General features: G+C 38.0%; 4 protein-coding genes across 4 annotated transcripts; 2 read left to right on the forward strand and 2 right to left on the reverse strand.

Moving 5' to 3' along the window:
* The first annotated feature begins 15,040 nt into the window (after positions 1–15,040).
* LOC104244068 (putative late blight resistance protein homolog R1B-16) lies at positions 15,041–18,330 on the forward strand. The gene is made up of 2 exons (XM_009799372.2): positions 15,041–17,513; positions 17,932–18,330. Exon 1 carries the CDS (start codon positions 15,375–15,377, stop codon positions 17,508–17,510), a length of 2,136 nt encoding a protein of 711 aa, XP_009797674.1. The 5' UTR covers positions 15,041–15,374; the 3' UTR covers positions 17,511–17,513; positions 17,932–18,330.
* Positions 18,331–32,204: 13,874 nt separating this feature from the next.
* LOC138888983 (transcription factor SRM1-like) lies at positions 32,205–35,155 on the reverse strand. The gene is made up of 3 exons (XM_070171561.1): positions 33,966–35,155; positions 32,891–32,998; positions 32,205–32,641 (listed from the first exon to the last, which is right to left on the reverse strand). Exons 1-3 carry the CDS (start codon positions 34,130–34,132, stop codon positions 32,338–32,340), a joined length of 579 nt encoding a protein of 192 aa, XP_070027662.1. The 5' UTR covers positions 34,133–35,155; the 3' UTR covers positions 32,205–32,337.
* Positions 35,156–39,268: 4,113 nt separating this feature from the next.
* On the forward strand, positions 39,269–40,024 carry LOC138889331 (uncharacterized). The gene is made up of 2 exons (XM_070172625.1): positions 39,269–39,705; positions 39,823–40,024. The coding sequence occupies exons 1-2, from the start codon at positions 39,269–39,271 to the stop codon at positions 40,022–40,024; spliced, it is 639 nt and encodes a 212-aa protein (XP_070028726.1).
* Positions 40,025–61,427: 21,403 nt separating this feature from the next.
* LOC138889332 (uncharacterized) lies at positions 61,428–62,310 on the reverse strand. The gene is made up of 3 exons (XM_070172626.1): positions 62,023–62,310; positions 61,616–61,863; positions 61,428–61,443 (listed from the first exon to the last, which is right to left on the reverse strand). The coding sequence occupies exons 1-3, from the start codon at positions 62,308–62,310 to the stop codon at positions 61,428–61,430; spliced, it is 552 nt and encodes a 183-aa protein (XP_070028727.1).
* Between the last annotated feature and the right edge of the window lie 9,779 nt (positions 62,311–72,089).

Below are 72,089 nucleotides of genomic sequence, written 5' to 3' on the forward strand. Positions count from 1 at the left end.
AGATCCTCCCACATCAGGTCGAGGCAAAAGGCAAATTCGCCCCAAATTGGCAAGGGCCTTATATCGTGACCAGAATATTGTCCAACGGTGCTTTGTGTTTGACAGATGTCGAAGGTAGATGTGTTCGACATGGCTATCAATTCAGATGCAGTCAAGAGATATTATGCGTAACTTCTTTAATTATGGCAATTTTTGGTTTATTTGTTTGTATTTGGCATTTGTTGAATAATGAGATGACGGAGGCAATTCTTTCTTCTATCCAAACACTTTTAACCCTCGCTTCCCCCTTTGAGCCTTAAGCAAATTCTTTCAATACCCCTCTTTTGGAATCACTAATGGGAGAGATACGAAAGAAAAAAAGAAAAGAAAGGAAAAGAAAAGAAAAAGAAAGAAAAAGAAAAGAAAATGAAAAGAAAGAAAAGAAAAATCAAGGAATATAAAACCGTGGGAACTACGTTTGACCTGATTCCTCAAAGAGGATACGTAGGCGCCTCACGGCTCGGTCATAGTATGCATCGTAGCAAATATAGGATGCATAATGTACACAGTGTGCATAATAGGCACAATGTGCGTAACGCACATAGCTCAACATAAGCATAAAAGATAAATTCCCCAAGCAAAAAAACTGGGGCAGAGGTTATGTTTTGAGTTCCAACAAAGGTTTGATTCCAAAAATTGTAGCACATCACCCTTCAAATTTGTTTTCATTTTTATAGCCTTTCTTCAAACCCACACCAAACCAACGTCAACATCCAAAAGACCTCCCGATCAATGTTCGAGAGATGCCAAATCCGGCAAATAAGGCCGAGAATAATACACTGATTCCCATCAAAGAAGAGGATCGTAAGACTGGGAATGAGTTGATAGTCAAAAGAATCCCCGGAAGAGAGGGTCGCACCTACAACACCCCGGATCCTCGAAAGAAATAAAATGAGAGAGTCTTATCGGTGAAAACCTTCACAGGCACCGAGAGGCGATGTAAGATGAGGGATATGAAATGAGAGAGTCTTATTGGTGAAAACCTTCACAGGCACCATAAGGCGCCGGGAGATGAGAGAAAAGAGAGAGTCTCATTAGTGAAAACCCCTCGAAGGGCACTATGAGGCGACAAGACGAATCAACAAAAGCTACCACATTTGCAACAGCATGGACAGTCATTTATCATCCCCAGCAAGTCAGACCATCCGGCAAATCGATTGATACAAATAGACTGGGTCGGGAATCTATGGTGCACGTCATGATCACGGGGACCAGTTGTGTCCTCCTGATAAGTTCTTTTGATTGTCTCCTCCCACAAAAAATATTGGTTCAGAAAGATTTTCTCCTTTCCATATCTTTTATTTCTTTTCCTAAAATGTGTCTTGAAAGGATTTTTTTTTAAAAAGGGCTTACTACCAGGAACCAAAGGGGAATTCATCCAGTGCAGGACAATACAAACAGTCTTAAAGGCCGGTCCCGGGCAATGCAGTGATTGTGCCCGGAAATTTTGGAAGAAGTAGGCTCCAAAAGGGAGTGGTTTCGGGAGTTAGAAGCAGACTCCCACATCATGTGTTTTAAAAGAAAGCAGAAAAGGGGATAAATTGAAAATCAATCCCCAGCAGGCTAGAGACCCCCAACAGGCAACTTTGCCCGCCAACCAATTATGGGAACAAAGAGCAAGAAAAGAGGAAGAGAGAAAAGTTGCTCGCCAGAAAGGCACCCTCTACCACCACGGTTAAAACTGACCAAATCCTTTTGTCTGTTGCAGGGGAACAGAGGATTGATAAGGGCAGCAAGATGCAACGCCATGGAAGTCACCAAAAACCGGGGCAGAAAATTTTCTGCCGATTGTCGAAAATTTTCTCGGAAGAACGGGGAAACAGTTTCAATACTTTTAAGTTCTAGGTTGCCCACCAGTATAATGCGGGAATACATTTTAAGTTCTAGGTCGCCCACCAGTATAATGCGGGAATACTTTTAAGTTCTAGGTCGCCCACCAGTATAATGCGGGAATACCTTTAAGTTCTAGGTCGCCCACCAGTATAATGCGGGAATACTTTTAAGTTCTAGGTCGCCCACCAGTATAATGCGGGAATACATTTCAGTTCTAGGTCGCCCACCAGTATAATGCGGGAATACATTTTAAGTTCTAGGTCGCCCACCAGTATAATGCGGGAATACTTTTAAGTTCTAGGTCGCCCACCAGTATAATGCGGGAATACATTTTAAGTTCTAGGTCGCCCACCAGTATAATGCGGGAATACATTTTAAGTTCTAGGTCGCCCACCAGTATAATGCGGGAATACTTTTAAGTTCTAGGTCGCCCACCAGTATAATGCGGGAATACTTTTAAGTTCTAGGTCGCCCACCAGTATAATGCGGGAATACATTTTAAGTTCTAGGTCGCCCACCAGTATAATGCGGGAATACATTTAAGTTCTAGGTCGCCCACCAGTATAATGCGGGAATACTTTTAAGTTCTAGGTCGCCCACCAGTATAATGCGGGAATACATTTAAGTTCTAGGTCGCCCACCAGTATAATGCGGGAATACTTTTAAGTTCTAGGTCGCCCACCAGTATAATGCGGGAATACATTTTAAGTTCTAGGTCGCCCACCAGTATAATGCGGGAATACATTTTAAGTTCTAGGTCGCCCACCAGTATAATGCGGGAATACATTTCAGTTCTAGGTCGCCCACCAGTATAATGCGGGAATACATTTCAGTTCTAGGTCGCCCACCAGTATAATGCGGGAATACATTCAGCTCTAGATTTTGGAATCAGTCACCCCACCTGAAGACAGAAGGTTACAACAGAGATCCCCAAACGGGAAACAATAAAATCCCCAGCACCAAGAAGCAGACAACTGCAAAAGCAAGCGCACATTCAAAGGGAAGAAGGAACGCGTCTCAAAAGAAGTAGTTTGGGAACGTTGTAGCATGCCCAGTATAACAATTCTGATGAAAAGCCATACCACTGAAGAAACCATTGGAAGATCTAAAGAAGAAAGTCGTGTCCCCAGCAAATCAAGCAAAGTGATGAGAACTGACATTCAGAAAAGGTGAAGGACCAGCATCATCTCCAAGTTCACAAAATAAAGGCGTCGGAGGAAAGCATTAGCCGACAAGAAAGCAAGGCAACAAGAACAAGTTGAAGATGGATGAAATTTCAGGATCCTCAGTTTAACTTAGCTTCTTGTTTTCCTTTTAGAGCAATGTAATAGGGAGATCGGTTGAGCAGTAGCATCCTACAGCAGCATACAACAGCGCACAACAACAGCAAACACTACAGTCACACGGTAGTCCCAGCTACCAAAATTTCCCGAACTACATTGACCTGATTCCTGTTTCAGCCCAGGATATGTAGGAAACCTCTGAAGCAAAGGTTCGGTCAAATCTTTTTCAAAAAATGCTTCACACGGAGTATTCGGACGGGCAAAAATCGCTCGCTTATCTTTGCGCGAAAACCCTTCGTGTCTTCGTGCAAAGAGGGGCAGCTGTAAGCACGTGATTTTTGCTTTACGAGCAATCGCTCCAAAAGAAAATAAAAATAGTGACAAATGATTTCGCTGTACAATTTTTCGATCTTTCCGTGACATGTGTTGTTAGTCGTTTGTGAGTCTGTCCATTTTGCATCTAGTCCTTATCAAACAAAAATACAAAAAATATATGTGGCGTTAAGAGAAAATTCAAAAAATATAAATATATGTGCATCGTCCGTTTTAGGTTGTGATTTAACTTACTTGGTATGATAATTATGTTGAAATGCCATATTGTTATTTGTTTTAATTTCATTTGTTTTATTAATTATTTTTATTTTTATTTTTAATTGGAAAACAAAAGAAGTTGAAATCAGTTGGGCCCAAAAAATAAGACAAAAACAGGCCCAAACCAACGATCTGACCCGGTCCAAACCCAGCCTGCCCAGGCACGGACTCAAACGACGTCGTATCGGCGTCCCCATTTGAAGCCGTTGATCTGATTCAAAGGAACGGTCCAGATCAGGTTGTCCAACTCACCTCAACGACGCCGTTTCAGGCAAGTTGAATCTGAGCCGTCCAACCTCATTGATCCAACGGTCCCTGGTTCCCTCATGACCCGACCTATTTAGCCGGTTTAACCCAACCCCTCACCTAAACCAAAACGACCCCGTTCCCATACCAAACGACCCCGTCCTGTTACCCACCAATAGATCTAAGCCGTTCAGATCACTTGATCTAACGGCTCCAATCTCTCTTCCCCTTCCATATATAAACTTGACCCTTTACCCCGCACCCCCTATCCGAGCCCCCCCTTCAGTCATCTCCTTCCCCAAGCTGAAACCCCAAACCCTAGCAAGCCGCCCTAGCTTCCCCTCCGCCAAAACCCGGCGGCACGAACGCCGGTGACCACCCCCTTCACACCCCTAAAGCATCCAACCACCCTGAACACGAATCCACTAACCACGAACCTCGAATCACCTCCTATCGTCTCGAATCTGGATTTGAAGATTCGAGACAAAACTCGATCTATGCCAAACCACCCCATCTTCATACCAGACACCCCCCTGACCGTCCTCGTGACCAAACCAAGCTTGGTTTGGTCCGAATCTACCCACAACTCCCATAAATCCAGATCTGAAAATCCAGACTTTAGAACACATGCACATGGGGAATCTGGCCGGTTTGGACATGGGTTTGAGGTCTAATAGACCTTAATCAAAGTGTTCTCATGTGAGAACACCCTGATTAAAGTTTGTTCGGCCTCAAAAGTTCGAAGTTGAATCAGATTTGGGTCTGTTTGATTTAAACATTTTCGGTAAGTTTTCCTTTCTTTTGTTTTATTTCTAAATAAGTTGTCAGCATATTTCTTTGTGTTTGTTTGTTATTTTGTTATTTTTCATTCGGATTTCTTCCATCTCTGTTAAAGGCCTTTTATTTGGCCAATTGTCTTCTGTTTGTGTTCTGAATATACCCTGTGATATACGTGTTCATCAATTAGATTAATCGTCAAGCGAGTTTAATTCATATAAGTTCCCAGTGTTTGAACAAATTTATCTGAGGTCATTCGGGACTCTATACGTGTTGTTTATATGAACGATTGATTGTTATGTGTTACGATTAATATAGTCGAGTCGATATATGTCGTCAATTAGTTTCAATCGTTAATGGTAACAACTTGATTCGTATTGCTTATTTCTGCTGTGATCGTATTTGAGTCTCATTAGGAACTGAATTGTATTGCCTGTTGATTTTGTTCAAATTAAATTAAAAGAACATCTAGGGGAAAGGTTATAATGGCAGATTCAGATTTTGGTTTTTAAACACAATGCCATTTGGTTTGGACCGTGGGCAGCATGTGTATGGTTAGCTTTAAGGGATTAAAATAATTGGACAGCATGTGCTGTCAGATTATGTTCCTACTGCCCATACTTTAGACAAATAAACAAGTGATCAGTACACTTTAACAACCAAAAAGAGAGAGGGGCTGTCAGGGATTTCATGGGAGCTTGGTTATTTAAAACAAGTGAGTGGAAAAGCAACAGGGGGGGGCAATTTTGAGTTGTAAAACAGACTGTAAAGTGTTAAGGTTAGGCTATAAAAGAGGAGACCTTCCATTAGAAAAGGGAGTGGATTTTCGAGTCTTGAGAGAGTCTGTGAGTAAGAAAACTGGAAAAGGAAAAAACAGGAATAAATTTCAGAACATTGTGAATGAGTATTGCCTAGAAGAAACTGTGTAAGAATCCAGTTTGATCAGGTTGTCTTCGTGGCTTTGCTTTTTCTGTCGTTTGCCAAGTTTTCTTGTGGTCATTGGATTTCTGTTGCTGTTACATTCAACATTCTGGGCTGTTATTTCCTACTCTGTTTACTGGGATTGCCCATTTATTGTTCGACTCTTTGCTGAGCTTCATCATCGTTGTTGCTGTGTTGTTGCTGTGTTGTTGCTGTGAATCTGCTGTGCTGTTGTTTGCTGTGTGCTATTCAGCTGATCCTTTTCCTTCTTCTTTTGTTCCTCTATACCAGGTACACAACTAATACTGTCCATGTAATTTGAAAGTCGAGCATGAATACAAAAGGGAAGATTTGAAGACATCTATGTCCACATGTAGTTGCTATATAGATGATTATGTAGTGTGTAATGGTTTACAATCTTGTTTGGGTATTGGATTTGGTCCTTTCATATAGTGAATACAAAAAAGGTAGTATGGTTTAATATCATATGTTGGTTAGGTTAACAGACAAAAGGATTGGCAGTATACTAGGCTATGTCTTGAAAAATTAGTTGTGTTTTGCAATTAGCGTTCTCTTTTAATGCATGTCAAAGAATAAAACTATCCGCCTTAGTTAATTTTCATTCTCTTTTGATAAACTGCCTCGTTATAATTATCAAGCCACACCCTTATCACAATTAGCACAAGTCCGCGCCCCTCAACCTTATGAAGGTCGAGCCCAGGTCAAAACGGACCAAACAGACCCGCCTCGGATAAACAGTGGCCCAGGTCTGGCCCATCCCGCATGAGCTGGATTTGGGCCCATAATATTCGATCAGCTGTCCGTATGCATGGTCATGTTTCCTTATTCTGTAAAAACGTTTCGGATCCTGCTGTAAATAACCTGCAAGCATGTAAATAATTAAGAGATTTTCTTTTATTTTAGAGACGAACTTAATAGGAAATATAGTCATTATAGGTTTATCCTTTAAAAATAAAAATGAGACGAGCCTCGACAAACAAAAAATGTAGAATCTGCGGGGCCCTCTAAATGTATATATTAAATACTTAGATTCCGGGACGGGCCGTTTAGCAAATTTCACGGCCCTTCCTAAAATAATAACGCGATAGTCTTTTAGGCGCGTGTTTAATAATTTACTTTCTTAAAACTTGGGGTGTGCATTTCATGCGACCCAAATCCAAATCCCAAAACGTCAAATAAGATATGTTCCGGATTGTGGGTGCATTTCATGTGACGCAGTCCAAAGACATGTTTTAAGCGACGTTCACATTCCTAATAATAATAATTAATAAAGTGGTTAAAAGATAAAATTTGCACATGGTTCATAATTGTATTAAACATCAGATAAACAAGCCGAATATAACAGTTGAGCGACCGTGCTAGAACCACGGAACTCGGGAATGCCTAACACCTTCTCCCGGGTTAACAGAATTCCTTATCCGGATTTCTGGTATGCAGACTGTAATATAGAGTCATTATTTTCCTCGATTCGGGATTAAAATTGGTGACTTGGGACACCCTAAATCTCCCAAGTGGCGACTCTGAAATAAATGAACAAATCCCGTTTCGATTGTCCTTTAATTGGAAAAACTCCCCCTGCGCCTGCGGGTGCGGAAAAAGGAGGTGTGACAATTAGTTTATCAAAAATCACATACACACTTTCTTCAACACATATGGTTCTTTTATTAAAAACTTTATAAGCTTTACTACGTGGAAAATAACCAAAAAAGACTCCTTAATCACTTTTAGCATCAAACTTTCTTAGAACATCTTTGTCATTATTATACACAAATACTTGCTACCAAATACCCTTAGATGAGTTATATTGGGTTTTCAGCATTTAAGCAATTTATAAGGGGTCTTTTTAATTATTGGGCTAATCATGCACCTATTAATAATGTAACATGCAATATTCATAGCTCCAACCCAGAATATTTTAATGAGACCATTAACAATTAACATGGTTCTTGCCATGATGTCCTATTTTTCTTTTCAATAACACCATTTTGTTGTGAAGTTCTAGGTGCAGAAAAGTTATGATCAATGGCATGTCTTACACAATATTAAAAAAAACTAGCATTTTCAAATTCAATGTAATAATCTGATCGAATACTAGCTACATGAATATCCATCTTCTTTGTAGTTTCTTCACAAAAGTTACAAATATATCATATGTTTCATCTTTGGTTGTAAGAAATAAGGTCCAAATGAACCTAGAGTAGTCATCAACAATTATAAATACATGTCACTTCCCACCTCTACTTTGAATTCTCATAGGTCCACATAAATACATGAGAAGAAGTTCTAGAGGTCGAGATGCACTTACCGCCATAAGCATCACATACCTTATCTTCCTTGAATTTTGTCTTTGGCAGACCAAGAACTAGGTCCTTGGTGATTAGTTTATTTATCAGAGAGAAACCAGCATGTACTAACCCTTTATGCCACAGAAATGAATCATTATCAAGTGTACTAAGACATGTCAGTTCATTCTTAGGTGAACACATAATATTAGCTTTGTAAATATTTTTGTGTCTTCTTCCCTTGAGAACCAGGTTTCTAAATTTTTATTTGTGACAATACAACTTCTAGAAGCGAAAACAACATGGTTCCCTTTATCACACATTTGGGAGATACTCAGCAAGTTGTTCTTAATACCTTTAATATAGTATACATTTTTAATAGCATAAGAGTGAGACTTACCAACTTTACCTATGATAATTATATCTCATTTCAAACCATTTTCAAAACCCACACTTCCTCTTTGGTAGACTTACCGTGAGAGAGAATTTTCTCTTTTTCCATTCATGTGGCGGAAGCAAGCACTATCAATATACCATCAATTTTTGCTTTCCATCACTTTAGCCTACAAAAATATTTAGGAACTCAAACAAGTTTGGGTCCCTTTCTTTGAGTAAAATGATGAATCACATTTTTTAGCCCAATCTAGAAGTCTTGCACCTTTTAATCAAGAACCAGGTTTATCAATTTTCTTTTTCTCAATATATGCAATATTTTTCTAGTTGGACTTGATTCTAGCATTGCATGCTTCTTTGGAGTGTACATTATTATCACAATGTGTACACAAACGATTATCAGGGATATCGACATACTTGCTATGTGGATTGGGTTTTGATCTTTGTATGTCCTAATCCTTTCTTATTGTGCTCAGCTCAACATGTGGACACCATATGGTATGCCTCCTCATCCCCTCAAACTCATTTATCCCTTCCCCCAATTTCTTCTATCACCAACACCTTCTATCCACTACCACCATCACTATTAATACCACTATACTCAAATATTGATATATCATCTATTTAAGTCTTAGAAAACAAATTCTGAATATAACAACAGAAAGATGCGTAAACATAATGTAATATCAATTCTCTAGCGCATAAGAATGAGAAGAAATTAGTTTTCCGCCGTTCAAAACATGCGAGTTATTAACATAGTTCATTTGTATTTAAAGGGTGTCTTAACATATTGATTAGAAATGGTGATATATATAGCGAGAATGGAAATCGGTTTTCGGATAAATAATTGACTTGAAAATTTTGTAACCTTTAGTTACAAGCTTCATTAAGATTTTAAGCCATTATTATCATTTGAGAAACTAATAAGAATGCGAATCAACTGTAAAATTCTTAAAGAACTATGCCAAAATGAAAGTTTAAGCATTCCTCTATGAAGTAGAATTGCAACTTGATCTATTCACATTTCCTTGCGCTAAAATCACTGGAAAAAGAAAGAGGAGAACCTACAACTTGGTTTCGCAGGAGAAATAGATGGGTAGTCGCAGCAGAGGGAGATGACTGAGTAGTAGTTTATGGTGATGGGGTGGAGGAGGGGTAGGAGGTACTGGTGATAGAAGAAATAAAGGAAGAACCAAGTGTATCATGCAAGGACGAAGCACATTGATGTTCGGTATCATTTCGTACGAGAAATCATAGAAGAAGGTGGAGTCACGGTGAAGAAAATTCATACTACAGAGAATCCTGCTGATATGCTGACAAAGGTGGTGACTGCGGTCAAGTTTCAACATTGTTTGGATTTGATCAACATTGTTGAACACTGAAGATTGAAGATGAAGACACAACCAAAATTTGTTATTGAGAGAGAATTGAAAATGTGGAATTTTGCCAAGGTGGAGATTTGTTGAAGTTTGGCAAAATGCCAAAGTCCCACATTGGTTGGGAGTTAAGTTTGGAGGGGATTTTTCCCCTATAAAAGAAGGCCTAATGTTTAGGATTGAAACACACCTCTCATTTGCCTTCTCATCTGTTTAAGGCATTTGTATCTTCTCTTCTTTAGTATTATTTCACTTGTATTTTTGGAGTGAAATAAAATATTGGTTGTGTCCGAGGAGTAGGCAAAATTAGCCGAACCTCGTAAATTCTGGTGTTCCCTTTATTGTTGTTTTATTGTCTTATTTATTATTTGGTGGCTGTCATAATTTTTGGTATAGTAGTTGTGACTTATTCACACTATATACATTTGGCTTCCGCAACAATTGGTATCAGAGCCAAGGTACTGTCTAAGTATGCTCTGTGGTTGCAGCATAGTCTGATCTTCCACATCAGAAAAGATTTATCTTGGTAACTGAGTCAAGGTTCTGTCTGAGTATGCTCTGTAGTTGCAGCTTAGTCTGATCTTCTACATCAGAAAGGAAATAATCTTGATTTGTGTCGTCAGCTATTAAATAATATTTGTGTCAAATATGGGGGACAATAAACAAGAAGAATCTACATCAAGTGTCAACAATACGTCATCATTGGCATCTTCGCTTATGACAAGAATTGTGTCAAATGCGAAATTTGCGGTAGAAATTTTTGACGGGTCCGGACATTTTGGGATGTGGCAAGGCGAGGTTCTAGATGTCCTTTTTCAACAAGGGTTAGATCTGGCCATTGAAGAAAAGAAACCAGATGTTATTGGAGAAGAAGATTGGAGAATTATCAACCGTGTTGCTTGCGGTACCATTCGATCCTACCTTGCTAGAGAGTAGAAATATCCATACACAAAGGAAACTTCTGCAAGTAAATTATGGAAAGCACTGGAGGATAAATTTTTGAAGAAAAACAGTCAAAATAAATTGTACATGAAGAAGAGACTGTTTCACTTCACCTATGTTCCTGGTACCACGATGAATGAACATATCACCAGTTTCAATAAGTTGGTCACAGATTTGCAAAATATGGATACAACTTATGATGATGGTGACTTGGCCTTAATGTTGTTGGCGTCACTTCCTGATGAGTACGAGCACCTTGAAACTACTCTACTCCATGGAAATGACGAAATTTCTCTCAGAGAAGTTTGTTCAGCTTTGTACAGCTATGAACAAAGAAAGCGAGAAAAACAGAAGGGCGGAGAAGGAGAAGCACTGTTTGTGAGGGGTCGTCCTCAAAATCAAACGAGGACAAAGAAGGGAAGATCCAAGTCAAGATCCAGACCCAGCAAAGATGAATGTGCCTTTTGTCGAGAAAAAGGGCACTGGAAGAAAGACTGTCCGAAGTTGAAGAATAAGGCCAAACATAACAATGGAAAGGCTATTATGGATTCAAATGTAGCTGATTGTGATGATTCAGACTTCTCATTAGTTACAACAGAGTCATCAACATCATCAGACATATGGTTGATGGACTCGGCTTGTAGCTATCATATGTGTCCCAACAGGGACTGGTTCGTGGAATTTCAAGAAGGAGAATATGGAGTCATCCACACAGCGGATAACAGCCCTCTTACCTCATATGGCATTGGTTCAATACGATTAAGGAACCATGATGGAATGATCAGAACATTGATAGATGTTCGATATGTACCGGATTTGAAGAAGAATCTCATCTCTGTGGGAGCCCTAGAATCAAAAGGGTTCAAAATCATTGCAGAAAATGGAGTGATGAGAGTATGCTCCGGTGCACTAGTGGTAATGAAGGCTAATCGGAAGAATAATAATATGTACCGCTATCGTGGCAGTACAGTTATTGGGACAGCGACAGTAACATCCAGTGACGACAAAGAGGCAGAAGCAACCAAGCTATGGCACATGCGCTTGGGACATGCTGGAGGAAAATCCTTGAAAACTCTATCAGATCAAGGATTGTTAAAAGGAGTAAAGGCTTGCAACTTGGAGTTTTGTGAGCATTGTGTTAAAGGGAAACAGACAAGGGTTAAATTTGGTACAGCGATCCATAATACTAAAGGCATTTTGGATTATGTACACTCTGATGTTTGGGGTCCTTCCAAAACACCTTCATTGGGTGGGAAGCACTATTTTGTAACCTTTGTTGATGATTTTTCCCGAAGAGTATGGGTGTATACAATGAAGAGCAAAGATGAAGTGTTGGGAATTTTTCTCAAATGGAAGACGATGGTGGAGAATCAGACAGGCAGGAGAATCAAGTGTATTCGCACAGACAATGGAGGTGAATACAAAAATGATCATTTCAATAAGGTCTGTGAAAATGATGGCATCATCCGACACTTCACTGTTAGACATACACCACAACAGAATGGAGTGGCAGAACGTATGAACCGGACCTTGCTGGAGAAGGTACGGTGTATGTTGTCCAATGCTGGCTTGGGCAAAGAATTTTGGGCTGAGGCAATTACATATGCATGTCACCTCATTAATCGTCTACCATCTGCTGCTATTGATGGCAAAACACCATTTGAAAAATGGTACGGAAAACCTGCTGTAGATTATAACTCTTTGCACGTGTTTGGCTCAACTGCATATTATCATGTGACGGAGTCAAAATTGGATCCAAGGGCAAAGAAGGCTATTTTTATGGGAATTACTTCTGGAGTCAAAGGATATCGCTTATGGTGTCCTATGACAAAGAAAGTAATATTCAGCAGAGATGTTACCTTTGATGAATTTGCTATGGTAAATAAGGTAACAGAAGATACCAAACAAAATGAAGGTGCTTCTAAGCAGGTGGAGTTTGAGGGAAAATTTATTTTTCCTACACAAGAAGCAGAGGAGGAAACAAATGAAGATTACCCTCTGGAAGGAGAGCCAGTAGAGGAGATTCCAACTCAGGAATCTCAACAACAACTTGAATCAATAGCAACCAGCAGGCCAAAAAGAACAATAACGAAACCTGTTCGTCTCATAGAGACGGTTGCTTGTGCAACCTCAATTGTAGCTGATGATGTTCCTACTACTTATAAAGACGCTGTCCAAAGTTCAGAAGAAGATAAGTGGAGGATTTCCATGAATGATGAAATACAGTCCCTTCATCAGAATCATACATGGAGATTGGCCAATCTCCCGAAGGGAAAGAAAGCAATTGGGTGCAAATGGGTATTTGCAAAGAAAGAAGGATTTCCTAACCAATTAGATGTTCGCTACAAAGCAAGATTGGTGGCCAAAGGATATGCTCAAAAGGAGGGAATTGATTACAATGAAGTGTTTTCTCCAGTTGTAAAACATTCCTCCATTAGAATTATGTTGGCTTTGGTAGCACAATTGGATTTGGAACTAGTTCAGATGGATGTAAAAACTGCGTTTTTACATGGAAACTTGGAGGAGGAAATCTACATGACTCAGCCAGAAGGATTCAAAGTTGCTGGAAAAGAAAATATGGTGTGCAAACTTGAAAAATCGTTGTACGGATTGAAACAATCTTCTAGACAATGGTACAAGCGATTTGACGAGTTTATGTTGCGGCAAGGGTACAAGAGAAGCAAATACGATCATTGTGTGTATTTGCACAAGCTTAAAGATGGTTCCTTTGTATATCTTCTCCTATATGTTGATGATATGTTGATAGCTTCCAAGAATTTGGAAGAAATTGATAAGTTGAAGATTCAACTGAAGAAGGAGTTCGAGATGAAGGATTTGGGTGAGGCAAAGAAAATTCTTGGCATGGAGATAATTAGAGATAGACGTTCAAAGAAACTCTGTTTATCTCAAAAGGAATATTTGAAGAGAGTACTTCAACGTTTTGGCATAGATGACAAGACTAAGCCAGTTAGTACTCCACTTGCTTCCCATTTTAAGCTAAGTACTACTATGTCGCCAATGGATGAAGCTGAACGAGAGTATATGTCAAAGGTACCATACGCAAATGTTGTTGGTAGCTTGATGTATGCAATGGTTTGCACAAGGCCTGACATTTCACAAGCTGTTGGAGTTATTAGCAGATATATGCACAATCCAGGGAAGGAGCATTGGCAAGCTGTGAAGTGGATTCTACGGTATATTCATAATACTGTAGATGTCGGGTTAGTTTTTGAGCAGGAAGACAATCAGTCTGTAGTTGGATATTGTGACTCAGATTTTGCGGGTGATATGGACAAACGAAGATCAACTACTGGTTATGTGTTTACTTTTGCAAAGGCACCAGTTAGTTGGAAGTCTACTTTGCAGTCAACAGTTGCTTTGTCTACAACAGAGGCAGAGTACATGGCTATTACAGATGCTGTGAAAGAGGCAATTTGGCTTCAAGGATTGCTAAAGGAGCTTGGTGTTGAACAAAAAGGTATCACAATTTTTTGTGATAGTCAAAGTGCTATTCAATTAGCGAAGAACCAAGTTTATCATGCAAGGACGAAGCACATTGATGTTCGGTATCATTTCGTACGAGAAATCATAGAAGAAGGTGGAGTCACGGTGAAGAAAATTCATACTACAGAGAATCCTGCTGATATGCTGACAAAGGTGGTGACTGCGGTCAAGTTTCAACATTGTTTGGATTTGATCAACATTGTTGAACACTGAAGATTGAAGATGAAGACACAACCAAAATTTGTTATTGAGAGAGAATTGAAAATGTGGAATTTTGCCAAGGTGGAGATTTGTTGAAGTTTGGCAAAATGCCAAAGTCCCACATTGGTTGGGAGTTAAGTTTGGAGGGGATTTTTCCCCTATAAAAGAAGGCCTAATGTTTAGGATTGAAACACACCTCTCATTTGCCTTCTCATCTGTTTAAGGCATTTGTATCTTCTCTTCTTTAGTATTATTTCACTTGTATTTTTGGAGTGAAATAAAATATTGGTTGTGTCCGAGGAGTAGGCAAAATTAGCCGAACCTCGTAAATTCTGGTGTTCCCTTTATTGTTGTTTTATTGTCTTATTTATTATTTGGTGGCTGTCATAATTTTTGGTATAGTAGTTGTGACTTATTCACACTATATACATTTGGCTTCCGCAACAGTTTGAAGCGATGAGTTGGCATTTCATGTGGTCTCCACCTTATCAAAATGTGGATTGAGAGTCCACCTAGGACAACCCTAAGGGAGGAGGGGTATATCTTAGCCATTTGGGTAGTGACGGGTATTTTTGTGTGAAAAGAATAATGGATGGTAAAAGTGATCCTTTTCACATAGTAAAGGGGAAAATTTGATCGTTTCGGTTTAATAAGAATAAAAGCATTTGCTCATCAGGTATGGAATAACTAGCATCTCCGTCGGAAAAACACCTTTTGTTTATTAAGTACTGTACTTTTGGACATATTTACTTGAGAAATTTATTTTACAAGACATATATGGTGCTCAATTTGATATTTATCGGCATGTTTGAATAGAGGTTCATATGACAGTAGCATAAAGTTAAGACTTTTCTATTATATAACCAATACCTGATTTTTTTCTGTGCAACCTGTTGCACTTTAAAAAGGATTTTTCTTTGGAGGTTGACGCAGTGGTCGGATTTGATGAGGAAGCGCAAATACTGATGAAGCGACTTACTGAAGGATCCGAAGATCTGGACATTATTCCCATTGTGGGTATGCCGGGACTCGGCAAAACCACATTGGCAAGAAAAATTTATAATGATCCTCGAATTTCATATGAGTTTTTCAGTAAAATTTGGATTCATGTCGGCCAGCTAGACAAGATAAAGGATGTCTTTCTTAAAATTCTCAATAGGTTCACGAGAAACATTAAGGAATATCAAGATATGGATGCGAATGAATTAGCTAGGCTAATATGTTCATTTGTGGCTAAAGGAGGTAAATGTCTCATTGTCTTAGACGACGTGTGGGAGTCAGAAGTTGTGGATTCTGTCATGAAAGTTTTTCCGAAAAACAGGTTTGGACACCGAATCATGATGACCACTCGCTTAGGAAATGTTGCTACCTATGCCAATGAAAATCCTCATTATCTGAAATTTCTGAATGAAGATGAAAGTTTTGAGTTGTTGAAAATGAATGTTTTTGGCAGGAGAAGTTGTCCCCATGAGTTACTAAGACTTGGAGAAAGCATTGCAAAAAAATGTAGTGGATTACCACTTTCGATAGTGGTGATTGCAGGTGCATTGAGAGCAAGAACGAGTAAAGTTGATTGGGTACGAGTTGACAAAAATATGGGGGAATATCTTATTAATAAAGATGATTCTAGAATCAGCTTGAATATTGTAAAGGCTCATTATGATAGTCTACCCCAAGAGATACAGTCATGCTTCTTGTACTGTGGTGTCTTTCCTCGAGGCTTTGATATCCCTATTTGGAAACTGATTCGCTTGTGGATTGCCGAGGGCTTAATAAAGTCCAAACCAGCATTCACCCTTGAAGAGACAGCACAGTATTATTTGAACGGCCTTGTCGACAGAAATTTAGTGATGGTGATGCAGAAGAAGTCCGATGGCAAAATAAAAACATGCCGTGTTCAGGACTTGTTGCACGAGTTCTGTAAAATGGAGGCTAGTGAAAAATGGTTTTTCCAAGAAGTACGTCCAGCATTTGATGAGGCTATTATGTCTATACATGATCGAAGCATGTCGCGTCGATTGTGTGTTCAGCCCCGTGCTCTACATGATTTTCTCTCCACAAGACCATTCGTAGAGCATGTGAGATCTTTTTATTGTTTTTCCACAAGACAAACACAAATTGAGTTGCCTCCTAGTAACATCAGATCTATCTGCAGATCATTTCCATTGATTAGGGTCTTGGACATTGAGTCCTTAAAATTTTTATTCTCCAGGGATTTTTTCCAACTATTTCACTTGAGGTATATTGCTATTTCAGGCGACTTCATGGCCCTTCCATGTGCCTTCGTTAAATTTTGGAATTTACAAACCCTTATATTTAGTACATCGGCTCCAGTTCTTGAAATAAAAGCAGATATATGGAACATGTTAAGGTTAAGGCATATACACACCAATGATCCTGCAAAATTGCCGTGTCCTTCTACCTCTACGGGTAAAGCTTCTATCCTTCAAACACTTTCTCAGGTTGCATCACAGAGTTGCAGGAAAAATGTGTTTAAAAAGGCTTGTCATCTAAAAAAATTAAGTATTCGAGGGCCAATGAAGTCTTTTCTTGAAACTAAGTGCGTCAATCTTGAAGAACTGAAGTCCCTGGAAGAACTGAAACTGTTGAATGATTTTCTTTACTCGAGTGAAGTGCTTCACATTCCTGTAGCATTCTTTAAATTTGTTCGCACATTGAAGAAGTTAACTTTGTCAAACACAAAGTTTGATTGGAGTGAGGCAAGTAGGTTAGGGGAGTTGGAATGCCTTGAGGTCCTAAAACTTAAACAAGATGCATTCACAGGAGAGTCGTGGAGGCCGGAGGTAGGAGGTTTTAGTGAACTCCAGGTTCTGTGGATTGAAATGGCAGACTTGAAACTTTGGGAGGTTTCACAACTTCATTTCCCAAGGCTTAGGCACCTTGTTCTTATATCTTGTGATAAACTCGAGGCTGTGCCATATGAGCTTGCTAGTATACACAGCTTTCAAGAGATGAGGCTGGAGAACACAATCAAAGCAGTCAAATCAGCAAGAGAAATACAACGCAAGAAGCTGGAAAGCATCAATTTCAACCTCACCATATTCCCTCCTGAGTCTGATGATTTGAAGGCCACACAGTGAAAGGTCAGTTTTCAATAACTGATTTTTACATCCATTGTAATTTTCATGCAAGTTACACAACTATATTCACTCCCCTATTCTATTATTAATGAAGGGGAGGCTTGGCATAACTGGTAAAGTTATTGCCATGTGACCAGGAGGTTGTGGGTTCAAGCCGTGGAAACAGCCTCTTGCAGAAATGCAGGGTAAGGCTGCGTACTATAGACCCTTGTGGTCCAGCCCTTCCCCGTACCCGCGCATAGCGAGAGCTTAGTGCACCGGGCTGCCATTTATTCTATTATTAATATTAGATATTCCAATGAGGCTGCGTCTATTTCTATATGATGTCTTTCATTTAGCTGAATATATATCCTTTAAGGCTGCTTTATCCGAGATTATTAATTTAGTGCTTTTCTTTTATTTACTTTCGTCCTTTCTGCAGGGGAATCCAGGAATTATGTCGCTGGGAGCCTGGGATCATGGACAAAATATATTGCCCTTAGATAATTAAGGAGTCACTGCATATCTTGTTTTCTGCAGTCTGTTGATGTGATAGACTTCATTCCAATAAAGAACATGCTGTGTTTTTTTTTTCAAGCATTGTGGAGTTTGAAATAGCTTCGGTTTTTTGATTGGTGTTGCTTGCTGCTGCCCTTCTTTTATTTTTCCTAAGCCGAGGGTCTTTCGAAAACAGCCTCTCTGCCTTCTTGAAGGTAGGGGTAAGGTCTGCGTACATTTATCCTCCCTAGACTTCACTTGTGAGATTACACTCGGTTTTTTGTTGTTGTTGTTGTATTGTGAAGTTTAAAATAGTGTATGTGTGGTTACATTTCGTTGATTTTCTTTCTAGAGTTGTAATCAAACTGTGTTCATCTTTCCATTTCTGTTGTGTCTGTATTGGTTTACTTCTGTATTTACTATCTCTGTTTAAAAAGCACGGATATAGGGGAAAGACATGTAATTGCACTTTTCCCTTTTTATGACATTAAGAACATGGTTTTTCCAACTAGATAATTGGGCTTCATCAAGACAAATTATGTTTGTTTTTTTTTTTTTACTTATAAACGATTTTAATTTCATTCATATATAATGAATTTCTATGTTTCCTAGTTAATTTTTTCTTTGAACTCACCAATTGTCTCTGGTTCTTTGAGACAATATTAATTGCTGATATTGAATAATAATGACAGTGCCGTTCCTTTGAAAATGAAGATTCTATAGCTAGCTACTTCCACGAGTCAAAACTATTATTAACGCAAATGAGAAGGTTACCCATTAGTCAATTGAAGTATTGAACCATCTTCAAATATGTAAAGAAACAAGAAATAAATAATAATAAACAAATGTTATATTTGCATAGGGTTCTAAACTTCATATCCCAAAGAGATGCTAATAGTTTTTTCTTAAATGAGAATAGTATTCTACTGCATATGGAGAGGTAACAGCTTGTTTGGATGGTTGTTATGTATCGTTTCATAACTTATCGTATTATATTGTATTGTTTTGATGTAAACATTATGGATAGATTGTATTATTTGCCGTCAATTCATGATGTCATGCACAAATAATATAAAGAATAAACTTGCAAAATTATAAAGAAAAGTAAGCTACATGTTAGAATTATTATATAAAAAGGTAGAGCGAAAGATAAAATAGGATTACTTAATAATAAGGAAGGATAAGATGAGAGAAAAAATTAAGGTAACGATGTGATCACACCTAATTGGTTGTTACATAAAGTGACACTTTTCGTTGTTATGTAGCAGATTTACGATGTGATGCAATAAAATATAAGTAACAATCAAAATAAACATTGTATTTAAAGTAATAATACGATACAATAGCTAACAACCATCCAAACAAGTTGTGATAAAGATTACACACAAAAAAAAGGGATTAAGAACTAGCATTCACCAACTCCTTTGTAGCTGCAGGAATTGTTTGCTGAGGCAGCAACCACAAAGTTGAAAGTCAATCAAATGGTCAACTGTTTCTCAATTCCAAACTAGTCAGTTTATACGAATCCTCCACATTCATTCCATTATTCTAGTCAGGTCTACAAAGTAAAATGTTCAAAGAATTCATTAAGGAGGAAAGTAGAAATGCTATATTAACCAACTCTCCTTTCTACCAAAGCCTGCAGCTTCTATTAGAAAAGGAAAATCAGCTACGAAGATTCTTAATATGAAATGTATTTCTAATACTCTGATTGAATTTGTACCCCTCCTTATCTATTTGATAAATGGACCCTAATAATATTTTAGCCAAATGACGGATAGGAAGCTTTACTGTGCAAGATTTTGAGGAGCGATTGTTGAAACAACAGCAGGAAGAGGAAGAAAGGAAACGTCAACGTCGAGAAAAGAAGAAAGAGAAGGCTGCAGAGGAGGAACCTGAAATAGACCCTGAAGTTGCAACTATGATGGGATTTGGGGGTTTTGGAACTTCAAAAAAGTGATCACTTTGGCCATCGATCTCTCGCGAGAATAGCTTGGACTGGATAATCTGCCAGAGGCGTGTGCTTTATTTTGGAATGGTCTAAAATGTGAGAAATTCCATTTTAGGTAGTTGCCAAGCAGTTGAGGTTTGTCAAATCTTATGTTTGTCAATCCAGCCTCCAGAATTTTCTCAATGAATGATTGTACCACTGGTTTGGAGTATAGATGGCATCTCCAACTGTTCCTTGCTGATTGAAGAGTCCTAAATCTCTCTGCACCTCTGTAATCCACAATGCAGATTATTTTCATATGCTTAAAAAGAAATACTATCCAGGTAATGAAGAACATCAAGAAGGTTTGAAAGTTCTCAAAAAGAACGTAAACTGTGGTTCAATGAGTGGTTGAAAGGGACGGAGCCAGAAGCACGTTAACGAGTTCGGCTGAACCCAGTAGCTTTTGCTCAAATACTATATTTGTGTTAAGAAATTTATTAAAAATGTACAAATATTGAATTTAGAACGCAGTTGTTAATACATGAAGTTATCATTCTATAATCCGGAACCCATAAAGTTGAATGGATAATTTTTTTTAACTTTTCCAAAAAAAAAAAAAAAAGTATGCTCGCTAAAAGAGTTTAAAAAAGAAAAAAAAGAAGTCAAAAAACAAAAAGAGACTGGTGGCCATATTGCCTTATATTTACACACTACTAAAAAAACAGTGTAATTCTGTCCACTATTTTCGATCGAAATCAGTCGGAAATTATCAATTTCCGACCGAATTCCGATCGATTTTAATTGGTCGGGAAAACGATGGTCGCAAACGTGTACCGATCGAAATCGGTCGGAAACTATTAAATTGTTTTTATTTATTATTAATTTCCGACCGAATTCGGTCGGAAATGTAAAAAAACAATTATTTAATTAAATAATTAGTTGTAAATTGTAATAAATTGTTAATTTATTTTAAAAAATAAATATAAATTTATAATTTCCGACCGAATTCGGCCGGAAATTTTGAATTACTGAAAGAAAAAAAAAAAGATATTTCCCGTCGGTTTTCAATAACAAAATACTACCATTTAGAGCTTAAAACAACCAAAACAGTCCTCATTATGAACTACTACCAAGTAAAAGCAATATCATTAGTGGAATGTTAATTTGGAATGCAACAACATGGCTATCAAACCAGCCAAACATGACCTTTTGCACGAGTTTTGCAAAGAGGAGGCCAAAAAATGGTCGTTTCAACAAGTATCTGAAGATATTGGCAGTCAGGGGCGGAGCTACGGTAGAGGGTGCGGGTTCGGACGAACCCAGTGACTTTTTTCGAGACCCGATTTTTGTATTGAAAAATTTACTTTTTATATATAAATATATCCTACCGAACCCAGTAACAAAATGTGTTTGGGTTCAATGGTAAGAGTTTTGGGTTCGCTTGGAGAGCACGCGGGTTCGAATCCTGCTGAAAGTAGTTAGCTATTTTCTTGTTTTTTACCATTTTTCTTTTTAAGATAGCACAAATTAAACGACATCGTGACTGTTTTTTCTAATCTTTTCAACTTCCAAATCAAAAAAGTTGGGGTTCTACCAAGAGATTAAAAAACCCTAGATGAAAAGAGGCGTACCAACTCCTTCCTCTCCAGTAACAAAAACACTATTTTCCACCATTAAAGAGCCTTCTTACTCAATTGAAAATCAATAGCTTTTCTCCATGAAAGTTGTTCTCAAACTCCAGTTCCAAAACACCCCAAACTTCAACTACAAAACTCCATTAAACTCCTATAAAAATCAGCGAAAATCAGCTCCCAAAACCCCCTTTTACACCAATAGTGGGAGATAAGTGGTTGTGAGGAAAGCTGGGTTGAACTTAGGAGGGAGGAAAGCGAAAGCAGAGAAGATGTTTGGGTTAATGGATGAGTTCTTGAAGAATGATGCAGTTAGTTTACAAAAAGATATTCTTGATCATGTTGAATTTACTGTTGCTCGATCAAGATTCAATTTTGATGATTTTGAAGCTTATCAGGTACTCCCATTTCCCGATTTATTTGACATTTGTTCAAAGGTGTAAAAATTTCACAACATACTCATTTTTGGCATTTGGGTCTCGTTTAACTGCATCATCCCTTATTCTTGATTTGCTTATTTGTTGGAATAGAGTCATGTTTCACTTACTGCTAGAATTATACCCTTATTAAGAAGAAAATCTTCATATGTCTACAGTAGAGCTACAGTAGAAGAAAATTCAGTGACTTTTTTCGAGACCCTGTATTTGTAATTAGAACCCATACACTTATAATCCTAACTCCGCCTCTATTGGCAGTAGTATACCACCAGAGACTACTCGTCAATTGTGTGTTCAATCCTCTGTTGTGAATGATTTTCTCTCCCCAAAGCCATTTGGAGAGCATATCTTAGATCATTTTACTGTTTTACCTCAACACGAAGTCAAATGAGGTTGTGGCCAAGTGACATCAAACACATCACCAAAGCCTTTCCATTGCTTAGGGTTTTGGACTTTGACTCCGGTCATCTAGTAATTTTCTCCAAAGAGTTTTTCCAGTTATTTCTATTGAGATATATTGCTATCTCAGGTGACTTCTCAGGTGACTTCAAGGTTATTCCTGTACCCTTAGGTAAATTCTTATATTTACAAACTCTTATACTTAATACATCAAATTCCACCCTTGAGATAAAAGCAAATATATGGAAGTTGTTGCGGTTGAGGCATCTTCACACCAACGTCCCTGCAGAATTGCCGCCACCTCCTATCCCAACAGGTGAAGCCTTCTTGCCTACAAACTCTTTCTCTGATTACACCGAAAAGTTGCACGAAAGATATCTTTGCAAAAGCTTGTAATCTTAAAAAGATGGGTATACGAGGGAATATGGAGACTTTCGTTGAATCTAGCAAGGGTGGATGGCAAAATCTTGAAGAGCTTAAGTGCCTGGAACATTTGATAATATAAAATGATAGTTTTTACTCGCGTAAACTTTATCTTCCTCCATCATTCTTCAAGTTTCTATGCACACTGAAGAAGTTAACTCTGTCTAAGACAATGTTTGATTGGAGCGAGGCGGATATATTGGGGCGGTTGGAATGCCTTGAGGTCCTGAAATTGAAAGAAAATGCATTAGAGAGGATGTACTGGAAGGTGAAACGAGGTGGTTTTAATAAACTCCAGGTCTTAAGGATTGAAGGGGCAGACTTGGAAAATTGGGAGGCTTCTAAATATCAGACACCTTGTTCTTAAATTTTGTGAAAATCTTGAAGCAGTGCCATATGAGCTGGCTGATGTACCTAGCCTTGAAGAGATGAAGCTGGAGAACACAAGAAAAGCAGCCAAATCAGCGAGAGAAATAGAGCGCAAGAAACTCATGAAAAGCATCAAATTCAAGCTCACGTTATCGCCCCCTGATACTGAATAGATGGTCACATCCAGTTGAAAGGTTAGTAGAATTTATTTTTTCATATTAAAATGATTTTCAATATATATTCATGTCCAGCTACTGCCACTGTATTAGATATACCTTTGAGACTGTATCATTATTATTAAGGCTGTTTCTTCCATGATCTATAGTATTTGTTGATGGTACTGATATATTGTCTCTTTTCGTCTTCTTGAGCCGAGGGTCTATCGGAAATAGCATTTCTACTCCCTCGGACTAGGGGTAAGGTCTGCGTACACACTACCCTCCCCATACCCCACTAATAGTATTTTACTAGGTCATTGTTGTTGACTTATTCTTGTTGTTGTTTCTTCCATGATTATTTCATTCTTCAGAGTCAATATAAAGGTTTGAGTGTCCTTTACATCAATAATGTCTACATGATTATTCCTTCTTTTAATGTATGTTGACTTATATTGCACTATAGTAGATGGAATATTGTGAATGATTTAGTGGTTTCTTTCCACACAACTTTCTCTCTATTTGTTTTATTTATAATTTTCCTCCTTTCTGCAGGAGAGATCAAGGTATGCTGATGCTGGGAGCTAGGATCATGGACAAATAGAATACTCTTTGATATTGTTGAAAGACATGTTATTCCTTTTCTTCTTTTTTTTTCTTGCTTTGAAATAAAAGTCATTCCAACTAGATAAACTACTACAAGTCTTGTTTGTTTCTCATTATTTTGAATGGACGGTTTCACTCAAGTCTATCTAGTCGTCCTTTCCTTCTTTGTCTTCTCCTGTCACTACCATAAATCCGGATCCGGTTGTGATAGCGCCTATCGTAAAACAAGGCCAACCGACACAAACCCCCAATATCAATTAACAGTTATAATAATTTATTTTAAGTCATTTATAAACTGATAATCCCAAAATAAAGAGTAGAATAGAACAGTGCGAAAACAAACACAATCCGACATCGGGGTATCACCAATCATGAACATCTAAAATCCGTCTAAGAGTATGAAAGACAACATAGTCTAATGCAAACTAGAACAAGGTGAAATAAAGATAGAAAGGAGAAGCACTGAGCTGCGAACGCCGAGCAACTACCTAGTCAACTCCGAACAAGCCTGCTAAAAAGCAAATCATCACTCGCTAGCATGACCCGAGACTCCTGAATCTGCACACGGGGTGTAGGGAGTAATGTGAGTACGCCAACTCAGTGAGTAATAAAAGTAAAAGTAGTTGAGCGATAAGAAAACACGTAAAATATAGCAAAATGCTACAACGAGGCAGTATAAAACCAATACAATACAATAAAACAATGAAAGCTCATAAAAACACCTTAATACCGTGACAACCTCTTTAAACATCTCTTAGCAGTTTAAACGAGTAAATGAAAAGTTGTAAAAAGAGAAAAGATACACATAAAATCAGCCTCTCTGGCAAAATACCAACAGAATCAGCCCCTCGGGCAATAACATGGAACAACATCAGCCCCTCGGGCTATATCACATCTCGCACTGGGTACATGCGCTCACTGAGAGTGTGCAGACTCCGGGAGGGGCCCCTTACGTCCTAAGCGCAATATCAAACCATCTCGTGACATAACCAAACAAGCTCTTGGCCTCATATCAAGCCACCTTGTGTCATATCAACTCAGGCCCTCGGCCTCATAATCATGAATCAGTACCATACCGGTGTGGCGTGCAGCCCGATCCCATAATATCCTCATAACACAGACCCTCGGCCTTACTCAGTCAGAATCTCACAAAGTCACTCGGGCACAGTAAAATATGATGCTCAGCTCAAATATCATTTAAGATGTCAAAACAGAGTAAACATGGCAGAGTTATGAAAATAGTAGAATATAACATGACTGAATATAAATATAAAGTCAAAACAGTGAGGAATAGTAGTAAAAATCCCCTAAGGGTCCAAAACAGTTAGCACGAGACCCAAATATGACATTCAACCCAAAACATGATGATAACAAACGGTTTTCAATCAAATACGCAGTTAAACAGTCATACAGGACGGACTAAGTCACGATCCCCAATGGTGCACGACCTCACGCTCGTCATCTAGCGTGTGCGTCACCTCAAAATAGCACAACGATGTGAAATCTGGGGTTTCACACCCTCTGGACAACATTTACAATCATTACTCACCTCGATCCGGTCCAAACTCTAGCCCACGATGCCTTTGCCTCTCGAATCGGCCTCCGGATGCTCCAAATCTAACAAAAATCAGTACATAACCATCAAAATATGCTAAGGGAACAAAACCCACTCGAAAGAAATCAAAATACAACGCAAAATCCCGAAATTTACCAAACCCAATCCCCGGGCCCACGTCTCAGAATCCGACAAAATTTACATCAATGAAATCCTCATCACTCCACGAGTTCATTCATACCAAGAATACAAAAATCTGACCACAAATGACCTCTCAAATCCTTACTCAAAAGTCTCCAATCTCAAGCCCTAGTTTCTTCAATATTTACCCACAAATTTCCATAAATTTCAAGCCTAATAAATGAAACACCATATAAACGAGTTTAGGGTCCAAAAACCTTATCTCTATGAAATCCCTCTTCAAAATCTCCCAAAAAGCTCCAAAATCTTCTTAGAAATGGTGAAATAACCAAAATTTTGCGAAGAGGACCTTTTATACTTCCTGACCCAGGCTTTTCGCGTATGCGGTACTATTACCACTTTTGCGGTCCCGCCTTTTTGGTGTTGACCACCGCACTTGCGGTTTTCACTTAAATGCCTAAAGTTGCATCTGCGATAATATATCTGCACCTGCGTTATCGCAGATGCGCTAACCTAGCCGCTTCTGCGGTTCCAGCTCCCCGTGGCCCATTCCGCTTCTGCGACTTGCTTCCGCATCTGCGACTTGCTTCCGCATCTGCGGGGGTCGCACTTGCGGCTGCGGCCTCCCAACCGCAGATGCGGTTATGACAACAGCCTAAAACTTCAGCTGCAAACTCCCAATTCCTAAATTCCCCGTCAACCATCCGAAATCACTCTAAGGCCCCCGGGACCTCAACCAAAAGCATAAATAAGTCATACCACCATCCAAACTTATACCAATCCTCAAAACACCTCAAACAACATCGAATCAACCAAAACACATCGGATTCAAGCCTAAGGTTCCAAAAATCTTCCGAATTACGCTTTTGATCAAAAAGTCTATCAAATCACGTCCGAATGACCTGAAATTTTGGACACACATTCCAAATGGCACAATGGGCCTACTGAAACTCCCGTAATTCTATTCCGACCCCTATATCAAAATCTCACCTACCAACCGAAAAACGCCAAAAATTCCAATTTCGCTAATTCAAGGCTAAATCTACTACGGACCTCCAAAACACGTTCCGATCACGCTCCTAAGTCCCAAATCACCTCCCGAAGCTATCCGAACTATCAGAATTCACATCTGAGCCCTTTTTCACATAAGTCAACATCCAGTTGATTTTTCCAACTTAAACTTACTCAAATGAGGCTAAGTGTCTCAAACCTTACCAAAACTCTACCTGGACAACCAACCCAATAACTCATAATACAGCTGAACAAGACAATAAGAAGCAGAAATTGAAAAAACGGAGCGGTAACTCATGAAACGACTAGCCTAATTATTACATCTCCTATTCCGTTTCTACGATTCCGTTCAACCGAAGCAAATTCACATCTTTCTCGGAGTCAATGGGACGGTCCAACCGAAGCAACTTGTTTCTTGCATAAAAGCCCAAACTTTTTAAAGAAATTACAGTATCAGCCTCCACTTTTACAAACCCATTGTTCCAACCCCCACAAACCCAGTTCCCAATTACTCCAACACAGCCTCTCGTGGCTAATGAAATTGTGGGCATCTAAGTTTTGGCCAACAAGGGGGAGGAACCATTGTCCTGGTTCAAGTGTTCTGGTGTCGGTACAGATTTTTCCAGGTGGACACAACTTAATGATTCTGCCATTCACAGCCCTCATTATCTCTGAGATGGTCCAAAGAGGAGAATTCGGTGAAGTAGAAAATGTAGCTTGAGGAATCAAGATTCTTGGTCTGTTTGGGTAAAGTGAAAATGGTGGTTTTTGATTTTGATGGATTGGTAAATGAGAATGGAGAAGGATGAAGTGGAATGGTTAGTGGAATCATTGGAGCAATGTTAACAAGACAGCAGAGAACGATGTTTTCCTTAACAAATTGACTCTGTTAGTATAACTTTTCCAAATGTCGTACCTTGTGCTAGTATGGTTGTTCCTTAAAATGACAAAATTGTACGTATTGTGTCTTTTTTTTTTTTTTTTTTTTTGGGCTTTTGGGACAATATGAACTTGGGTCTTTTACCTCAATTTATAGTTAACAAATTTGATCTTTGATTTATAGCTGAACGTTTGGCTACATTTCAACTAATATGTCTATTGTGTTGTGGAATGTAGAATTAATAATATTAAAAAGCTAATATGTTAGTCATACAAGGTCATGAGAAAAAAGATGTTAACAAATTCGACGGTATCACATCACCAATCACCAAGTGTTTTTAACGTCCGATAGGATCTGAACTTAAGACCTCATGACTCTTCTCCCACTTTATTAACAACTATGTCACACCCTCGGATGCAGTGTTATAAGATAATAAGTCCGGAAAGTGTACTCTAGAATGAAATTCTCCTTAAACAAGTTGAGAAGCAGCACTTTTTTGCAACTTTCTCAATCAGGAGCTCTCCTATATATAGTTTCAATGCCTGTTAAACTTGTAATCTCATGAGGGGATGCCTAGAAGACTGAGGAATAAGAAGGTGAACCTGAACTAAGTGCTGCTACATTACAAACTGCTTTCTTGTACAACTAAGCATCGCGTAATGATTTATTCTGACTTTATAAATAAATGGAAAATGAAAGCCACAAAAGAGTACTTATGCGACATTAAAAATACTAACTTTAGTGTACGTGTGTTTTGCGTCAATCAATATAAAATATATATAAAAAAATAAATAAATTATTGTATACATTGAAACAATATTTTCTTAACATACAAAGATGATGAATATAGTTGAATTAGTTATATAATATTTATAATTATAATATCTTGTGAAATAAGAAAATATGTCATGTTGTTGTATCTCGTGTAACATCTCTTTAGATTACAAGTAATACAAATTTCGACCATCGATTAGATCAATGACAATATTATATTATGTCACGATTTGTCAAAATTGTTATTTCATCAACATATTATAAACTTTAACTACTCGATATAAATATTTTATCTGATTGTTTATTCGTTAGATGCGTCGCTACATCCCCAAATATATCTACTAAATAATGCAATTTTTCATAAAACTCCAGTCACCTAATTAGGCCAGGCTTCGGGAAGCTGTTCTTTAAAAAAATATTCTTAGATCTTCATCTAATGATATTAATTAAATAGTTATTATTTTTCTTAAAATTATTAAAAGCTTGAAAAATTAAATAATAACTTAAACTTTTGAAAAGGAGATCTAATGCATATTAAGATCACCCTACAAGGAAATAATAACATTTTTTATTAATTATCAAATAATGAATACAAAAAATAATGAAGCTTTAAAATAAATGGTAACTTTTTCACAATTAATTTATCTTCAAGATTCTAACACAAACATTTTATGTAGAAAAATGAAGGTAAGCTACTTTTTATTACAAAAGAGATTACAAAACTTGCTCAATATAAAAAATACGTAGTATATGGTGGAGAATTATATATTTAAAGATTGATTTTTCTAATTTAGAGGAAGGTCTAGTAAACAACATTTCTTATGACTATAGATTATAAGTAAGTATAATCAGTTTTCCATTTCCATGAAGAATAATAAATAAAACCTAATTTAATTTGTCAACATTCTAAAATAAATATTTTATGTAGGAAATACATTATATTTATATAACAAAGAGATTAAAAGTTTTAAAATAAGTTCTAATTTTTTTCCTCGGGTTAAGTCTTCCCCCTCCCCCCCCGAAATTTATATGTCTATTTCTTACATGGTGATAATATTTGTTTTTTGTAACCAAGGTACATAATATTCGTTCATATAGACTAAGAACCTTTCTAACTTTGTATCAAAATTAAAAGAAAACGAAAGTAATTATCTTGTCTTAAAAGATTTGGCGTTGGTAAATAGAATATGGTTATAAGTTGATTTTAAATTCTTAAAAAATTTAGTTAATTTAAAGGTCCTAAATCTTAGGGAGATAATTAAATAACTTTTTTGTCTAGTGTGAACTCTAATTTTAAAAGGGTAAAAAATACGAACACATTTCGCTAAGGGCCTTTGTGATTTTAATATGGTATAAGTTTTTATGTGTAAGATTTACATACAATAAACTCTTAATATTTTTTTTAAAGGTTTCAGACTTTTTACATAATTTAAATAAGAAAAAAATTAATAAGTAAAATTTTAATTAATTTTATACTCCTAAACATAGATTTGTATAAAGTAAACTCTTAACAGTTTTAAAGTTGTAAATGGTAGGACTTTCTGCCTAATTCAAATAAGAACGATTTTAATGCATAAAATTGTAATTCATTTAAACTGTTAAATATTAAGAAATAATTAATTGACTATTCAATAAATTATTTCTTATAGTACTTGACATATACTCCAAGGACTGCAGTTTTTGTTTATTTATAATTGGGACAAAAAAAAACATTAGCTTTAAGTTCCAATAATCTATTCTAGAAAAATATTAATTCATTGACAGTAGTATTTTATTGATATCGTAGAATTAAGAAAATATATAATAGGTAATATAGCTCAATCTGGTTTCATACCTGGTAGGAGGATAACAGACAATATTATATTAGCTCGTGAGCTAGTCAAAGCTTACACAAGAAAGAATATTTCTGCCAGGTGCATGATCAAGATTGACCTCCAAAAAGCTTATGATTCAGTCGAATGGAGTTTCTTAGAGCAAGTCATGATTGAATGGGATTCCCAGAGAGATTTGTGATCTGGATAATGGAGTGTGTAACAACTGTCAACTACACTATTATGGTTAATTGAGAGACTACCCCACCATTTGATGCTGCTAAAGGACTAAGACAGGGTGATCCCATCTCCCCTTTCTTGTTTGCAATTATAATGGAGTATCTCGGTAGAAGGCTCAACAAACTAAAGGAGGTGAAAGAGTTCAAGTTCCATCCCAAGTGTGCAAAGTTAGGGATTACCCACCTAAGCTACGCAGGTGATCACTTGATATTTGCTAGGGGTGATCTCAACTCTATCTCTCATATTCAAGAATGCTTCAACCACTTCTCTCAAGTATCTGGCTTACAGACAAATTTGAAGAAGAGTTCAATGTATTTTGGAGGAGTTCAAAAGAGTACCAGGGTAGAGATTATTCAAAAGTTGGGCTACACAATTGGAGAGTTACCATTTAAATATCTTGGTATTCCTCTTGCTACCAAGAATCTGTCCCTGATACAATGGTATCCTCTAATAGAAAAGATAGTTGCAAGGATTTTCTCATGGACCGCCAAAAAGCTCTCATATGCTGGAAGAGTGCAGCTGTTCCAAACAGTCCTATTTGGTATTCAATCCTATTGGTCACAGCTGTTCAACTTACTAGTAAAAGTTATGAAGATGATAAGGCCTACTGTAGAAGTTATATTTAGTCTGGAATCAATACCATTACAAAAAGTCCCTGGTGGCTTGGAGTAGGATGTATACACCTAAGTCAAGTGGGGGCTTGGGTTTGATTAACATACAATTATGGAACATGGCAGCTATAGCAAAACTGTGTTGGGATAGCAAGCAAACAAGACAGAGTGTGGATAATGTGGATTCATGCATACTACATCAAAGATAAGAGGCTAGAAGACATGGCAATCCCACAACATGCAAGCTGGATGGTCAGACAGATACTAAGTGCCAGAACAATTCTACAACAAATTCAACATAAGCAGAAGGTCAAAAAGAGCATGGTTAGCCAGTTTTACATTCAGCTGTTGGGAAATAGTCCTAGAGGCAACTGAAAGTGTATGATGTTCCAAAACAAAACTAGACCAAAAGCCATATTCACAATGTGGCTGCAGTTGCAGGGTAAGCTTCTAACTGCAGAAAGATTGATTAAATGAGGAGTAATTGTGGATTCAAAATGTTCTCTATGTCAGTTGCATGATGAAACTAGAGACCATCTGTTTGTGAACTGCTCCTTTACTAAGGCAGTGTGGCAGAAGATATTACACTGGATGCAAAGGCAAGATGTAGTTCGAGACAACTGGGTGCAACATCAACAATGGATGATACAGAGAGCTAAATGCGGGTCTTATGGAGCTCAATTGTATCGAATGGTGTATGCAGAGGTTACACATAGTGTTTGGATTGAAAGGAACATGAGAATATTTCAGCAGGGAAGTTGAAGTGTTGATTGCATAGCTAGAGAAATAGCCTACATATGTAATGTGAGAGCTACCAAAGGCATTAGTAGTTTAGTCCAGCATTTTATGTTTCATTAGACATAGTATGTAGGTTTGAGATTGTTTTTTGATAGATATAGCAGGCTATGAATTGTAAAGATTATTGGTGATTAATAAAATGTTAATTACCTAAAAAAAAATGAGAAGAAACGATGGTGGTTTTTTTTAAGTGATTGATATAAGGTAAAAGTTTAATTGATTTTAAAGTCCTGAATATTAGTATTTTCTACCCAGTTTAAATAAGGAAGGATTTAATACATAAAATATAATAGTTAATTTGTAAGTCCTAAATTTTAGCAAAATGAGTTAAATGACTATTTTGTCTAGTGTAAAATTAATTCTTAAAGGGTAAAAAAGGCGAACGACATTTCGCTAAGGGGCTTCGTGCTTTTAATATATTAATTAATAATTAATAATAATAATAATAATTAATATAGTATATAGATATATATAGATAGATTATTCATGCACAACTGGAAAGATTGCACTAATTAGCATGAATAAGCACAAGCCTCTACGGTTTCTCTGTGTACACTTCTATTTCTAAACGGCATGTCATCTATGCGCAGATGTGTGTTGCATGATACTGTATGACATGTACGTTGGTGCAGAAAGATTCACTGGTGTATCAATGGCAGAAACAAGTGGTGCGGTTACAGGTTGTCCAATGGTGGTCGTTCCATATATGCCAACTGCAAGGGGAGCAACTGGTGCTTCTATGGATCGTTTGTTTGATTTGCCAGAAGAACCTTGAGGTGCTGAAACATCTCCATTATTAACACTGGTGATGTCATGTATACTTGACCGTCTTCTATCCTTGTTCGTAGGGTTCAAACGTATGAAATATTTTTTCGCATGACTAATGGCGGAGCCAGAATCTATACAAAGGGGTGTCAAAATCTAAAGAAGAAGCCAAAAAATAGAAACTATGCTGCAATAGGGAATGGAACTTACGACCTTCAATCACTTTTGACACCCCTTGACCATTGCTCTAAGAGATTGTCCTGTGTCAAGGGTCGTCAACCCATTGTATATATTCAATTTTTTTTTAAAAATACCGATCTACACAGTGTTATTTTCCGGCGAAGGGGTGTCAGGGTAGCTCCGCCCCTGCGCATGACTGGCCACTTGTGTAGGAGTTCTTGTCATAACAAAGTTCCGAGAAATACTTCTCCAATCACCTTTTCCATATTTTTCCAAACCAAGAAGGAACAATCTGCGTACCAACATAGATAAAGAAAATGAAGAAAAAGTCTGTCAATACTAAATTGAAAGGATGTAAACTGTGTCTGAAATGTAGAATATGCATCATCAATTATTTTCTCCATACTTATATATCACTGCAACCTTGGTTGTTATAGCCAACAAAGTGAGAAGTCTAATTGCTACAGAACATGATCCAGTTTCAGGAATTTTAAGTACACTTATTTTAGGATGAAAAGATGAATGTAACAACCTCCAAATATGAACACTCACAATAACAGAAGAAGAAGATTGATTGTTTAATTAATAACCAAAATACATAAGGAAAGCTAGAGAAGGATAGAAGAACAATAACCTAGAAGAAGGGGATGAGAATGCAGAGAACGCAGAATAGGGATGGGAGGACTCAGACATTTCATTCAACAATAAAGGCTTGCCTTGCACATCCCCCTGGATCGCAAATATAACTCCCTAATAATCTATTTGGGTGTTTAATCCTTGGGCTTTCTCTTAATTTAGGTCCTGGCCCAATAGTTCTAACTGGATCAGTCTTGTTCAACAAATTTGGCCCAAAAGTCCTTATTGTGTTAGCCTTGTTCACAACAATACTCCCCTCCTCAAAAAGAACCTTGTCCTCGAGGTTCGAGTTAGGAACACTACTATCAACACGTCCCCCACCAAATATTGGTCTGATGTAAGCGAGCACTGAGCCTCCAGTAGGAATGGAGTGCATATAGAAGTCTTTCAAACGACACAAGCAAATATCCATTGCAAATATCATGCACTGATAAGAGAATACAAACAGTTCCATCTTCTTTCTTTTCTTATTCTGCTTATTCTTTTCTAAGTAATTATCAAAGAGATTAAAGATTGAAGATGTAGCAACTACCAATGCAAAATCAGACAGAAAAATGGAGAAATACATACACCCTTGCCATCCCGGATCCCACACGCGAGTCATAGAGTTAGAAACCACATACTCTGAATAGAATCTTAGAGTTAAGGTCTTGGATTTTATCCCTGGTGCCGTGATAATGTGATTTCTATGAGGGCTCAACTCAATTTCCAACTCAATCATAATTTGGTTGATAAGAGATTGAAGACTTGGAACCCGAGACTTGATAATATACTCCAAATGTTTTGACATGATTTTCTCATGATGTTCGGTATCCGTCCTGTGAGCGAGATGCTGTAAGATTTGGCAAAAATGCTCTGGTTTGCAGCTTCCTTGATTAGGCTAGTTTCAGTCAGCTGCGGTTGAACAACAGACACTGAGCCTTCGACTAGCACTTTCACATCGCTCTCTTCCTCGGACTTTCCATCCTTGAAGGCAGACTCCATTGGTGTTATAGGGAGTAAGGTAGTTACTTTTGAAAGAGAACTAATGTTGAATACTTGGTCGTTGGTATTGGCAACATCCTTGTTGTGCTTACGATCGATCTCCTTTTCAAACATTTCATCGAATACCTTGCACTCTTCTGTTTTGCCTCTGTGGTCAGATTGCTCTGACCCGCCAAAGCCTATTAAAATAGCCTCAAAATGACTCTGGTACTCAGACACATTAGTTGTTTGCCGGAGCTTCGCTAATCGTCCTTCGACTGATTCTATTCCCTTTTGACGGAAACGAATTCGCACCTTCACAATAAAATGTTCCCAATCCACCAGCTGCTTGTTCCGGAAGAGCCATCGGTACCAGTCTAAAGCTTCTCCATCGAGATAGGACGAGGCGAGAAGTAACTTGTTGTTTTCTGAAATTCTATAAAATGCAAAGTATTGTTCAGCCTGAGAAATCCATAGCTCTGGTTCTCGCCACAGAATCGTCGGAATTCCACTGGAGTGGGCTTACTTGTTGCAAGGTTTCCAACCAACTCCTGTAATAATGAACGAATTTCAGCCAAATCCTTAGACCATGAATCCTTCATGACCTTAATTGAATCATCGATAGTTCGAACTATTTGGTCCTCCATTGAAGACCTCTATAGCAACCTCCAAATATGAACACTCACAATAACAGAAGAAGAAGATTGATTGTTCAATTAATAACCAAAATACATAAGGAAAGCTAGAGAGGGATAGAAGAATAATAATCTAGAAGAAGGGGATGAGAATGCAGAGAATGCAAAATAGGGATGGGAGGACTCAAACATTTCATTCAACAATAAAGGCTTGCCTTGCACATCCCCTAGATCCCAAATATAACTCCCTAATACTCTATTTGTTAAAATAGCACGGTATAACCAGTTTTCGGACTGGTCATTCAAAAATAGTCACCGTTTACGAAGTCAATAAAAAATAGCCACTATTTTGCTGCAACAGAGACCGGTCCCGCATAATATACGGGAGTTCGGTGCATCTGTGTACGAACTCTAGCATATTATGCTGGACCAGTATACTTTGCTGACTCCTGTATAATATACGGGAGACTAAAGCACCGGTGCTCCAAACTCCAGTATATTATACTGGACATTTATACTTGCTGGAACTCCAGTATATTATATTGGAGTTCTAGTGTACTTATGCTGGAACTCCAACATATTATGCTGGAGTTCCAGCATAGTTATCTTTGAACTCCCGTATAATATGCTGGAGTTCAAGCATACTTATATTGGAACTCCAGTATAATATACGGGCGTATTTTTCGGGTTTTGAACAGTGTTTTCGCTCAGATTTATCTTTACATAAAAAGTGGCTAAATTTCGATTACTTTTAAAACAATCAGACAAAGAGTTGTAGCAAGGTAACCAGAGAAAGAGTTGTAGCAATCAGAGAAAGAGTTGTAGCAAGGCAAAGGCAGACAACCAGACTCGATTCGGCTAACATCATCAAGTAAAAGGACATAATGATTCTTAACCTCTTCTAAGGTTTTCCCTGGAACATCAGCTGCAATTTTCTTCCACTTATCTGCAAAATCCTCAGGATAAGCTGCCAAGACATTCTCAAATGCTATATTTTGCTCTCTACTCCAACCTGATTTAGCTTCTGTCATCTAGGCTTCTTGAATTCACTCTCAAGCTTTTACTCACTTAAATGAAACAGAAAATGAATCAAACAAGTGATCGGCAGTCCCACGGAAAAGCTTGAAAATACATCAACATAGAAGTTACATTTTTGAGAGAAGAAAAAAAAAGTTACATTTTTGCAGGATAGCTACAACAACTGGGATCTGAGCTACTGCCTCAGAATTATTTCCGGATAGATAATATATATAAACAATAACAACAACAACGCCATAGTCGTAACTAGTTGGCGTCGGCTATATGAATCTGATCATTTTTCCCATTTAAACTCGTCTAAGGCGAACATTATAAATAAAAATAAAAGTATATATGCAAGAATTTAATTTGGGGACTGAACTTTTAGAAACCATGTACCAGACCAATGAGGTCACTTAGAGTAAAAACAAAAGGATACCAAAAATAGCCAAGTACAGTCATCAACTCTAATAAATATCAGAGGGTACAAGAAGGGAAACAGATGCTGATGGATTCAATGGGTGGCTTTCTTCATATTCATAATTCAAAAATTGGACACTTTTGAATTGCTGACCTATAAACCAAAAATGCATAAATTGCAGTTTCGTGAGGTTAGTATAAAGAAAATAGACAGCTTTAATAAGTTTTAATGAATACAATTAAATGACAATTAGGGGTGATGAAACAAGTTTAAGGGGATGTTGAAATGTGAAAATAATAAACTTATTTTTTATTTGTTCATATTTGTTTACATTAGTCTACATTTGTTCATGAACTAAAATATTAAGTTAGTACATGGATTAGAGTATGAACACATTGATGTACTTTGGAATATGTGGAGTGCGGACATGATTAGTATGTTTACATGTACTTTAGGCTAGATACATGAAGGATTTTTTCTATAAATAGTCATGTATTCCTAACCATTTGAAGCAAGTCAAATTAAATAGAAATTATCCTTTCCTCCACTTTCCTCCATTTTGGGACAACTTTTGAAGAAAATTTGTGATATTCATTTAAAAGATAAAAAATTATTCTTGAGAGATGAAAATGGGAGTTTGTTAGCCAAAGTTCCTATGGCTAACAATAAAATATTTGTTTTGGACCTTCAATGTAATGTTCCAAGGTGTTTGCTTTCATGTACCAAAGATTCATCTTGGCTTTGGCATATAAGATTTAGTCATGTGAATTTTGATATATCTAAGGTTGATGAAGAAAGAAAGCATGGTGGATGGATTGCCAAATATTGATCATCCAAGCCAACTTTGCGAAGGATGTCTCTTTGGAAAGCAAGCAAGAGAAAGCTTCCTAAAAAGTCTTTCACTAGAGCCTGATGCCCATTGGAGTTGACTCACATAGATGTGGACCAATCAAGCCATCTTCACTTGCTAAAAATAATTACTTTTTTACTTTTCATTGATGATTATTCTAGGAAAACTTTGGTGTATTTTTTGAATGTGAAATCGGAGGTGTTTGATACTTTCAAAAAATTCAAGAGCATGGCGGAGAAATAAAGTTGCTATCAAGTTAAGTCATTGCGGTCCGATAATGGTGGAGAATTCATCTCAAATGAATTTAAGGTTCTCTGTGAAAATAGTGAAATTCATCATTTTTTGACTGTTGCAAGATCACTAAAATAAAATAGCATTGTGGAAAGAAAGAATCGGACTATTCTCAACATGGCATGGAGTATGTTAAAGAGCAAAAATATGCCAAAGGAGTTTTGGGCCGAAGCAGTTGCTTGTGCAGTACGTCATACATTCTATTAATGGATTCAGAATGTATGGAGTTTTGGGCTGAATCAGCCGCGTAACTGACGCCAAAAGACATATGTCAGACACGCAGAGGCGGAATCAGGATTTAAAACTTATGGATTCAGAATTTAATCCTTTTAAGTTAGTGAGTTTTAAATTAATAATTTTTACATATTCAATGATTTCTTAAAACAAATATAGAGTTCAGACCAAAGCTATTAGGTTCGAACGAAATTGTAACTAGTATTTTAGCTCCGCCTCTGCAGGCACGTGTATGCATTTTCTGTGATGCCCATGACGGAGGGCGGACCGACGACGCCCATGATGGAGGGCAGGTCGTCAAGCATGACTGACAGGCTTCTTGGTTGACAAGCTTTTGAATTATTTGGTTCTTAGCTTATGAATTCTGTTCATGCTTGATCTGGTGTACAACATTTCAGAAGTTGTTAGATTCACAAACCAGTGTAAAGAGCTTATAATGCATGACTTTAATTATAATAATCACTGAATTTAATTAAACTAAATATATTTTGTTTACACATTTGTGCCCCTGATCTTCGTAAGTCTTAACATACACAACATTATTGGAGATTTTAAGAATAATGAGGCTTAAAATAAGGTGAATGGGAAATAGAGGAAAATGGAGGAAAATTAATTTTTTAAAGTAAAATTTTAAGTTTCTCCCCTTGGCAAAGGGATATTGTCCCGTATTGGAAGAGGAAGAGGAGTTTTATGGGTATATAAGCAATTGCCCTTCTTCTAGCTCTTAAAGAGTTGAGAAGAAGACAAGCCTCGCACCGTTGTCGTCGTCGCTCGGCTTTGGCTTCGGCTTTTGGACCAAATTTATTTGTTAATAGTAAAATATTGACAGAAATGTTATTCGTTTTAATAACAGAATATTAATATTAAATCCAATCCGTTTTTCAGTTGTGTAACTGAAAATTAAACTACCTTCTTCAATTTTCCCTCTTTATTGTTGAGTAAATAGCCATTTATGTTATGACATTTATGCTATGGCCATTTTGCATAAACAACCATTCTAAAGAGTTGCACCTCTTTAGATTTCAGCCCAATTTTGGCTATAAATACAAGTCTATTCTGCTCAGAATTTCAATACGATTTTCTGAGTTTCTCCTCCTTCTGCATACTTTTAACATCAAATAAAGCTATAGTAAGTATGATTTGCTACCGAACTTTGTGTTCGCTGAAACACTGGGGTTTGAAGTACCACTACACCAGTGTGTAATTCGTTCTATCTTGGGAGGAAATAATCCATAACCTTAGGTACTAGGAGGGGATTAAATTTCTTAAGGAAACAATATGAATTCAGTGGGCTCGAATTGATTTTTGTTTCTTTATATTCTATGTTTATATATTATTCTATTTTTTATAGAATTAGTTTACAAATACAGATTACTAACAAGCTTATGGAATTTAATTTTTATTTTGTATCTGTGTTATATTCATTGTTTTGGAGTTTAAAACCTTTGTTGTTTTTTATTCCGTTGGAGATTAAAATCTACGTAATTTTAACGTTTGTGTTGTTCTTTTACAGAAATGACTAATGATAACAGGAATCAGGCTGTTCCAATGGTGAGTGCCAATGCATCAACAAGCCGAACACCAACGTTGGCACCAACAGAGAAACCCGAAAAATTTTCCGAGTTAGATTTCAAGCGGTGGCAGCAGAAGATGTTCTTCTACTTGACTACTTTAAGTCTACAGAAGTTCATCAAGGAAGATGTTCCTGTTCTGCCCGATGAAACTCTAGAGAATGAACGCTTTCTCGTGATTGAAGTGTGGAAGCATTCTAATTTTCTATGCAAGAATTATGTTCTTAGCGGACTGGAAGACGATTTGGTTAATGTCTACAGTGGCATGGAGACTTCAAAAGAATTATGGACATCGCTTGAAAAGAAATACAAAACTGAAGATGCTGAGTTGAAGAAATTTGTTGCCGCCAAGTTTTTGGACTACAAAATGGTATATAGCAAGTTTGTTAATACCCAAGTCCAGGAATTGCAAGTAATTATTCACGATCTTCTTGCTGAAGGTATAAATCAAATTAATACTAATGTTGAAAGTAGTAATCTTAATATTTTTACTAACAGAATTTTCACTGAAGGTCTTGTCATCAATGAAGCATTCCAAGTAGCAGCGATGATTGAGAAGTTTCCTCCTCTGTGGAAGGACTCCAAAAACTACTTGAAACACAAACGCACGGAGATGTCCCTTGAAGATCTCATTGTTCGGTTGAGAATCGAAAGGACAACAAAGTTGCTGAAAAGAGAGGCCATGGAAACTCAACAATAATTGGAGCAATCATTGGTGAGGATACTTCTCAAAAAAGAAGAAAGATGAAGTAGACTTCTGGACCAAAAAACAACCCAAGTAAGAAGCGGTTCAACGGAAATTGCTACAACTGTGGGAAAGCTGGGCACAAATCTACAATGTGCCGTGCTCCAAAGAAAGTCAAGAAAAAGGGTCAAGCAAACATGGTTGAAAAACATGAAGATGTTGATGAATTGTGTGCCATGCTTTCTGAATGGAACCTGGTGGGAAATTTAAGGGAGTGGTGGATTGATTCTGGAGCCATTCACCATGTTTGTTCTATTAGAGAAGCAACAACAACAACAACAACCCAGTATAATCCAACTTAGTGGGGTCTGGGGAGGGTAGTGTGTACGCAGACCTTACCCCTACCCTAGGGTAGAGAGGCTGTTTCCAAATAGACCCCCGACATCCTTCCCTCCAAGAACTTCCCACCTTGCTCTTGGGGAGACTCGAACTCACAACCTCTTGGTTGGAAGTGGAGGTTACTTACCATTAGAGCAACCCCTCTTGTTCTATTAGAGAAGCTTTTGCAATATATACTCCAGTTGGACCGGAAGAGACTCTTTCTATGGGAAATGTTGCATCCGCCAAGATTGAAGGATGTGGGAAGATCTTTCTGAAGATGACTTCTAGCAAGGTGGTGACTTTTAACAACGTCCTTCATGTTCCCGAGATTAAGAAGAATTTAGTCTCTGTTGGTCTTCTTGTTAAGAATGGTTTTAAATGTGTTTTTCTTTTCGATAAGGTTATAATAAGTAAGAACGAAATATTTGTAGGAAAATGTTACCTCACCGAGGGCCTTTTCAAGCTGAATGTAATGGTTGTTAAAAATAATAATAAAATTTCAGCTTCGTCTTAATTACTTGAGTCAAATGAATTATGAAATATACGTTTGGGTCATGTTAATTATAAAACCTTGCAGAAAATTATTAATTTGGAAATATTGCTTAAATTTGAATGTGACAAATCAAAATGTCAAATATGTGTGGAATCTAAGTATGTTAAACATCCTCATAAGTTAGTTAAAAGGAATTCAGATCCTTTAGACCTAATTCACATAGATATTTGCGATATGAAGTCAATACCATCTCGCAGTGGAAAAAAGTATTTCATAACTTGTATTGACGATAGTACTAGATATTGCTATGTTACTTACTTAATAGTAAAGATGAAGCAATAAACGCATTCAAGCAATACAAAAACAAAGTTGAAACGCAACTTAACAAGAAAATCAAAATGATAAAAAGTGATAGGGGTGGTGAATATGAATCTCCTTTTGAACAAATATGTTTAGAATATGGAATTATTCATCAAACAACGGCTCCTTACATGCCCCAATCCAATGGGATTGCCGAAAGAAAGAATCGTTCATTAAAGGAGATGATGAACGCATTATTGATAAGTTCCGGTTTTCCATAGAACTTGTGGGGGGAAGCCGTTCTTACGGCTAACCGAATACTAAATCAAGTACCCCATAGCAAAACACAATCCATTCCATATGAAAAATGGAAATGAAGGAATCCCAACTTGAATTATTTTAAAGTGTGGGGGTGTCTGGCAAAAGTGCAAGTTCCTAAACTCACAAGGGTAAAAATAGGACCAAAAACTGTTGATTGTGTTTTCATAAGATATGTGACCAATAGTAAAGTATATCGATTTCTGGTTCATAAATCAAAAAATCCCGACCCTTATAATAATACTGTTATAGAATCAAATAATGCTGAGTTTTTTGAAAATATATATCCGTATAAAAAAGAATGTGAGTTGATTGGTGAAGGATCTAAACGACCTCAGGAAGAAACAAAAGAAAGTACATTTAATCAGGAGGATCCAAGATGTAGTAAACATCAAAGAAAGTCTACTTTATTTGGACTAGATTTGTGACTTTTTTTGTTGGAAAATGAGCCTTGAACATTTAAAGAAGCCATGTCTTCTTTGGAATCATTATTTTGGAAAGAGGCAGTCAATAGTGAAATAGAATTCATATTGAACAACCATACATGAGAATTGGTTGATCTTCCTCCTAGAAATAAACCTTTGGGTTCTAAATGGATCTTTAAGAGGAAACTGAAAGATGATGGCACTATTGATAAATTTAAGGCAAGACTTGTAGTCAAAGAGTATAGACAACGAGAAGGTCCTGACTACTTTGATACATACTCTCCAGTTACGAGAATTACGTCCATACGGATGTTAGCAACATTAGCTGCAGTGTATGGTCTTGAAATTCATCAAATGTACGTTAAGATGACCTCCTTGAATGGAGATTTGGAAGAAGAAATATACATGGAACAACCTGAAGGGTTTGTGGTTCCAGGTAAAGAAAAGAAGGTCTGTAGACTTGTTAAGTCCCTTTACGGACTAAAACAAGCACCCAAACAATGGCATGCGAAATTTGAACAAACAATATTGTTAAATGGGTTTAAGATAAATGAATGTGATAAATGTGTGTACATTAAAAATGTTCCAAATCACATAGTCATTGTTTGCTTATATGTGGATGATATGCTGATAATGAGTAATGACATTGCCAACTTAAACGCTACTAAGCGTATGCTAACTAGCAAGTTTGATATGAAAGACTTGGGTGTTGCTGCTTTAATTCTAGGGATTAAGATTTATAAGACTCCTCAAGGTCTGGCATTGTCACAATCTCATTATATTAAGACAATACTTGAAAAGTTCAAGCACTTAGGGTTTAAAGTTGCAAAGACTCTAATTGATGTGAATCTTTTATTAGCAAAGAACAAAAGCCAAAGCATATCACAATTGGATTATGCTCGTGTATTGGGATGCCTAATGTACATCATGAATTGTACACGGCCAGATATAGCTTGTGCTATAAGTAAGTTGAGTCGATACACGAGCAATCCAGGTCAATCTCACTGGATGGCAATGAAACGAGTTTTGGGATATTTAGAACATACCTAGGGCTTTGCTTTACACTACAGTAAATATTATGCAGTGATTGAGGGATATTGTGATGCAAATTAGATCACTGGTTCAACTGATTCTAAGTCCACAAGTGGATATGTATTCATTATTGGTGGAGGAACGGTATCTTAGAAGTCATCCAAATAAACTTGTATTGCTTACTCTACAATGGAGGCTGAATTCATAGCCTTAGATAAATCCAGTGAAGAAGTTTAACGGCTCCAGAATTTCTTGGAAGACATTCCATTTTGGCCGAAACTGTTGGCACCAATGTGCATACGTTGCGATAGTCAAGCGGCAATTGGAAGGGCTGAGAGAATTATGTATAACGGTAAATCTCATCATATACGACGAAAACATAAAACCGTTAGGCAATTACTCTCTAGAGGAATTATCACGATTGATTATGTAAAGTAAAGCGATAATGTGTCGGATCCACTTATACAAGGCCTAACTAGAGAGGTAGTTGAGAAATCATCAAGGGGAATGTGATTTGCTACCGAACTTTGTGTTCGCTGAAGCACTGGGGTTTGGAGTACCACTACACCAGTGTGTAATTTGTTCTATCCTGGGAGAAAATAATCCATAACCTTGGGTACTAGGAGGGGATTAAATTCCTTAATAAAACACTGTGAATTTAGTGAGCTCAAATTGATTTTTGTTTCTTCACATTTTCTATTTATATATTATTCTATTTTTTTCAGAATTAGTTTATAAATACAGATCACTAACAAGCTTAAGGAATTTAAATTGTATTATGTATTTGTATTATATTCACTGTTTTGGAGTTTAAAACTTTTGTGGGTTTTTACTCCGTTGGAGATTAAAATCTACGTAATTTTAACGTTTGTGTTATTCTTTTACAGAAATGACTAATGATAACGGGAACCAGGCTGTTCCAATAGTGACTGCCAATGCATCAACAAGACGAATACCGATGTTGGCTCAAGTAGAGAAACCCGAATTTTTTTTTGGGTTAGATTTCAAGCGGTGGCAGCAGAAGATGTTCTTCTACTTGACTACTTTAAGTCTGCAGAAGTTCATCAAGGATGATGTTCCTGTTTTGCCCGATGAAACCCTAGAGAATGAACAGTTTATCGTAATTGACGTGTGGAAGCATTCTGATTTTCTATGCAAGAGTTATGTTTTTAGCGAACTGGAGGACAATTTGGTTAATGTCTACAGTGGCGTGAGGACGTCAAAAGAATTGTGGACAACGCTTGAAAAGAAATACAGAAATGAAGATGCAGGGTTGATGAAATTTGTTGCCGCCAAGTTTTTGGACTACAAAATGGTAGATAGCAAGTCTGTTATTACCCAAGTCCAGGAATTGCGAGTGATTATTCACGATCTGCTTGCTAAAGGTATAAATCAAATTAATACTAATGTTGAAAGTAGTAATCTTAGTATTTTTACTAACAGAATTTTCACTGAAGGTCTTGTTATCAATGAAGCATTCCAAGTAGCAGCGATGATTAAGAAGTTTCCTCCTTTGTGGAAGGACTTCAAAAACTACTTGAAACACAAACGCATAGAGATGTCCTTTGAAGATCTCATCGTTCAGTTGAGAATCGTAAAAGACAAAAAAGCTGCTGAAAAGAGAGGCCGTGGAAACTCAACAATAATGCGAGCAATCATTATTGAGGATACTTCTCAAAATAAGAGAAAGAGGAAGCAGGATTCTGGACCAAAAACAACCCAAGCAAGAAGCGGTTCAACGGAAATTGCTACAACTGTGGGGAAGCTAGGCACAAATCTACGGAGTGCCATGCTCCAAAGAAAGACATGAAGAAGGGTCAAGCAAACATGGTTGAAAAGCATGAAGATGTTGATGAATTGTGTGCCATGCTTTTTGAATGCAACCTAGTAGGCAATCCAAGGGAGTGGTGGATTGATTCTGGTGCCCTTCACCATGTTTGTGCTTATAGAGAAGCTTTTGCAATATATGCTCCAGTTGGATCCGAAGAGACTCTTTCTATGGGAAATGCTGCAACCGCCAAGGTTGAAGGATGTGGGAAGATCTTTCTGAAGATGACTTCTGGAAATGTGGTGACTTTGAACAACGTCCTTCATGTTCCCGAGATTAGGAAGAATTTAGTCTCTACTAGACTTCTTGTTAAGAATGGTTTTAAATGTGTTTTTGTTTCCGATAAGGTTGTAATAAGTAAGAACTAAATGTTTGTAGGAAAATGTTACCTCACTGAGGGCCTTTTCAAGATGAATGTAATGGTTGTTGAAAATAATACTCCCTCAATTTCAATTTATGTGAACCCATTTGACTGAGCACGAAGTTTAAGAAAAAAGAGAAGACTTTTGAACCTGTGGTGTAAAATGAGGCACATATATTTTGTGTGGTTATAAATCATTGCATAAATGTAAATTGCTTCCAAATAAGAAAAGTGGTCATTCTTTTTGGCACGGACAAAAAAGGAAATAGGTTCATATAAATTAAAACGGAGGGAGTAATAATATTTCAGCTTCGTCTTACTTACTTGAGTCAAATGAATTATGGCATGTACGTTTGGGTCATGTTAATTATAAAACCTTGCGGAAAATGATTAATTTAAAAGTGTTGCCTAAATTTGAATGCGGCAAATCAAAATGTCAAATATGTGTGGAATCTAAGTATGTTAAGCATCCTGATAAGTCAGTTAAAAGGAATTCATATCCTTTAGACTTAATTCACACAGATATTTGCGATATAAAGTCAATACTATCACACCCCAAACTTGGGCCTGGACGTAACACGACACTCGGTGCCTGGCTATATGTGATCGAGCGAACCAACTGGTTGACTGAATCAACATGTGATAGCATACGATACTAAATGTAGAAGATAAACTAACACATGCTGATATACTGAAAGTCTGGATGATATAAATCAAAGTGCGGAAATACTAATACAATTCTGAAACATATTTGCAGCCAACATGGCTTAACATGAAAAGTTTGAGACTCTGCCTAACTGTTACTCTAGCTTATGAAGCCTCTATTTGAGTATTGAAAACACTGACTGTATGTGAATACTGAAGACTGTAGTACTGATAATGCCCCGAAAGAACTGGGGATCGCCAAATAGCTGGTACGAGAATCCTAGCACTCTGAATCATCAACCTGTAAATCATTACCTGCATCGTGAGATACATGCCCTGGGAAAAAGGGACGTCAGTACATTTGAATTGTACTGGTATGTAAAGCAACTAAAAGAAAGAATTATAAATGCTGAAACTGAAACTAAGCTGATAACTGAGAATTTATAATTGATAACTATTCAAATTGAAACTGAGATGATAACTGATAACTGATAACTAGTAATTGAACTGATAACTGATAACTGAACTGATAACTGGTAACTGATATGATAGCTGATAACTTAATGGTAACTAATAATTGAACTGAAAGGAAGTAAGGATATGAATACTCCCTCTTCTGAATGATGAACAACCTGTTTATCTGAATATTAAACTGTGGCCTCAGGCCCAATATATATATGTGCACAAGCTGCGGCCTAGGTCCCAAGTATACGTATACATAACTGCGACCTCAAGTCCAAAATGCATAAAGCATAAACTGCGGCCTCAGGCCCAAAGATGCATAAAGCATAAACTACGACCTCAGGCCCAAATATAGGTGTTCAACAATAAGGGATTTAAAATTAGGAACTGAGAATCATATTGCAATACATGATAATGAAATACTGAATCACACTAAGTCACATGATACTCGAATACCGGGTCATACTGAGTCACATGATATTGGAATACTAAATCATACTGAGTTACATAGTACTGGAATACTGAATAGGACTAGAATGAGACATGTATTCTTGAACTGGTTATGACCACTGAAACTTCAACTGTTTATGACATGCTGAGTAAGCTATACTAAGACTTAGGGACATCAAGCCCAAGTCTATATTGAATACGAATTGAGCTCACAACGTTCAGAAAGAAAGTCATGAACGAGTTATGAAGCTAGAGAGTAGAAGTTCTACAATTATTCGATGAACTAGGCTTAACTATATTTCTGAGGCAATTGATACGTCATAAAAAAATAGTAGTGTAGGGAGAATCATTAACATTCCCAAACATAGAGAGTTAGCTTCACATACCTTAACTTCCTGTTCTTGGGCGTAATACAACATTCGCCAACCCTTTCAACTTTAATCTATATCAATACTAGTCAAAGTGATTCCATATTAGCAATAATTCTCATGTTTTGGTCACTTAGGTATTTTCTCAAACACTTGGTGGCATAAAGATTCATAGTCCTTATTAATGGTGTTTCTACACCCAATAACCCATTCTCTTGCTCCTAAATAAATTCTAAAGTCTCAAATGGTTATAATTAACATTATTCTTTATCACCCATAAGGTAAACAACACCCTTAACCAATAATCAATAATCAACAACCCAAACCTATAACCGTTCATGCTTTTTTATCAAACCCATCAACTCATATCTCATGAACTAGAGTCTATAACCATTAATTCAATGATAGAATCAATTAGAGGGTGAAGATATTACCTTTTTGACGTTCAATCTTCTTGAATTCGAGTTTTAGGGTTTCTTCTCTAAACAATGGTGTCCCAATCGAATATCTAATGAGATGAATGGTTTACCCATGTTAATAAGATGTTAGGAAATTGAAATCAACTTAGAATCACCATTAGAACGTACCTTGGGTGGTGGAAGGACTCTTAAGGAGTTAGGTTTTTGGAGAGTTCCTCTTTCTAGAGCAAGTTTTTATGTTTTGGGGCTGTGGGGGATGAAATATAGCTTCTCCACTAGTGTGCCCATGCATCTGGAGGCCTGCTCGTGCTACTAACCGTGCTAAACGGCAGTAACACTGCCTCAAAATTAGCGCGGCCGTGCTAAGGGCGCGCTACCAACGAGCATATCGTATACTATTCTGTAAAATATGCATAACATTTTGTACAGAGCTACGTTCGGGCTCCATAATATATCTTTGGAAATATATTTCAAAGGCCTACAACTTTCATGCTTTGAGGTTTCCCAAATTCCTTACAAATATTCACTAAACACCTCTGGAAGATGGACCTTCTGCAAACTTAGTCGATTTTGTTGAATCTTATGCAAATCACTTTCCATAGTGATTTTGAAACCACTATTTCTACCCATAATCATCCCGATGGAAATTCACATGCCCAAAATATAACCTTATTACTCCTTTAGCTCATTCATACCTGAGCCGAATTTACGGGGTGTTACATTATCTCCCCCTTGGGATCATTCGTCCTCGAATGATTGTCCTGACTGTAACTTCTGCTAACTCCGAACCTTAAACGGGCCTGGTGGAAACATGAACTTTAATTAACACTTGTATATTAAACTGAATGAATATATGATTACTAAACTGTTGCGATACTGAACTGAATAACTACTGTATTGACTGAATATTGGTCTGCCATGGATACATGAATACTAAACTAACATGGATATATGAATATTGAACTGGCATGAATATTTGAGTAATCTGAGTACTAAGCTGGCATGAATGTCTAAGTATTGGACTAACATGAGTAGTTGAGTATTGAGTTGACATGAGTATCTAAGTACTGAACTGACATGAGTATCTGAGTACTGAACTGACATGAGTGTTTGAGTACTGAACTGGCATGAGTATCTGAGTGATGGAAACTTGAATGTTATAACATGAACGTGAAATACTGGCTGTACCACCACTAATTATGGTGGCACCTCCAACTCATAAGATAATTAACCGATCCTTCACAAGAATCTATATGGCCCAATATATTGGGGACTATGCTTCTACTTCTTCCCAAATCTCATAACGGTTTTCATAAGTGAAACTTTCAGAAACACCCAATCATCAACTTGAAACTCTAGGTCTCTATGCCGCATGCTCAAATAAGACTTTTGATGGCTCTGAGTTTTCTTCAAATGCTCTTGAATCAACTTAACTTTCTCTATAATCTGATAGACCAAATCGGGTCCCAACAATTCCATTTCTCCAACTTCGAACCAACCAATTGGTGATCTATACCTTCGCCCATACAGAGCTTCGTACGATGCCATCTTGATACTAGAATGGTAGGTTATTATTATCAAGGTCAATGAGAGGTATGTGATCATCCCAATTACTTTTAACATCAAGGACATATCCTCAACTGTTTGAATAATGCGCTATGCCTGGCCATCTTTCTGAGGATGAAAAAACGTGTGCCTAATCATTTCTGAAAGAACTTCCAAAAGTTCATTTTAAACTGAGCACCACAATTCGGAATGACGAACAACAGAGTCCCATACATCAGACGATTTCCTAAATGTACAACTTGGTATAATCTTCTACTAAATATGTAGTTTTTACTGACAAAAATGTGCTGACTTGGTAAGTCGATTTACAATCATCCAATCAAATCATGATTTTAAAATGAGCAAGATAATCCCATTATAAATTTCATATTTACCATCTCCACTAAAAATATGTGTATTCTATGATCAAACATTAGGCTTTCTGATGCCCGACTTTCACTTGCTGACAATTCAGACAATTGGCTACAAGTCTGCGATGTTCTTTTTCATGTCATTCAACCAATCAATCTCCTTGGTCATGAGGCATATTTAGGGAACCTGGATGGAAAGAATACCTGGAATCATGGCTTCTAACATGATCTTCCTCTTTAAGTCCATATATTTCCAGAACACACAATCGGTACCTTAGAGTACCATCATCTCCCCCTTGATTAAAAGCCATCATCTTATGCCTGTGAATCCCCTCTTTCAGCTACAACAAGTAGGGATCATCAAACTATTTCTCCTTCACTTAGGCTAATAAGGAGGAACAACCCATATTCTAGACAACAACTCTACTATCTTTGGAGTACGCAAATTGAACTCCTAGCTAGGCTAAGCGGTGAACTTATTTCACCATAGTTCTCTTGTCTGTCTCAATCATGAGCTACACTTCCCATACTTGATTATCATTCTAAACACTTCCTGAAAACACTTATAGCATTGTTGCAATCTAAGTCTTTGACATGTACTCCAAAATTAGAGTCTCGTGCAATGGCACCACCGTCATAACACATAAATATGCATGATTTTATAGCTTTTCTGTGATCACTTTATCATCAATAACTAAGCTCGGTGATCATTCTACTCATTTTACGTTTCTTACACATGCTAGACATATTCCTTGTGGTAATTATACAACTTTCCCTCATTACCGAACTGATTTTCTTTTTCATATCCCTTGCTAACTATTCGGGTTTCAAATCGCTAACTGGACTTACTAAAAACTTTCACATCACCCCTTAGACCAAAGGTCTTATACTTTCAGATCCTTTTCTTTTTGTTGGGATCCAAATAACTTTCCTTATCTTTTGCAATTCTTTGCACTCTACGTCAGTAACGACTCATCTTCCAACTTACTTCTGAGCTAGGTAAACTAAATTATTCACATAACGGAAAGCTAATGTATTCATAACTATCTTACACAATCTTAATAATTTAACTCTGCTCTCACTGTCAATCTTGGTAAGACCCTTTTTCGATAATTCTTAAAGGATATTCTTCTGTAGTTGGGTCTCTTACTGCCTAGCTAATTTTTTTCCACTATCGCTGTACTTCGGGTTTAACTTAAACTCTTTGGGTTATAACACGTGTTTGGTATTTCAAGCTGTCATCCACTCACTAGAGTTAACTTGGCTAAGTGAATCAAATTATACCTCTACTAGCTTTGCTGAAATTGCTAATTCACTGTATCAACTCAAAACTTACTTACTATCCCTTTTTAACCACTTCCTAGCATCATATTTTCTTCTCCTGCTTTGAATAACTAAATTGAAGCATAAGGTTACTCCTAACTTCCCTCATCATTTGACCATATTATTTTTCTGCACACTATCTTTTTTTTCTTCTAAACTATGTGCATGGATCACACTTAGGAAATTCATCTGCCTTAAACAAAATTTGAATATCTAACCCCAAACTTTCTATATAATACAAAATCATATCATACTATAAACATCTGCGGTAATCATATAACTGAATACTGGCGTACTGAATAACCATAAACTTGCTAACTGAAAGACTGTAAAACTGGAAACTGAGGTAAACTGATAACCATAAGACATCATAACTAATTTTGTACTTTCTGATAAGGTTATTCTTTAATCTGTACTACTATCCATTACATCCCACTTTTAACATCCTCTCAAGTCTCATATTTACCAACCTGTACTCCATAATTATACCTAGTGGGCAATTATCCTCTCTAGGACCTTAGGTTTCTCCTACGCGTCGCTTGGGCATCCAATACGTTTGGAATTCGATAGGAAGAGAAGGTTAACTATGGCTCTAAGATTCATGGAACGATCTAGAGTAAAAAGAAATAAGACAATCCTAGATGTCTTGGTAGTTAACCGATTATATGAGTGGTCGGAACACACATATAACTCCACTAGACACGACTTCATAAACTCCCAAGGACTCTTGAACCTAGTGCTCTAATACCAAACTTTGTCACGCCCCGAAACTGAGCCTGGACGTAACACGACACTCGGTGCCTGGCTACATGTGACCGAGCAAACCAACTGTCTGGCTGAATCAACATGTGATATCATACCATACAGAATGCGGAAGATAAACTAACACATGCTGATATACTATGACGACCCAAAGGGTCATCACCTATTTCCTTATCCATTATGTGCTTCCAAGGCCATGAAAAACTCATTTAGAGCTGCCTCAATTTGCGTACGTAGTCCAGGCGTGTAGCCGGAAAGCTTAAATATGAAATTCTGTGAAAAATTATAAAAATTTGGTTGTAAAATGAGCAAATTTGACTTCGGTCAACATTTTGGGTAAACGGACCCGGACCTATGATTTAACGGTCTCGGAGGGTCCGTAGAAAAATATGGGACTTGGTAGTGTTCCTGGAATCGAATTCCGAGGTCCCAAGCCCGAGAAATGAATTTTTAAAGAAAATTATTTTCTGAAATTGTTTATGGAAATTTGACATTAAATTTAGTTAGAACATGATGGCATCAGGCCCATATTTTGGTTTCAGCGCTCGATACAGGTCTTATATATGATTTAAGACATTTCTGTAAAATTTGGTTAGAATCGGACGTCATTTGACGTGTTTCAGACTTGAATTTCTAAATTTGAAACTTGATGAAGTTTGAGAAAAAGACTCTTGATCTTGATGTTTGATTCATTGTTTTTGAGGTTATTTTGGCGATTTGATCACACGGATAAGTTTGTATGATGTTGTTGAGTTAGTTCATGTGTTTGGTTAGGAGCCCCGAGGGCTCGATTGTGATTCGGATGTGTTTCGGGGTTGTTTTAGCCTTAGAAACAAATTGCAGAACTGATGTCTGCTGTTGTCCAGTCCTTTGTGCTATGCGATCTCATAACTATGTCCGCGATTGCATAGTGTAAATTTTCAGGGGTCTTGTTTGTTCTATGAGATCGCATAGATACTCCCGCGATCGCATAGTGTTAGCTTGAGAAGCCCTATATTTTCCTCTAAGATATCGTATAGTCCTGCTCGTGATCGCAATGCCCAGCCTGCTTCTTCTATGCGATCGCAATGCTCCCTTCGCGATCGTAGTGACCATTTTATCCTTCCTCTACGCGATCACATCTCTTTCCTCGAGACCGCATAGACCATTTTTTCCCAGTTAAATTTTTTAAACTTCAGAAACAGTAGCTACGGGATTCATTAGAAATTTCACAAAACCTCTTCTTCTCCAAGCTCTTAGGCGACCATTGAAGCGATTCTTCACCAAAAACCTCTTGGGTTAGTAATTCTTAACTTATTTTCTTCCATTTACTTCAACATCTATTGAAATTCTAGGCCTAAAACATGTGATTTAAGGTAGAAAATTGAGTATTTGGGTAGAGTTAGGACTTTTTGATTTTTCTTGATTTAGACCTCGTTTTGGGGTTGAATTTGAAAACAAATCATATATTCGGGCTTGTAGATGAATGGGTGGTTTGAATTTGGTCCGAACCTCGTATTTTGACCAAGCGGGCCCGAGGTCGATTTTTGGGATTTTGGGAAGAATGCTTGGAAAGCTATAATTAGGCATTAGGTTCACATTGTTTAGTATTTATTGATGTATTGAAGTCATTATTGTATAGATACAATCGATTTGGAGCCAAATTCGAGAGAGAAAGCGGTAATTGAGGATTGATTTGGCCGTGGAAGTTTGAGGTAAGTGTTTGGTCTAACCTTAGCTTGGGGGATTAGGAGTTGAGTCTTATTTGTTACGTGCTAATTGTCGAGCACGACGTATAGGCATGGTGACGAGTATCTATACGTTGGTGTCTAGCATGACCGTGAGTCTTTACATTGCGGATATTCTGAGTTTGTTGTATCTTTCATGCCTTAATGATGATTTCTATATATTGTAAAAAGCATGTGAAAGAAATTGTGATCTTTGAACTCCGAGGAGCATTGGCTCGAGTTATAATACGAGTTGTGAAAGTATAAGAGATAATTGAACCCTTGGAGCATTGGCTCAAGTGTTAAAGTGAGTTATAAGGTAAGAAGTGAAAGAAAGAGAAAGAGTTATTGAATAGTTCCCTTTCCGGGATGTTTGTTGCTTTGTTGATTATCTCCCTTACCGGGATTTTGAGATTTATTGATATTGTTCCCTTGCCGGGATTTAGCTGCTTCAATTGTATTCCCTTGCCGGGATTTCTACCATTATTTGTCTACTCCCTTGCCCTTTTGTTTGTGATTGTTATTTGGGTGAGGAAGAGTGTTAAAGCACGAAGGGTGATTATCGACGCCCCCTTTTTCCTAATGTGGGTCAGAATAGGGTATACGACATTGGGAGGACAACTCTATTCCCTTTCGAGAAATGGGTTTAGAAGTTGAAGTGTCGCCACCTAATGATTATAGTGAATTAGGACACTTTTAGAAGAGTTTGAGTTGGAAAACCAGAGTTCGGGTAAGGGCTAGAAATTATCTTGAGGGGAAGGTGTTAGGCACACCCTCAAGATCCACAAGTGTGGTTCCCGGCCATGCTACAATTGTGACTTTAAGAAGACAAGTAGAAAAAAATAAAGCAAAAGGGCTTCACATAGTTTTGCAAACAAGTTTAAAAGTTGAAGAAGTAAAGAGTTTAGAAAAATTAGTTTTAAAAGAAAACTTAAAAATTAACAAACAAATGGGAGAGGGGTCCTAGGTTTACAAATAATATGGATCACATCAATGCAATATCTAGCAATCACTCCTTAGAAGAGGGGTCGCACGTGATATTAGCGCACCGGTCCTCATATCCATATTCTACCCTTCCCACCCCGTTAAGGTGTTAAAGCGCGGAATGGTATCGTTACTTATTGCATGCTATTACCCGCCCCAATCCTATTAGTCTCGGAGGCATTGAGACTACTAATCCTAAAGGGGAGGGAGTTGGGGCTTTTGCAGTATTTTTTAAAAAAAGATAAAATTCTAAGGCGACATTCAAAACATATACAACAAGTATTGGGAAAGCAAGTAAGCATATATGTATCAAATAAACCTCCTTAAATCAGAGAGAATCATATAGTTTAGTATGTCTTACACGTACTGATTAGGTCTGAATTAAACTTAAACATTAAGGCAGACTGATTTATCACATATTTTCAGATAGGAAGTCCGAATTAGGCGTGCCTACCGGTTGTAATTATCAAAGACTGATGCAATTATAGAATTTTACCCTAAGGCTTGCCTAGGCATTAAACAGAACCTATGGGCATGATATCTATCAATTTCAAAAAAACAAAGAGCGTAAACCGATTGCAGAAAAGATTTGTTAGTTACAAAAGCATAAGTTCTGCAGGTGTTTACGCATTATTGCTACTAATTTTAGGCTTATAAGCGAGTTGACGATTCAGGTCTGGTTGACAGCTCCTATAGGCATGCTTTCTAGGCGTTACTGATTTTAAGCGCTGTTATTGTCATGCAGAAATCCTATAGGCAGGTCATCTATATGCAGTTAGTTATTTAAATCTTATAAACAGGTTTGCCTAATGACAGATGCATATGCAGAATGCAGGAAGTCCTATAGGCATATTATCTATATGAAGATGTAGAATTTTAGAATCGACTTACAGACATGACATCTGTTATGAAATTGCAGAAAACCCTATAGACATAGTATCTATATGAGAATGCAGAAAATCCTATAAACATGGTATCTATATGAGAATGTAGAAAATCTTGTGGACATGGTATCTATGTGAGAATGTAGAGTTTCAATGATTTATAAAATGCAGAACTTTAGAAAATAGTAATCCATATAGGCATGATCTCTAGATGGAATGTAGAATTTTATAAATGATAACCCCTATAGGCATGATATCTACCCCTCGCATGCATAGTTCCCCACCATTTTTCACTAGCCGACCCCAAATGTTTATTACAAGATTATTACAAACCAGAATTGATAAAAGTAAATTACATCAGAAATCAAAATTCCAACCAAGGAGAACCTAATTCAGACCCCTAGTCTGACATGTGTAACAAACCAACTTCCAAAGATCAAATTTCCAAAGCCTTTCTCTTATTTGGGATGTGTCAAAGTTCCCAAGAGTCTCGAAGGGCTCCGGGCAATGCTTACACCGTAAATATATTGCAGAATTAGATTACAGTGCATTGTGGAAGGGCCAACCCTCAAATATCCAAGTTTAGAGGGAACTCAAGGTCCCAAAGCAAGGCTCATAGGAGGGGGGCATAACTTAGAGTCTAAGAGTAAGTGTAAGTGCAAAGATGGGAATTAGGGAAGGCCATGGTAGGTTGGTGGTCATGCCCAGCAATTGGGATGCTGACACACCCCTGACCAGCCTATCAGCTTTAATATTAGAGAGTTAGGACCTATTGAAGGTCAGGTTTAGCCCTGGACAACAATTTGGATGCTGCCAGGCTATACCTTAACTCAGCACACATAGGGGAGTGAGGTATGGGGATATCACAACAAACAACAGATGCAAAGAGAGAGTAGCATATTAATACAGAACATGAATAGGAAAGTAGACAAGAGTATATCAACTGTAAAGTAAACACATAGGGATGATGCTGAAATCAAAATTAGGACATACCAGTTTCAGGGAAACAAATAAGTGAAAGCAGAAGTCTTGTAAGCCAAATTGCAAGCAAGCAGTACAAAAGATCTTAGAAGAAAGTAGAGCATTGAAAGAGTATTGTAATTGAGAGTGTGTATGTAAGAGTATGCAATTCGAAGTATTGAACTTGAGGTTCAAGGTTGGTCTCTAAATGCAGAAGGGTAGTCCCTTTTATAGTGCAGAGGAGCAAGTAAGAAAGACAAAGAAAAGTCATTGAAATCAGTCTCCCTAGGTTAAGGGAATCTGATTCCAATGGACAGAAGACAATTAAGGAAAGAATTGGATTAAAATCTTTTTCAAAGTATTACAAGAAGGGCAAATACATAGAAACTATTTAAGGAAAGAGTTTGATAGCCACACGATTTGTGAAAAATAAGGAAAGGGAATCAATCAAACAGCCAGTAAAATCAAAAATTACAAGTTTTGGTATGAATGAATCCAACCAAAAAAGGTGAAGAAAGGTTTAATTAAAGAAAAATCAGTAACAATAAATCGAGGCTTATTAAAAGGGATTCTGAATCAATCACAAGTTGGAAAGTCTTTTTGATGAAAGGTTCCTCATATGTAAAAGCACACAGACACGTTAAACATGAAGAAATTTGTCATGCTATTCAATAGAAGAGTCTAGTATAGGAGAATCAGAATTGTGTGTAAGCAAAAGAAGTTCATACTTAGTTCCTAGATCCGGAAATAAGTCTGAAATAGTTAAGGGTCCTCAAACAGAACCCTAGTTTGATCATATGACCAAACTCGGAGGAAACCCCCACATCCTAGGGTTTCCGACTCGAGTCAAATATAGAGATGAGGAGGCAACATGCTCAGAGATTTCTTTTCAGAATCTCATGAGAAGACAAGCAAATACAAATAACATCCAAAGCAAATAGAGCGTAGGAGCATAATGAGAGAATAGTCACGATAGTAAAAGAAACGTGCTTAAGAAAACCTTTTAGAAGGGACTTAAACAGAGTTCAGTAGAAGGCAAACAAAACTTAAGAACTCAGTAGGAAATTACAGTAGAACAACACAAAAATACCGGAAAAGCATAGCAAAAGATCATATAGAAAAATACAGCAAGATAAACATGCGAGCATGGCACAAAACAAAGTAGAAAAACAAAGCATAGAAGAACACGCATGATAAAGGAAAACACAAGAACACAGTATAAAAGAAAACATAAGAACATAGTATAGACAAATACACACAAAGAAAAGAAGAAGAAAAGTCAGAGAAACATTTTAAGCTTTTCAGAAAAATCCTAAATCGGAAAGAAGTAATTTTTTGAAAGAAAAATTAGGGAAAACGTTTAAGAAACTTAAGCAAAGTGAAAACATATAACAGACTTAAAAAATAATCAGAAAGAACCTCGAGTAAATTAGGGTTTCAGAAAAACCCTAAACAAGAAAGGCTTGGAAAAGTCCGATTTGAGTCGGATGAGGTCAGAAACAGGCTCAGAAGACCAAGAGCCACCGGAGCAAGGCCGGATAGGCCTCGAGGCCATGGACCTAAGAAGATCTAAGAGGACACCATCGAGGTCAGACCTCGAAACTTCGAATACCCAAGGCTTAAGAGTGAAGGGAGGTGAGTATAGGCCATCCATAGCCTGAGAAGCCATGGATTCCGGTGAAGTTGCGGTTGAAAACGGGTGAGAGAGGCTAGGGTTTCAGGAACCTTCGAGAGTGATTTGAGAGGAGCGTATTCACAGGAGGCGGTCCAAATGAAATGAGGGGATTAGGTTAGGGTAGGGGAGTTAAAAAAGGTAAGGGGCAATCGTGGCCGTTGATCAAAAGGATCAACGGCCTAGATTAAAAGAAATCGGGCCGGTTGGATAAATGGGTAAAGGGGTTGGGTTAAACCGGAATTGGGTCGGTCCAATTTGGATTCAGAATTGGGTCAATTTTTAGGCTAAAATTGAAATGTAAATAGGCTGTAATTGAAATGAAATGAGGCTGAATGTTAAATAGCCAGTTTTTCTTTTTTATTTTATAAAAATAGTAAAAATGATTTTAAAAGCAAATTAAAAATACTGAGCCAACAAATAATATATAAATATCAATTTAAAAATATTGGAACCAATTTTACAATTATAAAATGATATTAATCTTAAAGTAGGCTATAATTGCAATTATATGCAATTTAACTTAAAAAATATCAAATAAATTTGTAAAAATATGCAAAAATCACCTTAATTATATTTTGGTGTAAATACGAGAAATAAATAAATTATTCACCAAAATGATAATTTTGGGAATAATTATTGAATTTTGCACTGCTAAAATAGATAACAAATTGGTTTTAAAAGTCTTAAAAAATTTGGAAAAAATACCAAAATACTTGAGCATGCTTATGTATGCACATATATGTTATTCTGAAAGTATTTTGAGTGTAAAAAAATATTTAGGGAAAAATTGGGTATCAACAGCTGCCCCTCTTTACCCGAGGAGGATGAAAGAGTTGTCGGGTAAAGATAAGATGACCAATTTTGACCGGAAGTGGCACTTTGAAGAATTTTGACCGAGCTCTGGTTTCTGAGCCGCCTACATATCCCTGGTCTTACAAGAATCAGGCCATATGTAGTTTAGGATCCATTGACGGAATATGTCGACGGAGATTTGAAACGGACGAACGTGGTGTTTAGATTGAGAAAGGTTTCTGAAAATCGATAGGCTGCGGGAATCGGAGTGGGACCGCTCCTGTTGAGACGGCCGTTGCCAGCGGGTGTACCTGCAAGTAAGAAATACGAGCGTATATCGTGCGTAAATTTAAACGTGATGCAAGTTCCCATCGGACCATGAATGCTGTCTTCGGACGGTTAGGATGACGTCTTTGGACCATGACGTCCCGGGCTATGAAAAGCGTAAATAAAAATTCGTAGGCCATGAAATTATGTTCTGGGGCTATGAGAATGATGCCTCCGAACTATGATGCTTTTGAATAATGATATGCAAAAGATAAAATGGGGTCCTCAGGCCATGGCATGACGTTCTCAGGCTATGAAAATGGTGCCTCCGAACAATGATGCTCTTGGACAATTTGGCGATCTTTCGGCCCATAAAATGCAGAAGGTGGCGATCTTTCAGCCGATGCAAGACGTAAATAAAAGGTGGCGATATTTCAGCCATGCAAGAAAGATAAGGTGGCGATCTTTCAGCCGATGCAAGAAAAAAAAATAAAGTGGCGTTATTTCAGCCATGCAAGAGAGATGAAGTGGCGATATTTCAGCCATGCAAGATGGAGGTAGAGCTTAACCTCGGAAGGCAGAAAGGTAGCCTTATGCAATGCAGAGAAATGCAGGATGGAGACAATGCTTAGTCTCGGAAGGCAGAAAGGTAGCCTTATGCAATGCAAGGAAATGCAAGAGGGAGACAATTCTTAGTATCGGAAGGCAGAAAGGTAGCCTTATGCAAAATGCAGATGGAGACAGAGTTAAGTCTCGAAAGGCAGATAAGTAGACTTATGCAGATGATGATAGAGGTAGATCTTAACCTCGGAAGGCAGAAAAGTAGCCTTATGCAAAATGCAGATGGAGATAGGGCTTAGTCTCGAAAGGAAGCAGAGTAGCCTTATGCAAAATGCAGATAGAGATAAAACTTAGTCTCGAAAGGCAGATAAGTCGCCTTATAAAAAATGTAGATGGAGACAGAGCTTAGTCTCGAAAGGCAGATAAGTAGCCTTATGCAGATGCAAGAATGTAAAAGGACGAATAGTAGTAAGATCTCTTAGCTGATGGCCGATTACGACAATATGACTGCTGGGGAGATTGTGTACGGATAGCAATTGCGGGCAAGTGATAATTCTGAGAAGTTGCATTCTTGGGAAAGTATGCGTACATAAATATACTTAACGATACTCCAAGTCGAGTGCCTGCATCCAAAGAAAAATCGTGATTTTTGTAAGGGGAAAAGGTTAGTTCGTCTTCCCTGGGGTCTTGATGTTGTGTGTCATTGGGGTAGCGTTGCTAAACAACAGCAATTCAGATAATAGTTATGCATGATTTGGTAAATATAACGCAAGCATATAATCGAAAATAGTTTTCTTTAGATGAACCAACGACTGCGATGTGGTTCAAGACATTGCAACCTCTTTGGCTCCAGAATTTTGAGGGTCTTCCTCAAAATTTTGCCCCAGTTTGCTAAACGAACATTTTTGACGGTTGTGCTGAATGACTAAAAATCATTTTCAGAATTTTGAGGGTCCTCCTCAAAATTCTGCCCCAGTTTACTGGGCTAGCGCTTCTGGCGATGCATGGACTAAAATCAACTTCGGAATTTTGAGGGTCCTCCTTAAAATTCTGCCCCAGTTCCAATAGCAGGGGAAAATGGAATTTTTTATTTTAAATTGTGTTGTGACCGAACCCATAGGGCTGCCTACGTATCCCCTCTTAAACGGGAATCAGGTCAGGCGTAGTTCAAATTACATCATAAAGGGAATAATAAGTGGTTACACATAATATCGTTTCACTGCATCTAAATTGATTGGCTTCGGCCAGGCTTCTCCATCCATCTCTGCAAGAATAAGGGCTCCTCCAGTTAGAACCCGGTGAACCATGTACGGACCCTGCCAATTGGGAGAGAACTTCCCCTTGGCTTCATCTTGATGTGGGAATATTTTCTTCAACACCAGCTGCCCTGGTGTAAACTTCCTTGGCTTAACTCTTTTGTTGAAAACTTTGGACATTCTGTTCTGATACAACTGACCGTGGCAAACTGCATTCATCCTTTTCCCATCTATAAGGGCTAACTGCTCGTAGCGACCTTTTACCCATTCTGCATCATCCAACTCTTCTTCTTATATAATCCCGAAGGAGGGAATTTCTACCTCGGTGGGGAAGACCGCCTCTGTACCATAAACCAGCATATAGGGAGTTGCTCCGGTCGATGTGCGGACTGTGGTGGGGTATCCCAATAAGGCGAATGATAATTTCTCATGCCATTGTTTGTGCCTTTCGACCATCTTCCTTAGTATCTTCTTGATATTCTTGTTGGCTGCCTCCACAGCTCCATTCATCTGAGGCCTGTAGGTTGTAGAGTTCTTGTGTTTGATCTTGAATGTTTCACACATTGCGTTCATCAAGTCACTATTGAGATTGGAAACATTATCAGTGATGATTGATTCCGGAATTCCGAACCGACAAACAATGCGATCGCGGACGAAATCTACCACAACTTTCTTGGTTACTGCTTTATATGATGCTGCTTCGACCCATTTGGTGAAGTAATCAATTGCCACTAGAATGAACTTATGCCCGTTTGATGCGGCAGACTCGATTGGTCCAATAACATCCATTCCCCAAAGGCGAATGGCCATGGTGAACTTGTTGCAGTAAGCTCATTCGGAGGAACCTTTATCATATCTGCATGTATCTGATAGCGATGGAATTTGCAAACATATCAGATACAGTCTGTTTCCATAGTCATCCAAAAATACCCTGCTCGGAGTATCTTCTTTGCTAAGACAAAACCATTCATGTGCGGCCCGCAAGTCCCTGCATGCACTTCGTCCAATAGCCTGGATGCTTCTTTTGCTTTGACACACCTTAGTAAATCCAAATCGGGGGTCCTCCTGTATAGGATTCCTCCACTGTGAAAGAATTTGCTAGATAACCTACGAAGTGTGCACTTCTGAGTAGCGTTGGGAAGTTCTGGATATTCCCCTGTTGTCAAGTACTCCTTGATGTCTTGGAACCATGGTTTTCCATCCGCTTCTTCCTCAATGTGGGCACAATAAGATGGCTGATCATGAATCTTTACTGGGATGGGATCAATGAAATTTGTATCTGGATGCTGGATTATGGACGATAAAGTAGCTAATGCATCAGCAAACTCATTCTGGACTCTGGGGACGTGCTGAAATTCTGTCTTTGTGAACCTTTTCCTCAACTCCTGTATGTGATGCAAGTAGGGAAGTATCTTAGAGTTCTTGGTTGCCCACTCTTCTCGAACCTGATGTATGAGCAAGTCTGAATCCTCGATTACTAACAACTCTTGAACGCTCATGTCAATGGCCATTTTGATCCCCAAGATGCAGGTTTCATATTCGGCCATATTATTGGTGCAAGGGAACCTGAGCTTGGCGGATACTGGGTAGTGCTGGCCGGTTTCTGATACTAGGACTGCCCCTATGCCAGCTCCTTTGAAATTTGCAGCTCCGTCGAAAAACAACCTCCAACCGTCATAGGATTCTGCAATATCTTCTCCTATGAAAGATACCTCTTCATTGGGAAAACACATTTTTAAGGGCTCGTATTCTCCGTCCACGGGATTCTCGGTGAGATGATCCGCCAAGGCTTGCCCTTTGATTGCTTATTGGGTCACGTAAACAATGTCGAATTCACTTAGCAGGATTTGCTACTTGGCGAGCTTGCCAGTGGACATGCGTTTCTAATATATACTTCTGCGGGTCCATCCTTGATATGAGATAAGTAGTGTAAGAACATAAGTAATACCTCAACTTTTGTGCGACCCAAGTCAGGGCACAACAAGTGCGCTCTAAAAGAGAATACCGGGACTCGTACAGTGTGAACTTCTTACTGAGATAGTAGATGGCTTGCTCCTTTCTCCTTGTTTCATCACGTTGTCCCATAACACAACCGAATGCTCCATCCAATACCGCAAGGTAAAGCAATAGAGGTATTCCTGGCTTAGGCGGAACCAAGACTGGTGGCGTTGACAGGTATTCCTTGATTCTGTCGAAGGCTTTCTGACAATCATCAGTCCACTTGGCAGCAACATCCTTTTTTAACATTTTGAAGATAGGTTCACAAATAACCGTGGATTGAGCTATGAACCGTCTGATATAGTTGAGTCTCCCCAGGAAACTCATCACGTCTTTCTTGTTATTTGGCGGCGGAAATTCTTGGATAGATTTGACCTTTGATGGATACAATTCTATTCCTCGACGGCTCACGATGAAACCCAATAATTTACCAGCAGGAACCCCGAATGCACACTTGGCGGGATTCAGTTTCAGATTGTATCTCCTCAGTTTGTTGAAGAACTTTCTCAGGTCTTCCATATGATCCCTGGCTTTCTTGGATTTGATGATGGCGTCATCCACATATACCTCAATCTCCTTGTGTATCATGTCATGAAAGATGGTAGTCATGGCTCTCATATAGGTGGCACCAGCATTCTTCAAACCGAATGGAATCATTTTGTAACAGTACATTCCCCACGGCGTGATGAAAGCCGTTTTCTCTGCATCTTCCTCATCCATTCATATCTAATGATACCTTGAAAAACAATCAACAAAAGACTACAACTCATGCTTGGAACAGTTATCGATAAGAATGTGTATGTTAGGTAAGAGGAAGTCATCTTTAGGACTGGCCCGGTTAAGATCCCGGTAGTCAACACAAACTCTAACTTTCCCATCCTTTTTTGGCACTGGCACGATGTTGGCTAACTATGTCGGATACTCTACTACCCTGAGAACCTTGGCTTTGACTTGCTTGGTAACCTCTTCTTTGATTTTCAAACTCATGTTGGGTTTGAATTTCCTGAGCTTCTACTTTACCGGCAGACATGTTGGATCTGTTGGTAGTTTGTGAGCTACAATGGATGTACTGAGACCAGTCATATCATCATATGACTAGGCGAATATGTCTTCATATTCTTTTAGGAATTTCGTGTACTCTTTCTTCTCTGATGGTGACAGGTGAACACTGATGCGCGTTTCTTTGACATTCTCTGTATCTCCCAAATTAATGACCTCAGTTTCGTCCAAGTTAGATTTAGGTGTATTCTCAATATTCTTGACTTCTCTAACGACCTCTTCTGGTATATCATCCTCTTATGAATCTATATCTGTTTGTTGCGTTGTCTCATTGCAAGTCACAATCGTTGGTTCATCATCAAGGTAAGTAATAGTAATGTTGTGTAAATAAAGTAAATGACGGGGAAAATAATAAGAGTGAGATATAATAAACTGAAATGCTTTGATTGTTTTGAACATCAAAGCTCTTTTCAAAATTAAAGACAATGCGGAAATAAAATCAGCTAGTAAAAAGTAAAAATGTGATGCATGGTGCTTTTGTTTAGCCTTACTAACCCGAAGCTTTCCGGGCCCTGGTGGTTCTAATTGACCAATTGCTGAGGCGCTCTCCTCGGTTCACAGCTTGTATAGAAGGGCCTTCCTCCCCTTCCTCCTCAAAAATAACACAGCAGCCCCTATCATCATCCTCAGCAATCAATCCTATCGACACCTTGGGGTCCCAATCATCTTCGATCTCGATCATGTGAATGTCTCCACCGTTGTGGTCAGGCAGAGGGTTGTTGCGGACATTAGGAGTAGGCTACTTTGCTACGATGACCTTATTGTCGATCAGGGTTTGAATCTTGTCCTTCAATGATCGGCATTCGTCAATGGTATGTCCCTTCATGCCGGAGTGGTACGCACAGGTCTTATTAGGGTTGACCCACTGGGAAGGATTTTCTGGGGTTATGGTAGGGATAGGGGAGATGTAACCAACAGCTTTAAGTCTCTCATACAGCTGGTCAATTGGCTCAGCGATGGCTGTATATTGTCTGGAAGGTCTGCGGTTAAAATTTTGTCTGGGTCTAGGGAAATTTTGGCGAGTGGGAGGTGATTGGTAATGAGAGGGTTGGGCATTATAAGCTTGGTAAACAGGTGCAGGTTGAGAGTATCTGGGTGAAATGGGTTGATATGTGGGAAGTGGAGATGATTGGTAGACGGGTGGTGGATTTTGGTAAGAGGGTGTGGGTGCTTGGTAATTTGGGATGGGCTGATATGTAAGTGGGGGTGACAGGTAAGTTGGTATTTTAGTGGTTATTTGGCTCTGTGTGCGACCATCACGACACTCACATCCTTCTTCTTGGATGTGCCACCAGACTGTAAAGCCTTGTTGGTGGCCTGCAATGCTTCAAGATTAGTAACCATACCATTCTTAATGCCTTCCTCAATTCTTTCTCCTAGCTTGATAATATCGGAGAATTTTTGAACCTCGATCAACATCAACCTCTCATAATATTGTGGATCCTGAGCCCGTACGAAGAATCTGTTCATCTGTTCCTCCTCTAAGGCCGGCCTGACCTTAGCAGCCTCTGATCTCCAACGAGTAGCATACTCACGGAATGTCTCGGTAGGCATCTTCCTCAAATTCTAGATGTAGAATACATTCGGTGCATTCTCTGTATTGAATCGGAACCTATCCATGAAATCTGATGCCATACCTACCCAGCTTGTCCATTTCTTGGGGTGTTGGCTGATGTACCAGGATAAAACATCCCCCATCAGACTTCTCATGAAGAGTTTCATACGGATTTTCTCATCCCTTTTGACTCCGACCAGCTTATCACAATATGTCCTCAAATGGACTTTGGGATCTCCCATGCCATCGAACATTTCGAACTTGGGAGGTTTGTACCCCTCCGGAAGTTCAACATTTAGCTGAATGCAGAGGTCCTCATAATTCAACCCCTCTATACCTTTGTTTCCTTCCACACCCTAGACTCGGCTGGTCAACTTCTTGAGTTTTGCTACCAAATTTCTGATAAGAGAGTCCTTGTCATCAGACTCAAGTGCACTTGAGATTGGTTAAGTGTAGTGGGGTACGGTATCTATGTAGATGGGAGTGTTGTGAAGGCGGTCGTTTGTGGTGTTCAGTAGTTCAGGAATGAGTAGTGGAGTGTTGTTTGGAGTGCGGCATGTGTTGCAGTGTTGAGCATGAGTGGGTTGTTTCTGTGGTTGTGGGGTTTTCTGTGGGGTGCGGGATTTTGAGCATTTGGAAAGTTGACATCAGGAGCAGTGAGAGTGAATGATAAATTTGTCAAGTTCCGAACTTGATCCAGTTCTTCTCGGAACTTCAATAGTTTATGCTAAAGTTGGGTAGTAGTTTCTTTGGAGACCTAGATACCCTGAGTAACCTCTGCTCGTTCACCCGAATTCTCCTTTCTGATGTCGTTCAGGTCTTCCATTTTTGCCATAGGACTCAGAGAAGGAGGAGGTGGAGGGCCCTTGGATCTCGTACTGTATGCTGATGATGCCAGAGTGCACGAACTAACCTTTGGGGAGGGGAAATAAAAATAAAAGAAAAACAAAAAAGGTAACGAGTTAGCGCGGATTATGAGGAAAAATGTTGCAATATTTAAAAACATCGTGCAAGGATATAAATTGTGTCCTAATTTGGGTGCCTCGTTGTGCCCGATGTAGGCCTAGCAACAAATTAATTTGGAGAACTTATACTGCTAAATACCTCATTTTATTGATAAAAATAAGACGAATCCAAAATGACGCTAAATAACAGAAAGTAAAATGTCACTAGTGGACATCGACCTTATTACATCGTTAAATCAAAATAAAAGACTCCTAACTACTTGGTCCCAGAAGGACCTTCTTCAGGTTGAATGTTCTCGTTGATCAGATCCTCCAGCTCACACAGATTTTCCAAAAAAAATACCTTTTCCAGGCGTTCTCCTTCGCCTTCCTCAGCATTTTGACAGTCGATGACTCTTTTCCTCACTTTCCCTTCCAATTCCAGCAAGCTGTACTCCAGGTATTCTAGCTTTTCACTAGCCTTGGTGACTCTCTCTTTCCATTCATTGATTTGGTTACTCGATGGGAGGTTTCTCCACCAAGTCTGCAAGAGTGAAGGTATGTTTACCATACCAAAGTCAGGAACTTTGTCATTCATTTTCTGCAAAACAAAAGGGTTAAAACCTCACCCCCACCGGACTCGACTATTTAAACCAATAATTAGCATAGCAAGGATTTAGTTCTCCAAATAAATGCACAGAACATGTAGGTGTCCGTTTGGGTTTCAGGAAAACCCGATGGACTTTGGACAAGCCTATCTTAATGAGTCATTATGCAGACAACATAACTGACCCGACTAGGTTTGACCATGATGCATGGACAATTGAACAGAGTAAGGTTTCTATTGGGGTATTAGACAAGTACCCTTGAGTGGACAACTCAAGAGGGAAAGGCACGGAACCGTCGACTGCACCACTGATCGACTGGTTTTACCGCAAATACGCCTTTGCCGAATTTAAAGGGTGATAATATTGGAAGAGCGCAACCACTCATTATAAGCGTTGCTATGGTATTTGTTTGGTACGAGTGGAATATGATGTTGAATATGAAGTTTACAAGAATGAAACAAATTGACATGTATTTCCACGTTCATAAGACAAATGATTACAATAATTGTAGTAATTACAATAGTATTGAAATAAAGCAATAAAGGAAAGAAGTTAAAGGAAATAAAAGACATGAAGAGCCAAGTCAGTTTCGTAGTGATAGAATAAAAGACAGTTGTCACACCTCCTTTTTCACCCGTGCCGCCTCAAAGGGGCGCGAAAGGGAGTTTTTCCAATTAAAGGACAATCGATACGGGATTCATTATTTAAAGATTCAGAGTCGCCACTTGAGAGATTTGTGGTGTCCCAAGTCACCGGTTGAATCCCGAATCGAGAAAAAGAATGACTCTATATTAAAGTGCGCGAACCAGAAATCCGGATAAGGAGTTCTGTTAACCCGGGAGAAGGTGTTAGGCATTCCTGAGTTTTGTGGTTCTAGTACGGTCACTCAACTATCATATTCGGCTTGATTATCTGATTTTTAATAAGATTATGAACCTATGTGCAAATTTTAACTGTTTACCGCTTTTGTTATTATTTATTCAAAGAATTGCAACGTCGTGAGAATGCATCTCGAATTGCACCACATAAATGTACCCGCAATTTTTGATACGTTCCAACTTTGTTGAGATTTGGATTTGGGTCACATAAATGTGCACCCAAGTTTAGGAAGGTAACATTATTAAATACGCGCCTAAAGATACTAACGCGCTGTTATTTTGAGACAAAGCCGTAAAGTTCGCTATGTGGCCTGTCTCAAAATCTGAGCATTTTTGAAATAACTGTCCATTGAGGGCCCCGCAGTTTGTGTATTCTTGTTTGTCGAGGCTCGTGTCATTCATTGTTTTTTAAAGAAATTTGCAACGTCATGGAAATGTATCTCAAACCACGTCACAATCAATGTACCCGTGATTAACGACACATTTTGACTTTGTTGAGATTTGGACTTGGGTCACGTAAATGTGCACCCAAATTTAAGAAAGTAATGTTATTAAAGTACGCGCCTAACAGTGACTAACGCATTACTATTTTGGGGAAAGCCGTGAAATTTGCTAAACGTCCCATCCCGAATTCTATGCATTCATGATATCCATTTGTTGAGGGCCCCGCAGCTTGTGCGTTTTATTTGGCGAGGCTCGTCTCATTTTTTAAAAAAAAGGGTAAACCTAAAGCAACTATGATTTGCTATTTTTTATTTGTCATTAGGTAAGCATCCTGATTTTATAGTGAAAGCGGCACATCGTTCTACTTGGAACAACTTGAACAAAATAACCACCACACTCTTTCTGAGACAATTTTTAACATGCCATGATGTAGTAAATAAACAGTTCTATTAATGAAGCTAAAACTGAAATTACTATTACTGAAACTACCAAAATAGACTATTTCCAAAACCACAAGATTCAGGAATTGATCTAACTATCCTATTAACCTAACATAAAACTAAATACATCCCCGAGCAGATTCAAAGCAGGCTTGTTAATAAAGCATGTTCAATTCGATTAACTACTGCTATGAACTATTAATCAGGAATTGCCACTTATGCTGTAACAATGAATTCCGGGCCGTCCAAACCTAAAGTGGCCGTCATACTGATTTCCAAATCAACTACATCCTAGGAAAATGATTTAACGGAATGTATCTAAAAAAACAAACTGAGCTTCCATTAATCAACACAAGTTACATCAGTTTGTTAGCTATAGAACTCTTAGGCTCCCAAGAATACACATCTAATTAATTTAACTAAATCAGATTGATGTTCTAATTTCTAAAATCTGTTACAACAGTCCAACACAGTCCACAAGTTAAAGCAACCAGTCCATCACAATTCATTGGGGTTCAGAATACTTAACTACAGTGGACGAATACACGCATCATAAACAATTTATCTGCATATGTAACAGAAATTTTTACTATAATTGCGCAGCAGGAAACTTGCTTCATTTCATTCCAATAGCCAAGAATATACAAAATGTGTACCTGGTATGGACAATACAAGAAGAAGGAGATCAGCAGAGTATATAACCCAGTAACAGCAGCAACAACCAACAACAACCAACCGAAATAAACCAGTAACTGATTTTAAAAGGAAGAACCAAACAGAATTCCAGCAATACCAACAACAACACAAACAGACTCAGTAACTGGTCCCAACAGCTTGGCAGCAACCAAACACCAGTCAAAACTCAAGAAGACACACCCCTAGAATTCAGTGACCAAGAGAAAGACTCGAACACACAGCCCCACAGTTAAAGCTGAATACTATTTTTCAGTTTCAATGGAATAAGATTTTTTTTCCAGAAAATCCTCCTCTCCCCTCCCAAACTCCAGCCCTTTTACTGCCTATTAATCACTCTATTTATCACCAAACACTGACCTTACCCCTCAACTTTCAAAAGAACTTTGGGCAGAATTTCCCACTAATTCTGCCCATCATCTCCTTTTAATTCCACTAGCATATGTTTTGTTCCCCACTACACTTGTCTGTTCCTTATTTAAATTCAAATAGGTATGGACACCTATTTCTTAATCCATTTCCTTTAAACCTTCCCCCCACCATTATGTTTTGTTCCCCATTAGCACTAAACAATTGCATTAGTTTAATAGTACTTTAGTACCCTACTGTCAGCCCACTCATCTTAAGCCTTTTTTAGACCTTTTAAACCCCAAAATACCCTCCTAAAGCCTCTGAAATTACTGTCCTACCCAATCCCTTTAACTGGCAACAACCCTAAATAGCTATAACCAATTCAGCTAATCAATTAACTACCTAGCCACATGAACCGATACCTAACAATCACATCAAAACCGAATCCAATACAGGACAATCATTGAGATTCAATTCAGCAAAATCAGCTAGAACTTGCGCTCAGATTAGTTCCAAATAGTATCCAAATAAAACTACTGATTCAAGGCAACCTGTATTGAACTACTAAAGTCAAACTGATTCACACATACACAGAGAATAAGCTAACCATATTGGGAACCAATCCTAATTAGCTTAGACAAACAGAAATGAGCAAGGAACCAAACAAATGATGAACAACAAAGAGCAAACTTGGCCAATTTGAACAAGTAGTAACCATCAAACAATTACAGGAGTAGCCGTGGTTTTATACAAAGCATTATGGACACTGAATAATTCGATGTAAACAACAATACAAAAAAGAGACAAATTTCAGAACAAACACAAAGCATTCGATCCTAAAGAAAGGGGTAGAAAATGAACTTACTGAACGACACTATCAGAGAAGAGAAATAAGCGGAAACCTACCAGTTTAAACGAGGACCGAGTTCAACCTCCGACCTTTGGATTTGGGGCCAAAACGGACCCCATCATGAACTCATCCTTGGATCCTTTGATTTGGACCAAAGCAGACTTTAATCGTGTGTTTTCAATGTGAAAATACACGATTAAAGTCCAATTTGGTATACAGATCTTCGACTATCCACTGAACCTCGAGCTTGAAAGAACTAGGGTTTGGGGTCAAACTTCGATCTAAGATTAGAGAAAATCCAACGAGATTCGAGGGAATCTGTTAATGGTTTAGGGATGAGGGAAATCAGATGGACGTTGGGTGTTGATTTGGGGGCGATTGGGTGAACTAAGGTTTTGGTCCGATTCTTCAGATGAAGATTCGAGACGTTTGGTAATGATTCGCGGAGAAAGGGTTGTGGATTCATAGAGGGGAGGGTCTGGGGGTTCAGGGGTGTGTTTTTGGTGGTCACCGGCATCGTTGCCGCTGGGTTTACGACGAAGGGGAGGGGTGGCGGCTGCTAGGGTTCGGGGAGGGATCGTTTTTGAGCTTGGAGACGATACAGAGAAAAAGGGGGGGGGGTTTGTTTGAAGGGGCGGGGTAAAGAATTAAGGCTATATATACGGGGGGGGGATTAAGATCAACGACCATGATCAAGAAGGTTAAACCATACGACGTCGTTTGGTTTAAGTAGGGGGTCGGTTTGAACCGGGTAATGGGTCGGGCCATGGGATGGGTTAGATTGGGGCGGGTATTGGGCTGACTTGGGGTGACATTGGGCCTGGATTTTTTCTTTTAAAATTGGCCCAGTCCGAAAATTTTACCCCTCCTATCTTGTTTCCTCTTTTCCCTTTTACTTTCTTTTTAATTCCTAAAACCAAAATCCCTAAATTTATTTGTAAAATCAAGCTTATTTAAAAAGAAATTAATTAATACTTAACAGTAATTAACACACAAAATCAAATATTGATTAAAATAAAATCACACAATTAAACAATAAAAATGACGAAGCTACCAAAATTCATATTTTTGTGATTTTCATTCTTTACAATAGGACATGGTTTAATTAATTCCAAAATGCGTAATTAAATCCTAAATGCACATGCAACACATATTTTTTTTTGTATTTTTTCAGTAGTAAAAATAGAATAAAACAAAGACAGACAAATACAGATTAATCACGAACAACACACAACTATTTTATTGAATTTTTGTGGGAGTAGTTCTTGTAGGGCAAAAATCACGTGCTCACAGCTGCCCCTCTTTGTCCGGAAACAGGAAGAGTACCGTGCAAAGATAAAGTGAGCGGATACGAGCGATTTTTGCCCATTCGGCTACTCCGTGTGAAGAATTTTGAAAAGATTTAACCAAACCTTTGCTTCAAAGGTTTCCTACATATCCCTGGCTACAAGGGAATCAGGTTAATGTAGTTCATGAAGTTTTGGTAACTGGGACTACCATGAGACTGCGACGTTGCTGTTACTGCTGTTGCATGCCGTTACCACTGCTTTTCGACCTCTTTATTACACCATTGCTAGAAAGAAAATAAAAGCTAGACTAAACTAATGATTACAACATCTTATCTATCTTCAACTCGCTCTTGTAGTCTTCTTTCTGATTTCTGAAGTGGGATTCGTGCTGGGGGTATTTTTG

The sequence above is a fragment of the Nicotiana sylvestris genome, chromosome 4, assembly GCF_000393655.2.
Source record: "Nicotiana sylvestris chromosome 4, ASM39365v2, whole genome shotgun sequence".
Taxonomy (NCBI): domain Eukaryota; kingdom Viridiplantae; phylum Streptophyta; class Magnoliopsida; order Solanales; family Solanaceae; genus Nicotiana; species Nicotiana sylvestris.

Excerpts from the sequence above, each read along its gene's own strand:
- LOC104244068 (XM_009799372.2), top strand. The coding sequence starts at position 15,375 with ATGAAGCGACTTACTGAAGGATCCGAAGATCTGGACATTATTCCCATT.
- LOC138888983 (XM_070171561.1), bottom strand. The coding sequence starts at position 34,132 with ATGTCAAAACATTTGGAGTATATTATCAAGTCTCGGGTTCCAAGTCTT. Across the intron at positions 32,999-33,965 it reads ACTCTAAGATTCTATTCAGA|ATTGTTCCTTCTTGGTTTGG; the intron begins GTATGTGGTTTC and ends GTTGGTACGCAG. Across the intron at positions 32,642-32,890 it reads GTGGCCAGTCATGCGCAGGG|TCATGCGAAAAAATATTTCA; the intron begins GCGGAGCTACCC and ends CTCCGCCATTAG.
- LOC138889331 (XM_070172625.1), top strand. The coding sequence starts at position 39,269 with ATGACTAATGATAACAGGAATCAGGCTGTTCCAATGGTGAGTGCCAAT. Across the intron at positions 39,706-39,822 it reads TACAAAATGGTATATAGCAA|AATTTTCACTGAAGGTCTTG; the intron begins GTTTGTTAATAC and ends TTTTACTAACAG.
- LOC138889332 (XM_070172626.1), bottom strand. The coding sequence starts at position 62,310 with ATGTGTTTTCCCAATGAAGAGGTATCTTTCATAGGAGAAGATATTGCA. Across the intron at positions 61,864-62,022 it reads CAGACTTGCTCATACATCAG|CATCCAGATACAAATTTCAT; the intron begins GTTCGAGAAGAG and ends TCCATAATCCAG.